The sequence below is a fragment of the Ornithodoros turicata genome, chromosome 1 (assembly GCF_037126465.1).
Source record: "Ornithodoros turicata isolate Travis chromosome 1, ASM3712646v1, whole genome shotgun sequence".
NCBI lineage: Eukaryota > Metazoa > Arthropoda > Arachnida > Ixodida > Argasidae > Ornithodoros > Ornithodoros turicata.
The window spans coordinates 127044118-127116206 of record NC_088201.1 but is presented as its reverse complement, the minus strand read 5'-3'; the positions used below and the strand labels follow the sequence as shown (position 1 = coordinate 127116206).

Here is a 72089-nt window from a genome sequence, read left to right as displayed (position 1 = left end):
GACTTCCTAAATTCCTGGTTGAACCCATCACCCCGGTATCCGGAAAAACCCAACTGACATTCGCAACTCGGATGAATTTGTGAAGCTCATCCGAGGCCTGACGTTGGACGACAAAGACGTCATGGCGTCTTTCAACCTTATATCCCTCTTTAGTAACGTCCCGACGGAAGTCGCTATTGCTGTGACCGAGGCACGGCTCCGTACTGAAAACGCACTCTCCACGCACACTTCTCTGACCCTTGACGATATTCTGATTCTCCTACGCCTGTGCCTCAACCAGACACATTTCGCCTTTCGTGGTAAAATTTACCACCAGATTGATGGGGAGCCCTGTGTCAGTGACAATGGCGAACGTGACAATGGAACACCTAGAGGAGACGGCGCTGCTGAGAACACAGGTTCCCAATTTTTACAAAAGGTCCGTCGATGACACACTCGTGGTTCTTAATCCAGACCCCCTGAATGAGTTCCTCTCCGCTTTGAATGGCGTTGAGCCGAGTATACAGTTCACGCATGAGGCCGAACAACACGGTACACTCTCTTTTTTGGACGTCAGCCTACACAGGCGTCAAGACGGCAAGATGTAAACAAGCGTTCATCGTAAGTCCTGCGACACGAAGAATTTCCTGTCTTTTGAATCTCACCATCAGGTGGAACACAAACGAATCGTCGTGAGGAGCCTTCTTCGTAGGTCCGACAATCTCGCGTCGACCCCTCAACTACGCGCAACCGAAGAAACGATGACCGTCGACTCACTGATCAAGCGGGGTACCCGAAGCCATTCATTTCAAATACAAGGAGGCGAATAGAAGAGAAAACGTCGCTGGGCAAATATAGTTTCACCCAGGGCAATGCGTGCATCCCCTATGTCAAAGGCGCGTCAGATTCTATCTGCCGAACGCTACTCGCCACACACAACTAGTAACCGCCCGTGGACGTCCGACAAGGTACGAACATCCGCAGCCTGATGCGAACACCCATCGAACGCCTCCGGGACGCATTAAGGGCGGGTTACATGGAGCGAATATGCGACAAACAGTTGGCGAACTTCGCCCGACGTCGTTCGCTCGACGCCCGGCGTAAAAAAACTGGCAGTCGCTCTAGCCAGGCCAGAAAATTTCGCTCGGCGACCGACGCTCCCCGAAGCGGCCAGCTGGAAGCGCCGGGAAAACAGCAAATTAGGGCGCAATACTGGTCCAGACTTCCATCTTCTGCTCGCCGTACGTAGTCGTTATCGTATTCGCGCGCTCTTCACCCATTGTACCAGGCTCAGCACTAGCAATGACATCATAAGCGACGCGTCTTGAATTTTTTCTTACCTGCCATATGAGATGCACCCTGAACTTCCTTTTCCTTTCCTCTTTTTTCGCAAGCTCTCTCAACTTCATGAGCAATAGTTTCTTCTTCAAAACAAGATGGCGCCAGAGGACCCCCATATCAATCTGGGCAACGCCTCTTTCTCCTACTAAAGTGTACACTCAACTTCTACGACTGTCTTTCCGCGGACCACACTCTACCTGCGCGTACGTTCCACGAAATAGGCACATAAATGTTATGACCGCCCCAAAAAGACTAAAAATAGTTTTTAATGAAGGTTATAAAACTTTTATAGGGCAGTTTGATTATTAGCAAGCAGGAATAATAGTCTCCGAAGTTTGCTTGTTCGTTTCATCTTTGACCACAACGTGTTTCTCTTGTCTGGACACACTGACAGCACCGCAACGAACGCGCAGCGGCATCCGCTGCGTCTTCGCTCCATGTAAGGCAGCCAGCGAACATGCCGCGTCGTGCCGCCGCACTTTGTCCTGCCGCGCGAAGTTCGTCGTAAAAGTTCGTCGCATGTAATCCGCCCTTTAGTTGGGATGCTCCCAGAGCAGACGTCCCCCATAGACGCTGTGTGAACTCCATCCCTATTGCGTACCCAGAACGGCGTTCGAGCAACCCTTTCACCGTCAATCCTCCGCTCTCCGCGTTCCAGTTCTCTGCCCTCTGTCTTCCGACTCCACATCGTCGCGAAAGGAAAAATGTGCGCAGAAGGCATATTTTCGTTTCGCCAGGCACAGGAGAAAGAATCACGTGATGCCATATCCCGTTGGAGCGGATAATTTCAAATGCCTCTTGGAGACTGGAGTTGACAGACATGACGGCGTATTCGATATCGTGGTGTAATGAAGTAATTTTCAACCAAAACAGCAGCAGCTAAGCTTGGAGTTTGTGAAACTTTAAGTGAGATGCCTCATAGGTAACAGATACATCTCAGGTGGTCACCGTCCGTGACCGGGATGCAGGTAACGGCCGTGGTGCCTTTTTTTCATTAAATCGTTGGTTTCAGTGGCTATTGTTCTTCAAGTCGCTTCAGTCCATTGAGTTAGAAAAGGAATGCGGTCCTGGCTAAGCTTGTAATATGGGCATATTAGCATATGTGTGCACCTTTAAATTTTTTGCGAACTCACTGTGCTTTTCATCACGTATATGCTTTTTGAGACCTAAATGGCTCTCCCTCTTAGCGTCTCTCGGAAAGTGTCGCATGCTTTCTCTTTGAGCAAGCTTGGAACGATTTGCCGTCTAATGCGTTCCAGATAGGAATGCTGGTTAAGTGGGAATTATTTTCAATCGCTGATATCCGTGCTTGCCACAGACAGAGCTCGACGATACCGGTATCATGTATGTGTCGTTTTTCTCAGTGTGCCTCGGCGGCAGAAGTTGGACTTGGCCGGAGAGTTACAGAGACTGGAAAACACACGAAGAAACAATATGAAGAAATCGTTAGCGGTTCATAAAGCGAGAAGGGACCTGAGACTACAGTTACGTCGATTTCAAACAGGACACGAATTATACGGTGAGAAACATATCGATCATCATCTTATTTACAAGGCTATGATCGCGATCTATATGAACGGACGCGGTACCGTTTGCAAATGTAAATGGCCTCCCAATATATATATATATATATTTATAAGTCCCAAACGTCGCCACACCAGCATTGGACAGCTGTTTCGGCCTGTCAGGCCGAAACAGCTGTCCAATGCTGGTGTGGCGACGTTTGGGACTTATAAACGTATGTTCAACGTGCAGCCAAAGAGCGTATGCTATTTTTCTTCATTTTATATATATATATATATATATATATAATACCTTGTCTTTAGAGGTTTCCTGACGCTCTGTTATCTTTTTGTTGTTATGCTTTATAATCGAATATTGAAGTTTTGCAGTACTTTGTAGCTGTGTACGCTACCGCCATACTGTATAGTACTTTTATCTAGCAGAAGTTTTTAAACTCGGAGGTTTTGTGAGACGTGACTGCATACTGCATCTTCATGTGGTTGTGACGTTATCCTTCAAAATGTCGAATTGCGGGATGCCCACCTTTGCTGTTTTGTGATATTTTGCCTCTTTCACGCTAAGCAGTATAGTGTAGCTTCAGATTGTGATAATTTTGGAAATTTTGCATATGAAAATAAAGTACATTACAGTTTACAACACTGCTGTCTATGAATGAACTTATTTCTAGCAGGGCTATATTGTGAGGCAAAGTTGTCTTGTCTCGTGCGGAGTTTCTAAGTTGGTATGCCTTTCCCTCTTGGAGGGCCGGTCATCAGAGAAGATTGGTATGTTTGAGCCTGCCTGATTGTTTGATCTTTTATTTTTTGCGCGTAAGAAGATCCCGTTTCTTCAATATCAATCAACATACAAATGGGAGGAATGTAGTCTTGCTTGTCTTGCATGGGTTGTTCTCGCTGGGAATAATGGGCAGAGCGTTACGATGGATTGCCAGCTGCCTCAGTGGACGAGCGGTCTTCATGCGTACTAGCCAAGGGGACACAATGAAGTCCAGAGTGGTTTCTTGCGTTCCTCAAGGGGCTGTGCTTAGCCCCACACTTTTCAACGCCTTGTTGGCAGCCCTCCCATCTCTTTTACCACGAGGAGTGCACATTAGCATCTATGCAGATGATATACAGGGTGTCCCACCGAAAAAGGGCCAGGGGCTAAAGAAAAAACGGAGTGCTTTACACAAATGGAACCAACTGTACGTGCTTGGCAGTTGTGTGGTCTAATTTTTTTTTTCACCGCCCCTTGTCAATTAATTAGCGGTAATTAATTTTCCAACTTTTTAATAATCGGTTTTAGCTCTCAGATGTCAATGAGGAGGTCGTAGTACATGTCGAAAGAGACACAACTGGAGTGGTTCGAGGTCGAGGCTTGTAATTTCGTTTTTTCGCGGGTTTAGAAGTCCGGCAATCCGGCACCCGCGCGCGACGATTCCAGCGCCCTCCGGCGTACATTGACCTTGATATTAGCGCTTGGAGACCATCCTTGGGCCACGTCACACAAGAGGAAGATATTTTACTTGTTTCACGGCACACCTATCAGAGTGCACTGCAATCGTCGCGCGCGGGTGCCGAATTATGGGAAGCGCTGTGTGGTGCGCGCGGCTTCTGAAACCAATTTTTAAACCCGGGAAAAAACTAAACCACAAGCCATAGAAACCTCGAACCCCTTCAGTTGCGTCTTTTTCGACATGTACTGCAACTTCCTCATTGACACCTGAGAGCTAAAACCGATAATTAAAAAGTTGAAAAATTAATTACCGCTAATTAATTGACAAGGGGCAATGAAAAATATATTTTTGGATAGACCACACAACTGCCAAGCTCGTACAGTTGGTTCCATTTGTGTAGATCACTCCGTTTTTTCATTAGCCCCTGGCCCTTTTTCGGTGGGACACCCTGTATGTCTATTGTCATCCGGTAAGCAGTGGCCAGCGCTGTGCGCGTGTCTGCAGAATGCTCTCGACATAGTTTCTGACTTTCTGACTCAGAGGGGCATCTCGCACGAAAAGACGGTGTGGTTACCTTTCACAAGAAAACTTCCAAGCCCAAATCCAATCGCATTTATTTCTGCGAAGCGAACTACCACACGACCTGTTCCTTCGAAATCTGGAACCCGATTGCCCAACAACACAAAAACCAGACCCGTGCAACCTGCTTCTTCTTCGTCCTCGTCCTTCAGTCCTTTGTACCAACTTCTAAATTTCCCAAAGTTCAACACACTCCCCTCCCCCCCGAAGAAAAGGTACTTTTCTTCTGTTAAGACCTTCATCTTCAAGTCAACGGGCAACGCGTGCGAAGCGTCACTCATCACCTGTTTTTAGGTATCCTCGTTGGAAGGTTGCTGTCCTGGTCTGCAGAAGTACGGTACATGAAGGAGAACACTGACTCTACTGTTAATGTAATGCGGTAGATCAGCGGCACCCGGTGGTGAGCGTCGTCCAAGCTATATGCTGACTCTACATCTCTCCCTGATTCGCCGACTATTGGCGTATCATATTCCGGTTGTACATGGGTTGTGTTGCACTACAGAGTCTGAGCTCGAGAGTGTACTGGCCAAAAGTGTCAAAGTATGCTTAGGTGTCCACGCATCCACATAAAACAAGCTAGCGATTTTTGAGGCCAGGGAACCACCACTGGCAGCCCTTTCGTGTGCAAGAGTCGCTTCGGCATTTCGCCCGTTGATCTCCGCGGCATAATCGTCACTACCTAGTTCAGGCCATACATCAGAGGTCGTGCTACTCTTGCTCACAAGCTCACCAACCATACCGTACCTCGACATAGGCGGCCCAAGTCACCGCTTCCTGTCTGGAGTAAGGCGATCCCGAGGGTGAGGCTGACGGTTCAGAATCCGGTTCAGAATCTCTCTGTGAAGAGATATGTATGTGTCCAGCGACAGATGACTGCCGACTTAATATATAACATCTAGGACCGAGTGGTAGTATACACAGATGGCCCACTACAACGGCTGGATCGACGAGTGCCTTCGTCATACCTGTGCCTGTGGTGTTGAAAGTGGAGAGCGTTTGTCCCATACGACATTGTCGACAGCAGCTGAACTGTACGCTCTGCTGATTGCTATCAAATATATAGCGTTGGCTTATTCACGGACCAAGTGGGTTGTTATCTCGGATTCCCAGACTGTTCTGCAGTCCCTTCTTTCTGCAGGAACTACCAGTGCTGCCAACCAAGTAGTTGCTGATGTAAAACTAATCGCAGAGGCGGTGGCTGCTGGACACGGCATGTTCTTTCAATTGATTCCAGGACGCTGCGGCATACCTGGGCATGACCTGATGCTGGGGCACGCACAGCACATCAGAAGCGTGCGTCACGACTCATCTATTTCACCAAGTCCGACGCTAGGGCCATGTTCGCTGCTTTGTGTCGCCAACTGGCTGAGGCTCAGTGGTTCTCTCGCGGGCCTCGCGCCCCGCTGCTACGGCGCGTTGACTGGGACCTTGCCTCTACTTTTCCGACATCGTTCCCTAGGCCGTTTGCGTCACTTTACGACCGGCTTCGCCTCAACGTGCCCTACAGCCGACGTCTTCTTCACAAGCTTGGAAATGTGGATTCACCCAACTGTGGCACCTGTGGGACTGTTGAGGACTCTGAACATATCTTACTATCCTGTCCACGGTATCAGCAGCACAGACAATCTCTACCAGCTTCCATAGCTCGACTGAATGGCAGACCACTTGATCTTGTTAAGGTTCTGGGCCCTTGGACACCCGACCATCAGTTTCACGCCATACAGTCGTTTGGGCGATTTCGCGCAGACTCCAAATTGGTGGACACAGTGTGACTGACAGTGTGTGTGAGTGACTGACTGAGAGTCTTTGTCACTCATTGATTTTATTGTATAGATAGCCATTTGTGTTTTCCTAAGTGATCTGGAGTAGGCGGCTCTCCTAATGAGTGCCTATTTCTCCTTTTTTTTCTTTTCTTATCAACTCAACTGAGCTGAGGCATTGTAGTTTGTTAAAAAACAGAAATACACTTTTAAAATGCGTTAGCAATATAGATGAATCGTATGTCCAGAACACGTCCATTATGCATCCCCCATCCGCTCTCGCGGCACGTCCAAATCGCATATATTTCTCTTGATTCGTAGGGTTGTACGGATGTACCTCCAACCTGTTCCGGACAAAATGTGCCACCGCCAAGGGCGGGGGGAGCATCCACAAGTGGGCGTCCGCGGGACATCGATGGGCGGTTTCTGGTTGTCTGGACCTCTTAACATCAAAACAACTTTCTAACGGCACATGAAACTTAGTAATTTAATTTCTGAACCTGAGGACGCATCCCAGAGCGGTGTCGTTTACCGAGTAAAATGCCCAAACTGCGACGCCACATACGTGGGCGGGACAGGTAGAAAATGCAGTACCGCCTCAAAGAACATAAACGGGACGTGAAAAATGCAAGAAACGCGACAATGTCGAAGACAGAACTTGTTGACCATCGTTGGTCAACTGGACACGTTTTCGATTTGGAGAACGCGACGGCCCTGGCTTGTGAACAAAGGTCCTAGGAAGCTTTTAGAGTCGTGGCATATGCGGCGTGACCCACTTGCCTGCAATGTGAATTGCGGCCTCCTGAAGTAGTGATTGTGTCATTCTCTTGTGTGTGCCCACACTGATGATGTCTGTTGCATAGGGGCCGAAACGTCTGTTGAAGTAAATTGTTATTTTGTTACGTTAAGCCGGTGTAATTGTATCGTTTTTTTTTTCTCGATATGCAAAATAATGGTGGTTTTGGACCACGCTAAAGGCTAATCTTTTATTTCCTTTTGTTAACCTGTTTATACCCCTTTCTATTCCGTAGTAAGCTTATGATCAGAAAAGTAATTGATTCTTCTTGCTAGTGCCCTTTTACGGGATATACTGTATGAGGCTTCGCGTTGTGCCTGTGTAGAAAAGCCGCTTCTTGGTATAAAGCACACAGTGGGAACACATTCCTGCATGATGATGCGAGCTGTTCTCTGTGCACACGGTCGAACTGGATTATTCTGTGTAGTAACAATAATGTGCACATTGTTGTGATGTCGTTTATCGGCAACTGATATTGTTTCACAGGTACTCACTTTTCCGGTCTACCCAACAACACCGTAGGCAGCTACCGAACACAGAGACATGGACAAGATTCCCAGTATTTCCCCTCACGAAGGCTACAATCCAAACCAAAGCCCCGTAGCTTACGACTGGAACCTGCAAACGGCACCTCATAATAGCCAAGGACTACAGAGCCTCTAGCAAGCAGTCCTGGACCCACAACAAATGAGGACTCTACATAACATCTTTTTGCTTCGCAGATCTTTTCTGACATTTATGCAGGTCCTTAATGTAGAAAGTATTTTATACCACTCATGCCCCTCTACAAAGTGAAGAAGCAGCTCCATTAGAGACGTCCACCGAACCATGTGTGGTCAATAATCACCACTCTGATGCGGCAATGTATGATGAAAAAGCAGCACTGACCCAGAAAACTGCTGCTCTTGAAGTACGCATCAAACAAACAACTTTATTTTCGACCTTGGAGAGTGGGGAGTTTCATCGCCACAGGCGATACTCTACCCCATTGCTGGATGGAATAGGGGGAATAAAATAACGAGCCCCTTCACAATAACGATCGAAGTCCGATGGTGTCCAGAAATGTCAGAAGAGCTTTGAGCGCAGAGCGTTGCTGGGCTGGATTGGGCCAGGGACCAAGCAATTTCGAGAGGGAGAAAGGGCGAGAGTCCAGCTGACTTCGCATCAAAGAGAAAGATGAGACTATAGAAAACCTGAAAAAGAACCTAGTATCATCCAAAGCAAAAACTGAAAGCCTGACATCACAAGTGCAAGCAGCCTATCAAAAGGTGAAAGATCTCTCCTTGAAAGTTAGAACCACCGAGATTGACCTCACATATGACGCTCTACAATGCAACAAAGAAAAACTAAAGTACTACACAGGAGTCTTAAGACCGGCCTTGGTGGCTCAGTCGCCTTCTGATCCCGAGATCGCTGGTTCGAACCCGGCCGAGGACGCCAGCAACTTGGTGGCAGGGTATAAGTTACTTAGACACGCCGTTTTCCGCGAGGGACGTTAAATACGGGGTGCCGTGTGATGAGCTTTTATCGCACGTTAACCCTCAGGTGGGCAAAAGCAATCCACAGAACGACCGCTGTGGCGCCGCTCATGATCCCAGTTGTCTCGCGACGTAAACCCCCGATTATTATTGTTACGATTCTTAAGCCCTGCTTTGCTTCAGGTGTTTCACGACTTCCTAAAGCCAGACTTTTGCCACCGGCACTTTTGGCAAATGAAACCTGTGGAGGCTAAAGAACAACGCAAGTTTTATGTCCCGCTGAAAGAACAACTTATATTAGGCTGTTCTTCTTCTGGACACCGTCCTCATCACTTGCATGGTATTTAAAGGGTTAGGTGTGGCGTGTTAAAGGTTCATTAGAATTGTGGGACGGAAGGGTTTCTACGGCCGGAGTGAATGGCTGATTTGTTAGAGTGTGGAGGGGATTACGTGTTATGTGGGGTTACGTGTGATTAAGTTATCTTCGCTCCAGACCGGTTACAGAAATGAGGGGTTCACTACACGGGGACGAAACGGGACAACAGGCAGGACTTGGCAGGCATTCCGAAAGATAAGGAGGTTAGTGGTTTCGTGGGGAAGATTCCAGAGCGTGCAAATCTTTTTTCTTTTTATATATGAGAGGTACGGGGATCGATGCCCCGCACCTCCACCAGTTATGTCGGGGATTAAGAGGGAGCAACTCAGCGGGACAACCGAGAGGTTTATTCTGCCCAGCAAGAAGAAACAGGCACGCGCGATCATTCAGATGCGAGCACGATCAGGGCATCGTCTTCATTATCTTCACGACAATATACAGGGTGGTCCACCAACCATGATAGAAATTCATAGTAAAAAACGCAGGCCCCGGAGAGACATGAGGTCAATATATTTTTTCTGCCAATAACTTTTGCCACATATTGGTAACATTTTATTTCATTTCAATTGACGAAAAGTTAATTTCTTGAATTGAACTCCAAAATTTCCCAAGGCAACCTAACTTTTCTTTGCAGAAATGCCGTGGTAATTTTACTCAGCGTAGCACATCATCCCACTCGTAATGTAACGGCAATTGCCCAAATAAATTCCCCGAAAATCCGTGGAAACGAGCCCTTGGCTCCGCCTCTTTTTTGACAGCTCGTAGTTTGAGCGCAAAGCAGGGAAGAAAGAAGGTTACATTGAGCTTCGCGCGGAAGCTCGCCACAAATAATTTGTGGGTTGTATGCATCGCTCTTTGCATTTGCAATCCGTGGCTTGTAGTGTCGGCATGAAATTGACAAACGGGAGATTGGCTTAGGATAGTTTGACTTGTTTCTGGTTGTCCTGATTCGGTTCGAAAGGCGAACGAGTGACGTATTCAGTACTTCGAAGACCACCTATCACGATGTCTTTCTGTTTTATTATTCCCTTTTTAATCTGTTGCTGTACGAAGAAGTACTCCTCGGCGCGTGTTGTGCCCACTTTAACAGTTTAAAAAAATAATTTTTCGTTGTCCTCAGTGATGACATCGATGCCTTCGCGAGGGACGAGTCCGTGCGTTGTACCCAGCTGCAATCATCGTACGGCGTACAACAAAAAACTGTCGTGGCACTACTTTCCCAAGGATGATCTCTTGCGCAAGCTCTGGATACAAGCCGTTATCCAGAACACCGTGCTACCGGAGTCATGGGAGCCTAAACCCAAACAAAGGATCTGCGGCGCACACTTCAACACTTCAGGAAGAAAGGAGTACATGGACAAGTTGCCACGCTACTTGACGCCTGGGACTTTCATGCAATCAGGTATGGGAACTATACCATGTTTGTCAACAGGACAAAAAGGGTGATATTTCTTTCTCTCTGTTCATGGCAACCATTCAGCCATGCTAGATACCGCTATGGAGGTTACCGTGGAAACATCTTTTGAAGATGTCAGCTGCACATAGGAGCTGTGCCCAGAAGTAGGTACATATCCCAGTGTGAGCCAAGATGGGACTGGTGCAGTGACATACGATCACGGTAAGAGCATTTCTGTGCTCGGTTGTTTCCCACCTCTACTTGCAGAAGCGAAAATAATTACATATCTGATTCCAGCACCTACAGACAGTGCGATGGTGGAAGCTGCCCCTGAACATTTCAATGCAACACATGGTACTAAGCCCAGGCAGCTCGAAGATGTAAATGCAAAGCTCACTGAAGAATGTTCACGGCTACGAGAAGCAGTTTCGAGCCTTCATGAAAAAATGCAGCGCTGCAGAACGTGAATGTAGGGTTGTCACAGGTAAATGACGACCTGCGTCAGAGGAACCAGCAGCTTGAGTGCCGTATCACTGAACTCGAAACAGCTGTTGAACTACAAAGCCATGAACTGGAAAAGCTCTGGAACTGGAAAAGCAACACTGGTCACAGCTGGTGAAAAGTTCTCCAAGGAACAGCAGGAGTTGAAGTCTTATGTTTGTGACTTGGAGATGAAACTAGAACGGAGTAGTTCCATTCAAAAGCTAGGTACCAGGTGCACCCCGGCCCGTGTTCTCTCCGATGATGAAAAGCTTCATTTTTACACTGGGTTTAATAGTCTGGAGCGCTTCAAAATGTTTTGCAGCTTTGTTGAAACAGGCTATGAAGACTACAAGAACGCTTGCACCGAGAGTCCATCAAAAAGAGGTAGGAGTCGGGCTTTTTCTGTGGAGGAGCAGCTCATCATTGTTCTCATCAGACTCAGGGTGGGACTAGTGGAACGGGACCTGGCATTTAGAGATGATGTTAGTTTAGGGTACGTGAGTGAACTGTGCTCATTTTGGACTGAATTCTTGAGCAACTACTTGGAACAGACACCGATATGGCCTTCCAGAGAGACCGTGAATGACTTTATGCCGGAAGTATTCAAGGAATTATACCCAACAACTAGAGTCATCTTGGGCTGCACAGAACTCTTCATTGAGACCCTGAGTGACCCGCGGGTTCAAAGTGATACTTACTCGTCATAGAAGTCGCATAACACAGCAAAAGGTCTCATCGGTATTGCTCCAAATGGGTTTGCTACACTTGTAAGTGACTTGGCACCTGGGAGGATCTCAGATAAGGCTCTGGTTAAACAGAGTGGGCTGTATCTATTACTTGAGCCAGGCGACAGTGTTATGGCGAACCGGGGATTTCTTATTGTTGAGGACCTTGCTGCACTGAATGTTGGCTTAAATATTCCCCCATTCTTAAATGGTGCTCCACAGCTGACCCTGGAAGATGAAACGACAACACGAAGGATCGCTAGACTTCGCATTCATGTAGAACGTGTTATTCGGAATGTGAAAACGTTTCGAATTTTGAGGTACGTTTTTTGTAACTCAATGTCAGGGTCGCTCAATTTTGTTTGGAAGACTTGTGTATTGTTGTGCAACTTCTTAGATGAACCACTGCTGACAAGGAAATAGCTTGAGGGGCTGCCACCCTGTGCGCAGCATCTGTGGAAGATTACGTGTGTTTGCAATGTTCCACGTACGAAACAAGATCCATCTGTTTCTGTAAATTTGAACAATACTTGCAGCGCATTCACCTTTAATGCTGAAAAAGCACCTGCAGATTGCGTGTATTGAATATCGGGAGCTGTTACTTTGTCACGATTGAGCATATGATTCCTACACACTAAATCTGGTGACGCTTAAAATCACTACGTGATGCCTTTTCAGTGTTAAAAAAGGCACTTATTTCACGCCAAAGACTGTTTCTTTCCACTGAATGTCGGTTCCTCCAAATGAATACGAACTTAACATTTCGCCTCTATCTTATTTACACTTTGAATAATCAAACTACGAAACAAACCCCCGAAATTAAACAGTCAGCGTGGGCTGTTTCTTTGAACAGCTCGAATAAACCACTACAACCTGCGGTATACAGTATACTTTACAAATTTGTCGGTGACGTCTTTGAAGTGTGTTCTTTAATTTCACTTAAGAAAATAACCGTTAGTTGCAACCGTGTTTTTCTTATTAACCAAATACTTTAGTGTCAAAAAAGGGACTGTTTTTTTAACGCTGAAAAGGCATCACCAGATTTAGAGTGTAGCCATTGACCTGCATTGAGATATGTACATAGTTACAAGAATTATCCTTCCGTACCCTGCATAAGATGTGCCTATTATTTACACAAAATTAATTTACATGCATACATATCTACACACATGAAACGTTCTTCATCACATCAGCAAACTGATAAAAGCTCAGCAATGTAAGAAGCATAACATCTTTCCAGATATGCTCCTCAAAGTAAATTCTGTCCACAAATGGCTCGCCTGAACCACTGTCAACAACCAAGACGCACCACAACAGACCGGTTAAAGCCATCTGCCCCTGTATCTGATAGTGGTGTCTATGCGTTTCCTTGAGCTTTCCACACTTCAGGAACGGAGCCAGTTTGCTTGAAATTGCAACCCTGGTGTCGGTGTTTTGTTCCTTAGCTTTTGCAAGCGTTTTGAATTCAACCAATCCAGACTGATCATAAACAAGGTCATCAGGTGACGCACCAAGGTCCGGAACACCGGGGTTTACACAAAGCCCCACTGGAAAAACTTGCACATTTTTGACAGCTTCGTATCTGCCCAACGCCGACTTCTCGTTTTCTTGTCCAATCTTCACATATTTTGTCGGGTGACACCGTTTGGAAAAGACAGATTCTACGAAGCTTTCTGTAAGCGGAGCTTTCCTTCTTACGATATCTCCAAAGTGAGAAGCAGTAGACCTGGTAGCCCTCTCGGACGCCCATAGCTTGACAGAGCTTTGCCCGCGCGTCTGTTTCTCCAGCTCCTGTGCATTTTGCAAGCTGAGCTGATGATGCTTTGGGAACTTTCGACTTTCCTCTTCCCACATGACTCTGAGAGGAAGGCTCACTGGGTTTTGACTGTGGGTTTGCTTTTCGGAAGCGGGCTCTTTCTTTGGAACCGGCTGGAAATTGTGTTCACGTAATAATGCTGTGCATCAGTGTCTCTCCCTGACTAGTCATGCTTTCAGCAAGAGTTCTCAAAGCACTTTCTGATGGTCTCACTTTAGCTTCTAATTTTGTCTTGCGTGGAGAGCGGTCACACTTTCCGGGTGTATGCCTGATGAATTTAAGTTGTGCAAACTCCTGACAGTTAAGACCACCCTTAGCACAGTGATGCCCCCAGTGCTGTGGTTTTTGAGTACACGACAAGCTGTCAGGGATGTAGGAAATGCCAGCACGAACGACGTAGAGCACGAACCAGCCGACGGCACAAACAGGCTTGCACACCCCTCCCTGACCGGCGGGGCACCCACACCAACCACCTTTTATCTTGCCTGTGGGGCTCACAACCAGTGAAACGCTGTATTCTTTTCGCAGGGTGAACGATGCTTCTACTGATGCTTTGACTCACGTATCAGACGAGTAATGGAGTAGAACATTCTTCACCTTCTCCCCTTTAAACATTGTATATCCTTGAGAGTAGTGCTTTTGGGCGCCGCTTTCATGTTGATAATCGGATATGGATGCTTCGCAAAATCCTTCCGGGAAGTTCTTCATTTGCTTCGTCCATGGACCCTTTGGGATGCCCTGGGAATGTGGGCGAAGTGGTCTGAAATAACGTGTAGAATGGGATAACTACTTCTGAGTTACACAAGATAGACACTGCAGTGCCTAGGATTCCTTTGTACCATTAGTTTTGAGAGTCTGCACATTATTCATTGGAGCTTTGCACGTCCTGAGGGTAAAGCAGTATTGAAATCTAACACACTCAGGAAATAATTACATTTAAAAAATGCACCAGCAAAAATTCGTAACAATTCTCACGCCAGGATTGGAACTCGCGAACCTATGCTTCAGAACGCAACCTATGTTACCACTACACTCTAAATCGTTTTACACCTTAAAGGGTGTAAATCAAAATGTTCATGGCGCACACCTTTTAAGGTGTATTTTAACACCCTCATGGCAATTGGGGTGTAAAGGGAGTAACGCCGAATAAAACTGCTGGGTTTGTGGAAATAAGCTGGTAACTGTGTATTCACAGTTACCAGCATATTGCCTATAATCACATTGAGGTCCATATATGCACGCACATCAAGGTGATTAAATATGTGTGTAAACATGCACAGCCGACATACAGACAATCATGTATGGCGTGGCAGCTGTGCATGGCAATGAAGCATGGCAGCTGTATATAGCTTTTCGTGAAACTGTAGACCTTCTCATGAGCAGGCACCTCCCCCATATGCATGTTCATTACTTAGAATGCTGCATTTATTCGTTTCTTCAAGGCTTTGCAGTGTTGTACCCACAAATATCTAACTACTGTAAAATGCATTACGTTGTTCATTATCCGCGACTCATCATGATGTTTGGTCCTTTCCTATCTGTATAGTTATACGCGTTTTGAAGGGAAACACCAGCATTTTAAAGATGTTGCTGGAAAAACTCGACATTTTAAGAACATAACCCTTTCATTAGCGAGAAGACATCAATTTTATCAAATGTATGTGTGGTCGCAGCCCTTCATCAGAAATGCCACATCTACTGATGGTTCCAAGGAGATTCAAGCAGAATCTATAGTCTATGTGAAAAGTGCAGTTGATAATGATAACACATTTGTTGTTGGCTGTTGTTGCCAAAGAATCTTCAGAGTAGGACTTAACCGTGTTTATTGAGATTGCAGGCATACATGTTACTAACTCTGATACCATTTTTCTCATACAAACATTAACTACTGTTGAGTATGATGAGCACTATCATGTATTTGTTCTGTCTTGCAATGAGGAGCAAAGTGTTTTAAGAAATTTAAGCACTATCTCAACAGACCTTCTAAATCCGCATGCATTACCAGATGGTAGACTTGTTGTAAATCCAGGCCATGCACTGTTGTAATGTAACTTCCTGTTCCCTGTTGTTGTATATATTTACTTTTGTTCATGTGAACGAAAACAAACATACTCCCTTTCTACACCCAGGCGACACAGTATCACCATATTTAACCTGAGGGTGGAGTACACTGACGTTACACCCTCAGGAACTTCCAAAACAAAGTTGTAGGGTGTGAAAGGGGTGTGATCTTTGTTAATACACCTATTTTACACCTTTAAAGGTGTGAAACGATTTAGAGTGTAGGCCATACAGAATGACTTCTTCTTTATTTCTTTTTGTTCCACATCAAATGTAAGAGGAAACCAGCCATGCATGAGCAACAAGAACGCAAAGTGGTAGCAACGGTTGCAGGAGGTTTCCCCTTGTATCCTTACATGGTATCCTTATATAACAGTTCAGTACAGTTCAGCTTTGCGACATAGACGGCGTCTTCTTTACTGGAAACACTGCGCCTCCCAAAAACAGCGATAAAAGCAAACGAGCGCTACATTTCTGCTGCTTGAGTTGCGAAGAGGCGCTACACAGAAAGTAGCACCAGTTTCTAACTCAATAGCGTATAAATATAGTCTCCAGTTTTCTTTTAGAGCTCTCTTCGTGAACCGTTACGCTTCCAATAAAAAAAAACTATGTGGCTTCGTCGCGTTAAATTCGGTACATAAGAAATAGGAAGTTCGTAGGATGTCCGACGCCGTTGGCATAGCAAGAACTCTCCAATAAACACCGACGTTCAGGTCATCGCTGGGCCATCCGACAGACCGCTACGCACTTCCGAAACAAGCACAGGCACTGAACGGAGTGCCATGTGCTTCCACGGTACGAGTGTTGAGTGCTGCGTTGCACAGCAGCCACTATTAATTTATTACCTATCAAGTATTGAACATGTATACTTACTCCATGTGAAGGAATACAATCCAGGGTATCGCCAAAGACTGCTGTCAGGGCGGTTATCCGTGTGGGAAGTCAGCCTGCGCAGTACATGGCGGCATCCAGGACAGAAACCGAAACCAACCTTTCGACCAGCCGGATTGATTCTCACACAATGCAGCGCGCAGACAGCGACTGTGCGCCGCCGCGCGGGCCGCTGGTGCATTTTCTGAAATCGTCTATTGAGGTGTACTTATGTAAAGTACTTTGACAGCCCTGTAAAATGAAATTTGCTTCAATGCACGCAACAAACGCTTTGTAACATTTAATAGAAATATAATATAAGATCAAATGCATTTCGTCGCAACTCAAACTATATTTTTCTTTTTTATTGTCCAGGGATTTAAGAAAGAGAGTAGGACTTCCTGCCCTCTGATGTTTTGACGTACTTGATAGAGTTGCAAAACCTGCAACAAAATAAACAAGAGAAGTATTAATAGTTTCGTCTTTCCCTTTTGAATTTAACAAGCTAGTTATATTTTACCATTTGTGCATTTTTCGTATTCTCTGTTGGTGAAAAGATTACAGGAACGATAATGCTGCAGGTCCAACAGTGACCAGTCATCTTGAGGAAGATGAGGACTTTTCTTCATGCATGCTAAGTGAGACGAAAGAAAAGTACAATAAAGGTTGTTCAAAAACAGCAAATCTCCGTCGACTAAAATTTTATATATGTGGATGTTACCACATCGTGTAGTTTCCATCCAAAAGTAGGACTAGGCAAGGTTGTTTGGTTGTTGTTGGTAGGTTGTTGGCATGTTGATGTGTTATACCATTATGGCACATCAATATAGATAGGGGCAAACACAATAGACAGCGTGATGGCTGCAAACTCTCAAGTGAAGATTTAGTCAACAGAACAAGAACCTGAAAGCATGAGTAGAGAAAGGCTGTCCCCATGCAATGCATGGAGAACTACATTAATTCCTTAGAGGGTAGGATCGGAAGAGCAATAAAGAGAAATGAATGAATAAAAAAAGGATGACGGTTGCGTCCGAGATAGTGGAACTCTGCAAATTTAGGACCAATATGATGTTATAACCGTGCATGGCTCACTGCAGCAGTGACACACACTGAACAATTGCTGTAGTGGGGCTTCAAAGACAATGAACTTTCACTGTTTCAATGGTCATTCAAGTGTAGAGGATGCATCTCTAGAAAATTAATTAGCGTCCCTTAGTCGTAACTACACCTCCTCACACAGGAAGTATTCTTCTACCCTTCAAACAAGCTAGTAGTTCTCCTCGGTTTCTTCTCCTACTGTTGACGTCGTGCTAATGTTCTGAACCTGTCCAAAGACTCCATAAATGTCACAAAGTCTGCAACACCTAACAAATCTACTGCTTTCATCTCTGGACTTTGCATACCTGCTTTCAGCTATTTCGGTCATGTCAACTTGAGTGCCTGGATCACACAACACGAAGCAGTCTGGCTCCACTTCAACACTGGAAGGCCCCTAAAATTAAATTTGTTGATGTTTACAATGTTGAGTACGGGACAAGTAGGATAACATAAGTTAAATGGAATACGTCATCGCTATATAATAATTTATACATGTGTGACGCCTGTACATACCTAAGAGTTGTGTTGAACTCGTCACCTCGGTGAAGCAAAATCACTGGTTACTGAACGGCAGTTTGCTTCGGACGCCTTCGCAATTCTCTGTCTACGGCATCTTCCTCGTAGTCATCGCCAGCAAACTGACCTCAGCACACACGACACGATCGCTGCATCTAATAGGCGAGTGTTTCGAACCACATTCGGTTTCGCGCACTCTCTTGTAGAATCTTGTGGCAGAAAACGAAGATGAACAAACATGATTTTTGCATCCCCGAGCACCAAAACTACACCAGGCATATCTAGGTATCTGGAATACGTGGCACAGCAGCCACGAACATGTCATTCACTACCACTTTCTGCTTCGCGCGACCAACAGGACCACCCACGACGTAAACAATAAACGCGATAACACAGGCGGCCTTGCTGATGTCGCGGTGGACCGTAGCTCGTAGCGGCGAAGTAGCTGAATGCTTTATTAACGTAGAAACTATGAAAGTGAGCGTCATTTTTAAAATGTCGTTTAGCTGTAAGATCCTGTGCGTCAACTTTGTTCGCTATAAAATTAGCTCTCACGTGGTAAGGATTGACCTATCCGTGGGAGCCCTGGACCGGAAACTGGCGAAACCCAAGTTTCTCTTTTTCACCGTTCGTTGGCAGCACTGATCTCGATTGTAAAAGGCTGGATCGCAGATAGGGAGCGCGAGCGTGAAGAAACCGGCCGCCGTCTTACGGTGCCCACAACTGCCGCCGCAGCGATCATGGCAACCTCTTGCAATTACGGTCGTACCAACCGTACTGGCAAGATTACAGGGCCTAAACTTATACAGGTGAGTCACTCTTCATCAAGGAATAAATAGGCGTCCATTCTGTACATTTATTTGACCATTATGAAGTGTTTTTTTGCCCAAAACGAGCACTGGATGCAGGTTGCTTGATCGCTCTGCCGACGTTCAATCGAGCACACTTGCATTGTACCCGCCGGCAAATACAGTTTGAGTGCATAATATGCTTGAAAGAACATGTTACACTACACAGGCAGTGTTGTCATCAATATATTTGCGAACACTCGAGCGCTTTTTTGCATGCATTGCTAGAATGGTACACGGTGTTCTCTGCGGAAGCAAGTGCCACATTCATTTCTTTGAATTACCTTCGCGCACAAGTTCGGTATTACGTCATAATAAGACCACGATTGTCACATTTTTTCATGTATTGGTGTTGTTTTGTGCCTTGGTTTGATTTGTGACAAAGAATCCTACGTAACGGTGGTGTGGCGCGACTTGAATAACGCCTTTGTGTCTGAGCTGTATCGTCAGCTTGTTACGATAGTAATAATTTGTAGCGTGTCGTGCTATTTGTAGCAGTTTTAAGGCAAACGTGGTCTCTCAATACAGGTTTCGTCATGAGGGCTGCCCAGTGAATAATCTGTGCACTGTGATACGGCTGGGTGTAAGTATCACGTTCCTCATCCATTGGTTTCTACTTTACAGGAAGGAACAACCTCAGTGCACGCACTGTGGTTAGCCTCTCTCAGTTTTGCATATTTTCTTACATGTTCACATCAGAAACACACCTTACACTTTAGGCTCCTTAACCCAGCAATATAATAATTAGAGATTATAATTCTTTTTAGAAGAGTTCCCCATATTCTTTTTAGAATAGTTTTTAATCTTTTTAATTATTAGAAGATACAGGGATGGTAAACCATGTTTTAAATTGATGTTTTAACATTTGTCCAATGCATTTATTAAACAACATATTTCATTTTTAACTGGTTGCACCAAAACCGATGTTCTGATGTATTATTTCCTTTGTTGTCGATGCACCATAAAAGTTGGAATAATCATCATCAATGCAGGTTACTTCACAGCTGCCTCGACATACTCAAGAAATGGGTGCAGAACCTGCGTAACGCCCGCAAACTTTGACTACCACAGCACCTCCAGAAAGTAAAGGGATATGCGTCACATGGGATTTTTAAAGGCATTCACAGTATATAATACCTTGTATGAACTGTTGTAGATCTAAGCAGCTTCTACAGTACACTCTCAGAAATTAAAACTTGTCAGGGAACTGTGATAATTGTTTCAGTTAATAGGCATGCACATATACGCTATAAGAAGACAATTATTTATTGAGAATGCACTTCTCTGGCTACTCATGTTGTTTACATCTACTGTTGATCACATTCATTTATCACATATTATATTCTTATATATTATTATATTATCACATATTCGATCACATTAAATTTAAAATTTAGCATATATGAGAAAATATCAGTGGGGAAGTTGCTATTCATTGCTCATTCCAACCTAAAATTGAGTGCTACAAATTTAGAGAGCGTACCTGACCATTGTCATTCCTAAAATATATATTCCCATTGTAGCAAGGTCAAAAAACAATAAATGTAGTCTTTTGCGACCTCCCTGCACGTTCATTGTATCCTGAAACGCATAAGTGCAAGAAATAAATCTTGAACTTGAATATACTTGATGTTGTATAAACTTGACATAAAATGTTGAATAATATAATGAATGATATAAAATATTGAATAAACTTGAACTCGTATATTCTCTTTACTCATCATCAGTGATCTTCATTACAAAAGCATATCGTGTTAGACTTTTTTGTTTGCGTTTCACAGACTGGGTACACGAGGGCCAAAATGGGAACCCACCACAGTCCTGGACACTCTGCTACCTTGTCCCCCACCCGAGGGCCAGCCCACTCTGGTCTCCGACGCCGTCGCTCATGCCGAGGAAGCTCGACAGTTGGCACGTCTGAGAACCTTCGCGGCCCAAGAGGACGAGCGTTCTCGTTACGATGACCGCCACCGAGCTGTCGAATACCATGTCGGTGACGAAGTCCTCATCTGGACCCCCACCCGTGTCCCCGGCCGCTCTACGAAACTCCTCAGGAGATACATTGGACCCTACCGGGTAACACGCAGGCTCTCCGCTCTAAATTATGAAGTGTCGCCTCTCGTCCCACCGCCGGACCGCCGCTTCCGGGGAACGGAAGTCGTGCACGTACTCCGCATGAAACCGTTTGTTCGACCACCCACTCCCTTACCCACCCCTTCCGAAGGAGGGGGGTGATGTTGTGAAGATGATGAGGAGCTACGGAAGATGATGAGCAACGCGCCCCGCGCGCCTGCCCCTTGCCGCAGAATAAACTAGTCACTGACCCGTGAACACGTATCTGCTTCCTTCGCGCTAACATTATACGTAAAAAATATGGCGAATTGAGAAGTAATGCATTCTGTGTCTTATCAAACAATGATGTTGTGCACGACAGTGGGCAAAAATATGGAGGTTATTTTTCATTTTTCGGTCCCTTTAAGGCCCATCAGGCTTGCACTGCTCCTTCAGAAGTTACACACACACAGACACACACACACACATATGCTTCCGTCACGATTAAAACGGTGGCTCAGGATTTCCTGTTGGGCTGCAGAACATATCTTTTTGGCCACAGTGTTGGGATTCACCTTCCAGAATGACAGATTTTCCCGAAGGGGCTTGAAAACAACTGGTATCCCCTTTGCTCTATTCTTGTGGTATGTGACAAGAGCGAAAGGGTCCTTCCCATCTTCGACACCCTCCATATCAGGGGGTGGCGTCACAGGGGGATTCTGAGGCGGAGAGTGTCAAGTATATTCGGACAACGTGTCGACAGAAGTTTGTTGGACAGTTGGTTTCGTTTTTGTTGGCTGTTTGGCCTGACACCGCGCGCCTTGAGCCACACGCGTTGGCACGTTTATTAAAACCGTTAGTTCTCGATCGAACAGTACTGGCTGCTCTTCTCTGCTCCCGGCACCCTACCCAACAGGTTATGGGCCCAGTGCACGCTGGACAGTGAGACAACGGAGCCTTCCACTGACCAGGCGTACTTCTACGTGGGTGCCCAGAACACGTCGGACAGCAATAGGAGCTGTGCATTGACCCGGCACATTGAAGTTGACGTCTAGAACACATCTGGCAGTGCGACGAAGTGAGACGACGACGTATACCACTGGACAAGCGCACACCGCAGATGAGGAGCTAAGCTACAGCGATATGGCTTTGTCAGACGAACTCCGAATTCCGAAGCTGATGTCAGAAAACTATCATGCCTGGTCGATCCGACCAAAAGCTGCAATGGTGCAGAAGAACTGTTGGGAGGCAGTTGAACCCGGATACCAAGGAGCACCCTTGACGAATGAAGAGAAGAAGATTAACGATAAAGCCCTTACGTTTTTCTTCCTGGTGGTCGAGGACAATTAACTTGACGACATCGATACCTGTACCACTGCAAGCGATGCGTGGAATATCCTACGCGAGATCCATACGAAGTACGGTCTGCTACATATCCTTCAGCTACTCCGAGACTTCGTCGATGTGAAGAAGAACCTATGAAGGACTACCTGAGCAGATTGATGGATCTGCATCGGAAATTATCCAACGGGGGTTACGAATTCACCGACAAAGAAGTCGCCTTGGTGATGTTGATGGGGTTGCCGGAGGCGTATGAGCCGCTTATCCTGAAGCTTGAGCAAGACGAGGCAACGCTCACAACAAAAGAAGTCAAAGCAAGGCTCTTGGTCGAGGAGAAGCGAAAGCAGAGGCGAGATCCAGAAAATATGACAGGCACCGACGGCGAAGCAAAGGCCCTAGTAACTAAGGAAAAGTTCAACAAGCGTGGCAAAACTCCAGAGGAGAAGGCGTGGGACAAGAGACGTAGCGGAAAACCGGGAGCGAAATTGGGCTGCGACCTGCCGAGACGACGCGTAAGGTGCTACAGAGGGTGTCGGAGCGAACCGAAAACCGGAATCGAAAACCGAAAAAAAACCGCTATTTTGGTGCGAACCGGAACGGAATCGAAACCGTATACGTTTTTTTCGCTCAGGAGGGAAACCGAAAAATATATTTAACGGTTTTCGGTCCAAGAAAAAACTTCACCGGTTTGGACTACGGATAGGCGACTGAAACAGACGTCGTGTGCTCTGAAGTCATGTCATGGATACTATACGAGGGTTACGGTTACGGTGGAATGTATGTCGGTATAATATGATCCTTAGGCTCCCTTTGTAATGGTTTATCGTTCGCGCACGCACACAGACTTAGAGGTACATGTGACTCTCTAGCAATGCGCCGTAGTGTTCGTTTTAATTTGATCCCCGCAAACTCTCTTCAACTAAACAGCGACCCAAGGGGGCTGCATAACGGCTTCTTTATCGGTAATGTCGCGCAACGCGTCCCTTGTTGAAGAGCAGCTAAGTTGAATACGTTTACGTATACGCGAGGGCAAGCCCGTGCGAAGTGGCAACTCTTTTGTGGACAGGACACGAAGAAAATAAAACGGAGCCGTCGAGCGCGTTTGTGAGTAAAGGTGTTTCTCGATTTGCGTCCTACTCGTGCGGTGGTGCTTGCTGGCTAGACAGTAGCAACAGACGTTCGGATCGGACGCGATCGCTCCAATCCAGCAAGCAAGTACTCTACGCGTGACATCACGACAAACAAGTCCGTTTGTAGCATGTGCTTCAAGAAAGGAGAAAGCCCATTTGAACAGACAGTAACCTACAGGAATCAGGAGCTACCAATTTCACAGCTGTCTATTAATATTAAATACCATGTATGCGGAATAAACGGGTTTACATTTTGTAACATTGATTTTTTTTTTTTGTGGGGATGAATATTCCCAGTAGAAGCGGAACCGGTTAAAAACCGGTATGAACCGTTATTTTTTTGCTCCGGAGCACAACCGGTACCGGAACGTTTATGATGTAACCGGAACGAAAACCGGAACGAAAATCGTTTCGGTTCGACACCCTGGTGCTACGCATGTGGGAAGTTTGGTGACGCGGATGATGCTGAAAATGGAAGCCGGTCACGTCCGCAGGACGGAACAGGCTACGCGAAGATGACTTACGTGGCACTCTCTGCGGCACGCACGAGGACATACAGAAGTTCTGTTTGGCACTTAGATAGCGGTGCTACGGACCACATGACGTCGGAGAGAGCGAAGTTTGATAGCTTTTCGCCATGCACGTCAGCCGTAGAAGCGGCAAATAAGGAGATCATGCAAGTTCTCGGAAAAGGATACATCAACTGCCCACTTCCGGAATAACACGGCGGAACCTTAATCAAGCTCAAAGATGCGCTATATGTGCCAGATTTGGATGGTAACCTTCTGTCCGTCGGAAGAATTGAAGAGTTAGGAGTTAAAGTCACTTTCGGTGATGGAAAACCGGAAGTGAGAGGAAAAGACAACGAATTGGTCCTGTTGACCAGGCGTACGAGGAGGTTATATATTGTGGACGAAGACTTCCTTCCTTCAGCGAGACTGTCGAAAGGAACGCATGCGACAAGCGGTCTATGGCATCGGCGTCTAGGACACCTCCACCAGAGCGCTGTGCATCAGCTATGTCCGGAGGGAACTGACATTGAGGAGGAGAGGTGCTCAACGTGCATGCAAGGCAAGCTCAAGAGGAAGAGTCTTCCAGCTGCTGATGCATCGACGCGAGCCACAAGACCGTTGGAGGTGATCCATTCAGATGTCGGGAGCGTCACACCCACATCAAAAGGAGGATCAAACCGTTTTGTCACATTCATCGACGACTACTCGAGGTACACCGTTGTGTACCCGATGAAAACAAACGGGGAAATGCTTAAGAAGTTTGACGAATACAGGGGAATGGTTGAACATCTCCACAACGCGACCATCCAGATCCTTAGAAGTGACAATGGAGGAGAGTACACAGGAAAGGAGTTCCGGCAGTATTTGGTCAAGTATGGGATTCGACGACAACTAACGGTACCTGGGACGCGACAACAAAACGGAGTAGCGGAACGAATGAACCAAACACTACTCGACATGACGCGATGTTTTCTGATCGAGTCGGGACTCCCGAAAGCACTCTGGGCGGACGCGATCGTCACAGCTACTCACGTTCGGAACAAGTGCCCATCAAAAGCAATCGACTCTCTCGTGACAGAGGCTCTATGGTTCGGAAGGAAAGCTAGCATCGACCACCTCAGAGTCTACAGCTGCAGAGCCTGGGCCGTACAAAGCAAACCACGCAGTAGGCGAACGAAGCTGGATCCAAAGGCAGTGGAGTGCGTGCTCGTGGGTTATCCCGAAGGAGTTAAGGGCTACAAACTGTGGAATTGGAGAAACGATGAAGTATTTTTGGGACGAGACGTCGTTTTTGATGAGAGCACGTTCCCGTGTAAAGTGGAAGCGGAGACGAATCACGACCTGGTGGGACCAGTCAGTCCCGTCAGTGGTGACAATGATGTAGTGATCGTAAGCAGTAACGCCGAGGACTGTTTAACTTCATGGAGCAATCAAGGCCTGTCATCGAAGAAGGGGGACAAAGCCTGGAGGCGTCACCGCCAGAAGCTGTACCGGCTACGTCACCACCGCCGGCAGCTGAGCAAATGTTGGAAGCGTCACCACCACTAGTGCGCCAAGACGATCCGAGGGGCTGGCAGCCAAGCCCCGGCCGAATTACTGCCGTATGGCCAAAGGAAGTAGTGCCATCCCGGACCCCTCCACTGTGCCTGACGCAGAAGACTGGCGGAACGCCATAGAGGAAGAGTTGAGAAATCTGAGCAGAAACGGCACGTGGGAAGTTGTCCCAAGACCCAAAGACCGTCGAGTTGTGAAATGCAAATGCGTATTCCGGAAGAAGTATAACGAGATCGGTCAGCTGGAAAGGTATAAAGCCCGTTTGGTTGCTTGCGGTTATTCTCAAGCTCAAGGAGTGGATTTCAATGAGACCTACTCTCCCGTCATAAAGCTGAAATCCATTGGCATACTACTTGCGATCGCAGACGAGAGAAGATGGGTTATCCACCAAGCTGATATAACCGCAGCCTATTTGAACGGAACCCTGAATGAGACTATATACATGGAACAACCGGTCCATTCCACGAAAAGAGCAAGGAGGACGTCTGTCTCTTGAAGAAAAGTCTGTACGGGCTTCGTCAGTTCGGAAGGCAATGGAACACACGGCTGGATGAATTTCTGAAAAGCGAGGGACTAACAAGGTCTAAGACGGATCCCTGTGTGTATTTCAACTTTGCAGAAGGTATTGTAGTTGGAGTGTACATAGACGACATTCTGATCCTGGCTCAGACTGAAAAGAAGGCTGAGAATTGCAAGAAAAACATGGGACACGTTTTTGAAGTGAATGACCTTGGGGAGGCAAGCCACGTCTTATCGTTAAGGACTCAACGCCAGAAGGACGGAAAGCTCACCTTAGACCGGACGATGTATGCCGAAGGCATTGTGGACCTGTTCGGCATGAACGATGCGAGAGGAGCCTCTTCGCCACTTGATCCTGGAACGAAGTTCCTACCAGCCTCCGAGAGACATCAAGCCTCGAATGTGCTCTCGCACAATTATCGCGAAGCAGTCGGAGGCCTACTTTATCTCGCCGGCGGCGCAAGGCCAGACTTTGCATTCGCAGCGGCTTATATGATCCAATTCAACCAGAATCCTACGGAGCAGCACTGGAGCGGCATCAAACATATTTTACGCTATGTCAAGCAAACTAAGCATTATGCGCTGACGTCAAAGAAGCTAGGGAGGAAAGTGAAGACCTTTTGCGACGCTGATTGGGCGAGCGATAAGGTGGACAGGCGGTCGTTCAGTGGCCACGTTTTCACCTTAGCTGGCGCAGCTATCTCTTGGAGTAGCAAGAAACAGAGGTCAACCGCTTTGTCGACCGTGGAGGCGGAATATCTTGCCATGTGCCACGCAACAAAGGAGGTCCTGTGGATCCAACATTTCATGCAAGAGTTGGGAGCGAGCGAGTTCATCGACGAACCACACACAATGCACGTCGACAACCAGGGCGCGATCGCGCTGGGGACGAACCAAGTGACATCGGAGCACAGCAAACACATCGAGCTCCGACACCTTTTTCTGCGAGAAAAGGTGCAAGAGGGCAAACTAAGGCTCGAGTACATCAAGACGTCGGACAACCACACTGACATACTGACAAAGGCGCTGGACGGCAAGAAAACCCGACAGCACCGCGGGTATCTAGGCCTTCGTGACATCACGGACCCTATGACGACACGTTGAGGGGGTTGTCAAGTATATTCGGACAACGTGTCGACAGAAGTTTGTTGGACAGTTGGTTTCGCTTTTTTTCCTTTGGCTGTCTGGACTGCCACCGCGCGCCTTGAGCCACACGCGTTGACACGTTCATTAAAACCATTAGTTCTCGATCGAACAGTACTGGCCGCTCTTCTCTTCTCCTGGCACCCTACCCAACAGAGGGAAGGTACCTGCTGACGGTAACTCACCATCCCCAACTTCGGTGGCATCGAACCAATTCTGCAGTGCATTTGAATCCTTCAAAGAAGGCAGGAAGGGCCGTCGTCGCGCATTGCGCTCGGAAGCCGCCGATCCACCAGTGAACGGCTCCTGTCACTCCATGCTAAACAGAACCCGTCTGGAGGTCCATCCTAGTTTTCAAGGTCTCGGCGGAGGACGGTCCGCCCAGTGGCCATTAACAAAGAGGGCCCTTGAAGGGCCGTTAAAATCGGTTAGGACAGCAATAGGCCTAGCCAAGCTTCAGGGCAGCGAAAAGTACCCTAAACACAGAAAAAATGCAGAGTGACAAATTTACACTGGAAGTAATGAAATCAACAAAGACGAAAGTTTAGACTTGATTCATTTTAAATGGGCTATGCCGTCGCTGTCATTGTTGTTTGTGTAAAGTTATGTGCAGGTGCTGCTAGACATATTTGTCTATATTTCATTTGCACACACCCCACTTACCCTGTAGCTGCCTCAAATTTCCAAAGCTTGAGACAACAACAACAAAAAAGCTCACGTGTTCATGTCACGTGCCATGTGTTAACATGGCAGTGTGCTCCATCATGTAGTGTTCTGCGCAGCCTCAAGCCATACCTTAAACTCTGGCTATTTCATTTGTGTATATTAACAGAGGCTCATGAACAATGTCAGGAATGCAAATGTAGAGAATTAGTTAGCGGGAAAGCAGCATGCATAGGGAGAAGAAATACACAAACCTTAGCTAATTATGTCTGGAACAGCGGTCTCCCGCTCTGCTCCAACAACCTCAAGGGCCAGGCGCCATTCACTGACACGCATATTTGCTGTTTTCTCTTTGCGAGAGTGGTCATGACCAATAGGAACAATCCTGTATATGTCTGCTTTTATCTATATCCTGGTTTTCTTGCTGGCATTCGCCATCATGGAGTGCTCTTGAAGCATGAAAGGAGATATGTAGAAGTTGCATCACCAGGCCGAAGGCATGCGAGAAGTGGTAGAAAAAAAACAAAAAACATTCCCACTGTTGTCCAAAAATATAAAAACAAGTATGCAATACTGTATTTATGTTGATATAATATATATCAGGAGATATTTGTGACTTATAGAAATAGTTTTTATAAGAAACGAATGATGGCTTCCTGCATGTGGTAAGTAGGCAAGCGTACAAAGTTAATGTTTCAAGTGTAGTGTTCGGGAATCATACTTCGTACTCTTGAAAAAGAGATGCAGATAATCTTCTCCGGGGAAAATTTAAAACTATTGTCGTGCGGTCATTTCGCAAACTTGTATATTGTAAGTTGCAGTTGACATTCGCACCTGGCGATGCTGGAAGAGCAACAAGAAATTTGAAAATCATTCACATACAGTACATGCCTGACTGAGGGAGTAATAGACCTTGCTATGGAGTTTATCTTTACAATGAACAGACTCACACTTAGGACGGACCCTTGCGGACAACCATTTTATCGCATACATGGGCGAGAAAAAGTCGATCCAACCCAGATCCAAAATAATCGTCCTTAAAGAAAGTTGGTAATGCAGCGAACCATACGGTCGCTTATTCCCAGAGTGTCGAAATCCTGCCAGGTGGTAACGTTGGATTTTTCGAGGTAAAAACACAGATACGCAATGGTGCTTTTGAACAAATGCTTCCCTGATGGGAGTCTCCAGACGCAACAGACCAACAGACGCAACAGACAACTGACCTGCTGTAGATCATGCAGCTCAGAGACCACTTTGGAATTGAGCTAGACATCTGTTTTCTTCAAGGTAATACACGAGACGACCATTAACCACGCGTTGAGAAGTTTTTCAAGACAACTTGTCAAAGCTACTGGTCGATAACTAGAGCGGTTTGAAGGGTCCTCTCCTGGTTTTGACAGTGGAACTATGGCTGCCACCTTCCAGCCAGAAGGGAGACAACCCTCTCGCCAGGCAAGACTAATGAAATCAAGAAGCGACTCTAAAGATGTGGAAGATACGTGCTGGATCAGGAAGTAGGTGAGGACCAGAGCTGTAAGGTAATTAGCTACAAGTAATTAAGTTACTGTAACTAATAACTTTTTAATAATTACTGTACCTAAGTGCTTTCTAAAACGAGTAACTGCAACTGTAACGTAATTACGACGTGACCTTTCAGATGACCTTCAGATGACGCGCCCTTGGAAGTCGCTGAGAAGGTGTCTTAGCTTAGCTCAATTGGTAGCGCCCTGGACCGGCAATCCAAAAGATGTGGGTTCGAGTCCTACAGCTGGCTACCCTTTTCAGTGACTTCCATCTTCCATCTTTCGCCCAGATTTCGTTTCGTGCCGTGTATGAAGCAGAACAACAGTGGCACTCGAGGAGTGATGCTCGAAGGGCATTAAGGACAGGCCCCTTTCGTGTGGACTCCCGAGCCTTCGACATCACGAAACTGTTAGGTCTCATCATCTGTTTGTTCTTTCTGTGTGTAAGTGTACTGTGGTAGCCAGTTCGACTTCGTCGAAACTTACATCTTCCTTTTTTTTCTTTATCACATTACATCACATCACATCTTCCTCTCCATGGGAGCATGAATTTGTAAGCTATGTTTCAATGCCTACGACCTCGTGCTTCGATTACCTGAATGACTTGCACCATGTAAAACCAGTGTTCGTAAAATACAACACGTCACCGCCCAGTTGTGCATCAATCGAACAGTTGTTAGCATTGGTGGCTTCATAATGTGGAAGAGGAGGGGAAGTTTGTCTGATGTTTTACTCTTGAGAACTAATGGGCACTGTCAGCTCGGCAGACAACTTGTGAGCGTGTCAACACTTCAGGAACAAGTTCTTGTTAGAGTCACTATTTCTTGCGATATACACATATTTAATTTGTAATAACATTTGTTTCAATAAATAATCGGTTCTTAATTGTCTGTAAGCAAACGCTTTATGTGCAGCTACTTGTAAACTTCGGTAACTTGAAGTAATTGAAGAGTAACTGAATTACATTTCATGAGTAACTGTAACTGTTACTCAGTTACAGTTACTCATGAAATGGGCCCTTCATAGCTCTGTCATCGTAAAAAGTGAATTGTACGAGTACTCCTCACAGCCCCCACTTGGAATAGTCTGTTCCTCGGCAGATAATTTGATTTTTAAAAAGTCTCTGCTGTAGCGGGATGAGCTGAATACATGTTCCCCAAGGGCATTGGCCTGCTCTTCCAAGCTCTGACAAACAATGCCATTTAACTGCAGTAATGTGACAGAGAAGCTTGTGCAGTCTACTATGATTTTCTCTAGTCTAACCTATATAAGTTTTAAGTCAGTGTTACAATTTAAAGAATATACAATATTTATCCAAGACCACTTTTTGCCGGTTTTTGTGTCCAGCATGCTTCCGTACGGGCTTTCCTGAATACGTCTAAGTTTGGTGTAGCGGCGAGCTTCGATAGGCACCTCACGCTCGATTTTTGTCTTTTTGTTTACTTTGACTGTCACTCTTCCACCAAGGCTTGGATCACTTAAGGAGGCGACCAGATGTTTCTGGGATTGACTGTTCAGTGGCATTTATAATGATGTCTGTAACATGATCATTGGCATCTTCTATACTTAAATCTTGGAAAGATTGTGTTTAGAGATTGGCTTCTTCCTTGAAAAGACTCCAATCAGCCTGTGACAATTTCTACCGGAGGTTGACGTGCTTCTGGGGGTTCTTATGCGTTATATATAGGTTATGCAGTTTCAAGACTACAGGAAAGCGGTCAGTATAACGGGGATTTGCTTCCACTGTGCGTTCGACACTTTGGAAGAAAGACGGGCTACATACAGAGATATCTAATGTAGAGAAAGTCAGTGTGGCAGAGTTAATATATGTGGGTGAATCAGTATTAAGCATGCAAAGGGATCTTGAAAGCAGAACCCTTTCCAACATTCCTCCACGAATGTCGACCTTTGAGCCACCCCACAAAGAGTTGCGAGAGTTCATATCTCCTAAAAGAATAAATGGATCAGGGAGATGGTCGCATGATTTTTTTTCATTGCGTGTTAGCGCCGCGAAGCAACAGCGGCTATGAGCGGCGTACAGATGTGCACAGACGGAGAGAGGACAGCATGAAGGAGTGGGGGGCAGGGGGAGTCGCATAATTGTTCAAATTCTCTTTAGTTGATTACCACTTATGGAAGCAAGTATAGTGAACATACTGTGATTATTCGCCCCAAAGACAACTGGACAGCAACAGCCTCCAAATCTGTCCGAAGTGCGACCTCTTTTACAGGTACCAATTGTGGCACGGCTAGAGCCGTGCCACCAAAGGCACGTAAAGATTCGTTACGGTTCTTTCTGAAGATCTTGCAGAGATGGAACCGATTGGAATGCTGCCAGTTAGCATTGGTCTCTGAATATAGTCCAATTGCCGGGAGTAGACATCTTTACTAGTTTCAACCGCACCGGCTTTCAACAAACATAACAAAATACAGTTAACGTTTCGGGTCCCATTCGGGACCCATCATCAGAATGACGCTGTCCTGGTCGTCACCGGGTATTTACGTAGAAGAGGAGCGTAGCATTCTGGGGGGGGGGGGGGGGGGCTGGTTGTCGATTGATAGCTTCTTTTGTTTTCTTTATGTGCCATGACTCCAGCTGTCTCCTCACCCCCCATTTGTTCTTTTTCGCCAGAATGCATGGGTTGTCCAGGTCTAACACGTGTCCTGTTTTGCGCGCGTGTTCACACAGTTCTGTTGGGTTTGTTGCTGATTTCTCGATATCTTTCTTGTGTTCCTTCATTCTTGTTCGTGTCTTCCTTCCTGTTTCTCCGATGTACACGGCAGGGCAATCTTGACAAGATACCTTGTATACAACGCATCGTTCTTCTTCCGGTGGTGTTCTGTCTTTGGGGTGGCTTAGTACGTTCCTCAGTGTTGTCGTTGGCTTAAATGCAGTTTTAATGTTCACCTCGGAGAGCAACCGTCTAATTGGTTCTGACACACCCTTCAGGTAGGGGATGGTAACGTACATGGGTCTTTCTTGACTACTTTCCGCCTGTTCCGGGCGTGTATTCATCATTCGGTGGTATGTATCACAGATAAATTGCTCGGGGTATGCCCTTCTTCGTAGATCCGCTTTGGCCTTTGTTATTTCTTCATGTCTTGTCTGATGATCTGAAGGGATCTTCATGGCGCGTGAAAGCAGGGAACGAACAACCGATCGCTTGTGTTCAAGAGGGTGCCCCGAACCATAATGCAGGACCTGACTTGTGTCGCACGGTTTTCTGTAAACCGAGGTCTTCAAGTTTCCGCACGGGTCTCTTTGCACGAGGACATCCAAGAAGGCGATCTTTTTCTCTTTCTCCTCCTCGCACGTGAACTGGATGTTAGGATGAATGCTGTTCAGCTTGTCAAAGAATGTGTTGGTGAAATTCTTCTTAATAATCACAAATGTGTCGTCAACATAACGTCTGTAAAAGGTGATGAATTGTCCTGCGTCCTCTAAGGCCTTGTCTTCAACAAACTCCATGACTAAGTTGGCAATGGTCGTTGAAATTGGGCTGCCCATGGGGCATCCGTCGGTTTGTTTAAAGAACCTGTTCTTGAATTGGAGGAAGGTTTGTCCGAGGCATAACTTTAAAAGTTCTAAAATGTCTTCAACTGAAAGATCAGTGCGGTCTTCTAAGTCAACGTCAGCTCTCAGCTTCGTTCGAACTACGGACAGAGCTACGTCAATGGGCACGTTTGTAAACAGGGAGATGACATCAAAAGACATCATGACGTCGCCATCGTCTATGCGGATGTCACGGATGAGCTCACAAAATTCCGCAGAGTTCTTCACCGACCGGTCGTTCTTGTACATTAAAGGTGCCAACTGTTGGCACCTTTAATGAGACAGCTGGAGTCATGGCACATAAAGAAAACAAAAGAAGCTATCAATCGACAACCAGGCCCCCTCCCAGAATGCTACGCTCCTCTTCTACGTAAATACCCGGTGACGACCAGGACAGCGTCATTCTGATGATGGGACCCGAATGGGACCCGAAACGTTAACTGTATTTTGTTACGTTTGTTGAAAGCCGGTGCGGTTGAAACTAGTAAAGATAACATTGGTCTCTTGAAGAGAAAAACAGACAGCATCATAGTCGTCCAAATGATCATTTACGTTCTCCAGGTTAGAAATCAGTCCCGGGAAATTCCACTGAAAGATCATCATAATAAAGAAAATAAGACATATGTGCATAAAAGGTGTGCATGTCACGGGCAAGAGTGTGCTGTGCAAGCAGACTCTCATTATTTTTTCTTTGCGGCTGTCACGGGCTTCTTGGGAACTTTCCTCCGAAAAGCCGTCAATTCCTTGGTCGATATATCGGGGAGTGAAAGGTTGTTCCCCACAAGGCTGCTTTTGGGGTTTCTTTGGGGCTTGCAGCTCGCGCTCGTGAACAAGCACTGCGAGCTCATGCCGTCATCACAATCCATGGGTAGTGATGATGGCGGTGACGTCGCTGCTCAGGACGCCACCGAAGAAGTTTGAGAGACTGCTAGTAGTAAGTAGTACTAGTAGCTAGTACTATATAAGTAGTTATTTACATCAACACTCTGTACTATAACGCGATGGACATGTTTACGATTCATATTCTCTCATTTTTGTAGCACAAATTGAATGTGTGGTGCCCTCTACTCACATACGCACACCTCTCCTCCGCCGGACCGTGATAAGCCATGCCTGTTGTCTCTTTCCGTGATGCCAGGGGGGGGGGGGGAGGTTTCGTCACGCACAATCTTGTGGGAGCTCCGTAGAACATGATGTTCGGCTTTTTTTATTTTTTGATGGGATAACTCCTCAATACCCCTGTCAATTATCATCAATTTGAGCGAATTAGACATGCTCTTCACATTGGTGGAGTAAAGATGTGACCTTTACTTTGCAAATTTCCTACCGATACACACATGTTTTCAAGAAGAACCTATCACGAGAGGGTGAATCTCAAGTAAAGAGATGCGTGAGCGGCTACAAAATGGTTCAGTATTCCCCATTAATTTGCACGAAGCACCAGAATTATTATGATTAAATGTACTTCTTCACTATTTTAATCACAAGCATTTCTTCACTATGTCTGCATTGCATGAGGTGACGCCATCAATTTGTTCTATGGAACATCTCACTTGTTTGTGTTCAGCAGTATGACATGTAGTAAAATTTGCAGAAGAAGCGAGAGACAGAATTCTCAGAATGACACAGCCCTGAAGTGGTGTCGATGGTAGTGGCACGACGGGAGTTCGGGGGAGGGCGCTTGAGGAGTATCTTTGCCCCCTTGTTCCTCATTTGTGCTTGACTATGTGGTTACCATTGACTCTTTCAGTGTATACTGTCTGAGTAGTTCTGCTTTCTGTTTGAGTGTTGTGAAAATCACTTTTCAAAAAAGGTGGGAGATACCTTTTTCCTGGCTTCTGAAGAGCTGATGTTTCGCATCACTTTGACATGCAAGACTTCTTTTTCATATTTCCACTTCGCACAGGATCTGGAGCAACACGGGTGGTTTGAGGAGTAGTTGATGCAGCCAGTCGGTCCTTTTACGTGTCTTAGTCTCATGGCCAGACTGGCCACACCGTGCACAACAAGCGCAGCGACAGCACAGGTCCATGGCATGCCCAAATTCGTTACAATAGAGGCAACGGAGAGGGTTTGGAGTATATGGTCTCGTTTCTGCAGTCAAGTATCCCACCTTCAGCTTGTCATACCCAGTAGGTCCAAGGGTAGTACAGCATTCCGAGTTGTTATATATTTGTTGTTTTTCCCTATCTATAGTTTTCTGGCGTTGATGACGTGCTGTACTTTCAAGTTGTCCCGTATCTGTTCCACGGCCACGTCTATATGAGTTCGCTGACCGCAATCACTCCACGGCACGTACTCAACGACTTCTGAGGTGACGCCTAACTACATTGTAATTGTAACACACGTTGCACGCAGGTTAAGATACGTAGTGCGGACAAGAAAGGTTTCGCTGAAAAAGTCAATTGATCACACGGAAACAACAAGCCTCACGATCGTCCGCCAAAAATCACCTTAAAACCAAACAGAGCACATGTAGACCTATGGGTAGAGTGTATCTGGCGAGTGATTTTTAAATATTATTTCCTGCTGATTTTTAGCTTTACATAATGATTTATGCACTACTCCTCTCAAATTAAATAACAATATATAATATTCACCAGAGCCGGTCAGTTTGTTTCGGTTTCTCTTACATTTTCGTGTTATGAAAAGATCATTTCGGGGAAAGTGGCAGGCTGATTATGTGCGTGTATCTCTGTGTCTAATTATGGAACGTTCACTTGAAGGCATTGCGAATGAAACCGAATCACAATAAGGACAACTCGTGAATCCAATCGCTACAGTTAGTGAAACGGAGAAAAGTGTGATTCAACAAAGGATCAATATAGCACGCCTATTACTTGACCGTTTGCCTATTTTCTGTTCTCTATCATGTGTCAACGAATAAACATTCAAACATCAACTATTTGGTTCACGTGTGCAAAGGCATTCCATCTGTCCATTTTTGATAAATTAATTAACCGTGGTACAGACTCTCCCAGTGTATGACTAACACGAGGAATTCAATCATTGTGTAATGTAAGCCATGCAAACCAAACAGCTTGATAGCGTGTGCTTTGACTAGGTACTGTATAACCAAACTAAACAAATCTGCGTTAAAGCATTTACATTTGGAAATTCATCTGATAATTATCGAATTGTTACGCCATATGCGCAGCAGCAATTATGTTAGCGTGACGCACACATACCTTTGTACATTCTACATTTAGGTGTCCTTCCAAGATAAGAGTGATTTCATATATCTTTGCCTGCTGGGAAATTTCGTGCGCACGATCTATGGAGTCCGTATGCACACCATGGCGCACACACGTGCCGTATGGACATCTGCACGGCCGCCACAGGGGCCCGCACACCCGTTCTACGGAATTTGAACGGCTGCCGTAGAGGTATGTGCACGCTCTCTATAGCATCCATACGTCCACCGCAGAAGTCCACACATGGCGAATGGCATAAGTGCACCAATAGCAGTCCGTACACACAGTGTTGGAAGACCATATGCTTGACATATTAGAGAGTTTTAGTAGACCGTTCCGTAACGCACGAAACGTTAACGCAGAGTACGTAGTTCGCTACCGTCAAACGGATAGCAAGAGAGTTTTACTTTACTTTACTGGCTTCGCACTGGGCTTTCAGGGGTGAGTCACTCACCCTGACGAGAGGACATCACGTTCCACGTGACCTTCCGACGCCACTCGCTCAAACGTCGCCCACCTACGCATTGCTGATGAAGGCCCAATAAGGCCGAAACAGCTGTCCAGTGCTGGTGTGGCGATGTTTGGGACTTATAAACATATGTTCAACGTGCAGCCAAAGAGCGTATGCTATTTTTCTTCATTTAATACTTTACTGGCTTCGCACTGGGCTTTCAGAGGTGAGTCACTCACCCTGACGGGAGGACATCACGTTCCACGTGACCTTCCGACGTTACTAGCTCAAACGTCGCCCACCTACGCATTGCTGATGAAGGCCCAATAAGGGCGAAACAGCTGTCCAGTGCTGGTGTGGCGATGTTTGGGACTTATAAACGTATGTTCAACGTGCAGCCAAAGAGCATATGCTATTTTTCTTTATTTAATACTTTACTGGCTTCGCACTGGGCTTTCAGAGGTGAGTCACTCACCCTGACGGGAGGACATCACGTTCCACGTGACTTTCCGACGCCACTCGCTCAAACGTCGCCCACCTACGCATTGCTGATGAAGGCCCAATAAGGCCGAAACAGCTGTCCAGTGCTGGTGTGGCGATGTTTGGGACTTATAAACATATGTTCAACGTGCAGCCAAAGAGCGTATGCTATTTTTCTTCATTTAATACTTTACTGGCTTCGCACTGGGCTTTCAGAGGTGAGTCACTCACCCTGACGGGAGGACATCACGTTCCACGTGACCTTCCGACGCCACTCGCTCAAACGTCGCCCGCCTACGCATTGCTGATGAAGGCCCAATAAGGCCGAAACAGCTGTCCAGTGCTGGTGTGGCGATGTTTGGGACTTATAAACATATGTTCAACGTGCAGCCAAAGAGCGTATGCTATTTTCTTCATTTAATACTTTACTGGCTTCGCACTGGGCTTTCAGAGGTGACCATCTACTTTTTTGATCATCACGGGACAACACAGTCTATCCCTACAACCTGAAACGGATGGCCCATATTTACACGGTCTGCTGCCATTTCCGCGTCGAGCTGCGTAATGCGTCTCGCATCGTTCTTTTGGCATGTCACGCAACGTCGTATGACGTGTTTGGTTTGTTGACGCGCCCGTAGGATCCAAAATCTCTGTCTGACTTGTACTAAGGTGTCGTGCACTCCAGAGTGAAGTACCTGACGGTGTGGCTGTGTAATCAAAAGCTCGCCGTAGTGCGAGTGTGCCGGAATTACTATAGGGTGGTGTTGAGAGAACGCTAATGGGCTTGATGTCATCCGTCCTCCAGCCCGTAGAATTCCATTTTCGTCAAGGAATGGTCGAAGATCATGTATCTTCGAGGTTTGAGGAACCGGCTTGTTGTTTCTTAGAGCACGACTGTCACCCATGGAGGCTAAAAGTTGTACCTGTCAGATCCAATAACGTTCAGTAACGTTAAGTAACATCTTGCATATGCACGGTTTCACATTCCAGTTCATACTCAAAGCGATGTCCCAATGATATCCTGAAATGATCCCGAATTCCTGGTCCCTAAGAATTCCCTGCTGTAAATAAAGACGTCATTCAAAACATCCTAGCGTTGTGTAACAGGACATCTGGTCGTGATGTCCTTGCTTTTGCGAAATTCTGTACCGATCAGACATTCATTTAAAAGTAAACTGCTGGCGTATTTTCTATACTAATTATATTTTTGCTGGCTTATAAGAACCTTAAAAGCACACAACAAGAAACTAAGAGAGCAAGTCTGGGTTTTAACAGTGGTACTAGAGTGGCAAGACATCAAGATTATTCACCTAAATTTATAAAGCCAAACTTGCCAACATGGTCTCAGCTTCTCAAAAGTGCAAAAGTCTATAGCTTCTACTTCCCAGTGTCGTAGTACCCGTACAGGTAGTTAGGAAGGTCAGCAAGCTCCAAGACATTTCCTGTAGTATCTCTATGTAGAACAGAACACGCAAAACTATACAGGGTGTCCAAGCTAAATGAGAACATATATATATATATATAGGTACTAACAAAGTATGAGGCAGACAACGAAGATGTAGGAAGTAGAAAAAGGGGGAGTTATTTATTTACTAGTGGAAAGTTAAGGGGGAAGTCAACGTTGCGGCGGAAGCTCCGCCTTCGTCAGGACTGAAGAATGACAAATGACACTTGGAGTTTTATACAGTGCTAGAATGACGTCACAATCGGGGGGTCCCGCCACCTGGCGGCCGTCAGCAGGTCAAGTACAAGGAAGTGGTTGAGTCATGTCCGGTGAAGAGGTCATCGTCCGGGAGGTGGGATGGAATCCAAGGGCTGTGGACTGTTGTTCTGCAAAGAAAAGGGGAACAAGCAGCAGTACACTATCTAAGCAGATAAGTTTCCTATTGTTGACAGTACACCAGGGTCCTCGTTTATGATAGATTGGAATTTGTAGATAAGGTAAGATTCGGGCTGTTCTCGGCACCGGTCGGAACTGAAGTTTGTTTGAAGAAGGAAAATTGAAACATCGTTAATTGAATGCCCTGGCTGGCTAAAATGGCGTGAAACTGGAAGATTCGGTTTTTTCGTCACGTCCGATCGGTGATTGTTAAATCTAATTCTGAATGCGGTTGATTCTGAATGCGGTTTTTTCAGAATCAGATTTAACAATCACCGATCGGACGTGACGAAAAAACCGAATCTTCCAGTTTCACGCCATTTTAGCCAGCCAGGGCATTCAATTAACGATGTTTCAATTTTCCTTCTTTTCTCAAAGCGAACATCCGGTTCCATCGGTCACCTGATACCGGAGCCGTTTTCACAACAAAAATCCGTTCGATAGATCGTCCGCAAAAAATTCGTGAAGGAACACCATTTTTTTCTCTATTTTGTTCATTGCGCATCTTCGGAGATGCGAATTTCCGTCACTCCAAATGTGAGAGTGTGAAGGAGCACAGTGCCGCCTCATGCGTCGAAGATGAGCTTGAACTTGCGGAAAGAAAGCAAAAGCAAATGTATCTGGCGACTCTACCGGAAGTGCCAGTATCTTGGGTTGCATTTTCTGTTTTTCTTTTATCTGTTTTTCCAGGACGCAAGAGGCGATAGTGTACTTGTGGCGACCCGTGTGTGATGACGAAGACGGCCTCGTAGAGCGCCTTCATCGCCACTTGAAGGCCGCCCTTGTCGCCCACGAAGATAGGGCACACTGGGTACACCACCTGCCTTTGGTGCTACTCGGCATCCGCGCAGCCGTCAAGACTGACATCGGGTGCAGTGCGGCTGACCTTGTGTATGGCTGTGCTCTGCGTCTTCCAGCCGACTTCTTCGCGCCGTCCTCTCCGGACCCGTCCCCATCCCTCTACCTAGACAGCCTTCCTCGGCATAATTCTGCCCGTTACCATCCCAAATTCCCGCAAGACCGCATTCGAAGCCATCACTGAAGGTCCGGTGCATCGTTCTACCAAGGAACCGCTAGGCGACGACATCAATCCAACGCGGCCTCACTCGGAACGCCCGACCGCGCAACACCATGGTTCTACCCAGCTCGCTCATCTACCCAGCTCAAGTCGCCATGGTCTCTCACTCTGCGTCACGTCACCACATGCTTCGCGGTGGTACTCCTCGGGCTTTCACCAGCGGCACATTCACGAGCATCACGGTCCCATACTGGTCGCGGTACGCCGCTGGCGACTGCATGGCCCCATCCTCATCGTCATGCCAGTCCCAAGAGCCCTGCCCGCCTCGCCTTCCCACCAGGCTTCGATACAGGGTGCTGGCAGCCCATCCAATGGTGCTCAAGAAACATCGGGCCAACGTTCCACCGGGGACCCGCACGGAGGCCACTGAGTTCTACTACCGGTCTCCCCGTGCTTCGCGATAATCCTCCCCGGCACTCTCCTTCGCGACAACACTACGAGCTTACCGCTCAAGAACCGCTCGCTGTTGTGTTGCCGCCCTCTCTACAACACATCGGCCCACCTACCTGCTCTCTGTTTCGGCCCGCCCCTGGAACCCTCCCGACCAGCTCTTGTCCGCACCATTCATCCCCACACTTCTGCCCACTGAGCACAAGACGCAAATCCAGGCGTCCCTTTTCCACGTGTCGCCCGTCTTCCTCCTCTTCATGTATCGACGCGGACCTCAACCGCTAGCTCTACAGCGCTCCGCGTCTGAGGGGGGGGGGGAGTGATGTGGCGGCTCGTGTGTGATGACAAAGACGTGCCTCTGCTGCCACGCGCTACGGCACTGGCACGGCAGTTCTACCGGCACCGTCCTAGCGTGAGGCCACGTCCATCTGCCCGCTGGGGCATTCCATTATCGCCGGTCAGGACTCATGTAGAGGAACACCACATGCTCTACATACCCTTTGACTCTCTCACGTTGTGGGTGAAGGAAAGACGCGTCTCCGAAGATGCGCAAGGAAATAAATAAAGAAAGAAAGGTGTTCCTTCACGATTTTTTTGCGGACGGTCTATCGAACGAATTTTTGTTCTGAAAATGGCTCTGGTATCAGGTGACGATCAGGAGGGAAGCTCCCTTCGTGGTCCACCGTGTTGTGGGACAAGACCGCACCCACTGAATAAAGAACAAATTCAGTGAATTGGCTTAAATGGTGAAACGCTGACTTCCAATTGACTTACTGTGATCCAACATGTTCTGTAGCACAGAGTGCAACAATACATCGAATAAGAAACCAATTGAAGAAATTTGCATAGAGTGTCAATCAGAAACAAGATATCAAAGAGAGATCGAACGTATCTCGTGGTCACCAATGGAACAAATGAGAAGCCAATTGAATATGAGAAGAGAAACCAACGATACACAATAATTTACAACATAAGTAATGTGATGAGATGGAACATAGCTTCCATCGTACGTCCACGCAGGGAACCAGTCCGAGGAGGTTGTGAATTTGGTAAAAAGGAAATGGTGCACTGCAGAATAGTGGGAACATCTGAAAGGAAAATTCTTACAAAAAACAACTAGCAACTACATATCAGGATGTCAACAAAATTGTGATCTTCAAATTCCCGGGCTTTTCCATGCTTTAGCACTCTAGTCAAGAAAATCCCTGCAGTGGAATGCAGCTGTAGCTTCCAGAGTTTCGCCACGAAAACAACCGCCCCCCTTGACCACGTGATCATCCGTAACGAATCACGACAAAGTAGGCGGAAAACGGCGCCAAAAAGCGCGCGCTGGCTGATCGAACTGCGCATGTTCGCTGCGTGCCCTCTCCACACCCTCTCACTTGAATTCTCCCCCTCCCCTCCTCTGTTCCGAGCGCTTCGCCAGGCCATCTGCTAATATTGTCGGGAAGCAGAAAACGAAAATCCAGAAGACGAAGGAATTCACGTATACAAATTTATTGACACAGTAAACATATAAACAAGAAGCAACATTTGAATGCAAGTAAATACACACGATTATTACAGTATACTGCAGAATAAACCCTTAAAGTGACCGTCGCATCCAGAAACGGGTCTATCAAATTAATACCATAATGTTCGGCATAAACGAAATAAACGAATTTTAAAGATCAGAGCCGCCTCCGCAGCCGCGGAGGCTCCAGCGGGACCGACATCAACGTGACGTATTTATCTAAGCGAACCAGAGGACTGCGCTGTCTGCGCTGTCTGGGAGCAGTCGCCGGTGTTGTTATCGTCTCCAAGTTCGTCTGCTCTGCTTTCGACACTTGTGAATAATGGGAAATTCGCTGACATTTTTAGAGACGAGCACAGAGACGAGCACAGCTAAAAGTGTGCGACTGGCATCCTTTAGCAATATCAGCTGCTCCACACCAGCACCTCGAGGCCCTGATATAACAGCTGCGTCAACGCTGTATGTTGAAGCATATGTTGTAGAAGCATAATTATTTGGCGATACTACTGCTGATATTTGAAGGGAATTGCCTCAAGACGAGAGCCGCTGATATTTCGAACAGAGACTGTTCTTCTTCTGGGCACCATCCTTATCATTGGAATGGTATTTAAAGGGTTAGGTAACCCTTTAACTACCATGCCAATGATCCGGACGGTGCCTAGGAGAAATATCAGCGGCTCTCGTCTTGAGGCAATTCCCTTTATACTTCCTTATACTGGTTCGCTGGATTTCTACCTGTCTACGTACTTCTGATGTTGCATTATTTCGGGAAGGGGAAGCTCAGATCCTGAGGGTCAGCCGGGCTGCACCAAGGGAGATTAATTTTCCTTTGTCACGCTATACATGTCACATCACTGTGGCATGTATAGCGTGGCAAAAACAAATTAATCTCCCTTGGTGCAGCCCAGCAGACCTTCGGGATCTGAGCTTCCCCCTTTCTGAAACGACAGGGAGCTCAGATTGTGAAAACCAAGTTTAAGTCCTGTGCTGGAAGATCTCATCTGAATATACTTTGTGTAGTGAGGAGTACAGAGGAGTAAAAAACAGTTAGAGTCGTAGCCTCGCGAAATCTCGTGTGCATGTGATGTAGGCCATACTTTCCACAGTATGCCCATAAACTATACAGATGCTCATCTACATTTTAGATTAAATCCAAAAGAATGCTTGTATCTCATGGCTGAGTTGAGACATGTGCCGTTGGAGATAAGGAGGCGCAATAGTAAAATTTGGAGTTTTCTCACACAAAAATAAGATGCAATTGGCAATAGTGAAGTAGATACAATTACATTATCTGGCGCAGCGATTCAGCGTAACCTCCCTGCATCCAAGCATCCTATCTGCCGCGCAGTAATATTTTGAGAGCTGACGAACTAGGCTTTGTTTCCTTCTTAAGTCGAACAGGACTATAGAACCCTCGTTGAAGGGCCCGTCTTGCGCCAACAGCAATACTCACGTCATAATAACAACAAGAGGCACATGGCTGAAAGCAACAACTGCCTGCAGTTGCGCTATCCAGAGCACATGGTCAAGCCAGCCTTGGGTAGAAAATAAGTCACTGGGAAGCACCCTCCTGTGCTAAGTCATTCTCTTTTAGGGCATGAATGTTGCAAAGGCGCTTCGCATGTTTGACATATTAAAGTGTCTACCCTGACGAAATCACATGCAGTATTTAAAGGCACAAAGCATCATTTCTTATTTCTTGCTGTGAATGGCATGAGTGCATTAATGTGGTACAACTTTGGACAGTACAAGTCTCATGCTCGTAACTGTTTCTATTTCCTACATGTAATTAAGGCTTAAGCACGCTGAGAGGTGAAACGTTGATGCTGTCTTTTGTTCAGGTGTTGTGATGTTCTGCACAGGGCTTGTAATTCTAATTCTCCCATCATATTTGTTTAAATACTGTGGTAATGATGAGGATAATGCACAGAAGGACAACAGTCAAAATATTGGTAGCTGTCCTCCAGAGGCACTTTCCTTCACATTTCCCAACCAAGTCGCTGTATTTTTTACCAGTTTACATTTATGGACAAAGATGTCCAAAACAGTATCAGGGAGAAAGTGTTTCATAAACTACTTGTTATTGCGGACATATTTTGTGTGAGTCAGTTGCTGTTTCATTTGCCTCTCACTTGTACTGCTGTTGCATTTCAGGGATCCCTCAGGAGGGTCGTTAGGTTGACCCTCCCCTGTGCACACCTGATGCCCATGCACGTTGGACCTCCTGGTTAGGCTGCTAGCCCTTGGTGCATTAACCCATCCCACAAGCAAATTGGGACCCAGGGCCCTGCACCTGAATGCATCACTGTGAAGTTGAACATGGGGGAGAACCCACACGGACAAGTACACACACAGCGTTCAACTAGCATCTGGTTTATTTGGACAAACACCCCTAGTCCAAATAAATCTGTTACTAGTTGAACACTCTGTCTTTGTTCTCCTTGTCCCTGTCCATTCTCCAATATGTTAAGTCCAAACAGACATGCTCTATTGTTGCACTGTAAAGTTTTCAAGATAAAGCAAAATTTCTGTCATGCTTTGCTTATCCTTTTATTGTGCACTTCAATGTACATCTACACCACATTACAGAGCCCAAACAAGACATGGACAGCAGGAATGAGACAGGTCTCAATGTTATGCTGCTTGACATGAGTTACAACTGGACTGATCAGAAAGATTTACTTGCACCTTGTTAGTTTACAACACGGGATTGCTGTGGAGCAAAAGGATGCAAAAAGCAGCAATTTACATGAAAGAAGGCTGCATAAAATGGAATAAGTGTGCGAACACATGTACTCACACATAATTTCCATGTCCTACGAATACAGGCAGTCATCTTCAACCAGCAAGAGACAGGGACACAAACATGCACAACAAGACTATCTACTTCACTATAGCAACTGCATGTCAGAATACAACAAAGACATATCTTTTACTTGAAGAAATATTTAAGAACATAGGCGCAAGACCTGGAAAGTCTGGGATCTCTTCTGGGAAAACAGTGGGCAGCTTTGTCTAGTATTCTTTTACTTAGTTGCTAGTAAAGCAGATTGTCTTGCTGTGCGTGTTCGTGTTCCCTGTCTCTTCCTGTTGGAGGATGCTCGCTCAGTACAAACTACTCCACTTCGCAAGTTTGCTCCGAATACAGGCAAGCAGCAAAACTTATAGTGTCACCCATATACTGCATTGTAAAAAAAATCGGTATCCATAGTAAGGTAAGTTATAACATGTAGATGGAATATGTTATTCTTTTGAATCTGTTAGTACCCTCATATGGCGATTGGACGAGCAACAGCACATCCAGGTAGCCGGAGATCCAGCTGGTGAATCATAGACACCTGTGAGAAAAAAAAAATCCTTAAATCTGCTGTGTCAATTAAAAAGGGTAAAGGCACTAAAATATACCTTGTGCCATGAAAGACAACCAAGCTAAACTCTACACAGGATATAAACATGAAGCAACATATAGACAAAGTATGGCACTAAAGTGTGTTTGGTGTGTGTGTGTGACCCTTCTTTGTGTTTTTCCTGTACAGTTAACATCGTAGTCCAACATGCCCAACAAGATGTTTCACGTAATATAATAAGCAGCGTGGGACTGGTTCAAATGAGATGCTTTTCCGAATTCATGGGATAAAAAGCTGGGTGCTAGTTGTGGAGAAACATGCATTTCATGTGAAATACAGCACAAAAGAAAGAGATAGACGCAAGATTTGATACGGAATTTGTAGCGATGGCAGCGAGATTTCTAGCTATCTAGCTATCGTTTGAAAGTGATCACCAGTGCCCCTCAAAGAAATTGCGAAACAAAACATGTTAGTGTACCTGTTGTCTGTTGGAGCAGGAAGTTGCAGCCAGTAGCATAGGTCGGGGAAAAAAAGAGGATGCTCCGTAATGCACTAGAACAATGTGCTAGTGCAGAGCGTCGCTACCGGGTCCACTGCACGGCAACACAGTACACGTTCGGTTCCTCTGACTGCAAAACCCACAGAGGCAGCTGTTGGGCTGTTGTTTTTGAAGTGGGCGTCTGTCAAGCACTGAATCGAGAAGCTGCTCGAACTGACGAACGGCGTATGATCGTCGCGACTACTTTTGTCTCGATATCTCTAGTGTCGTTGCAAAGGATCCGTAGAATAAGGATCATTGTCCTCTATTACTGCATCGCTGCTGTCCTCGCGAGGAAACCTCTGGATAGCGACGACAGGTATTATTCGCTCGCGTCGGACATGTTGACTTCCAAATGCCTCGCAGAGCTTGCAGACGACGGCGGATCAAAAGCGTCCCGGTCCAGATTCTGGAGACCGTGTCCTGATTGGTTCTTAGATAAATACGTTTCCACACTTTTTGAGAAAGGGATTAGCGGAATACAACAACATCCGTCATCTGCACTTGTCATCTATTCCGTCGAATGACAGCCGAACAACGCCATTATTTGGTGTGGAGTTCTCGATGGCGTGTTCAGCAGTCCATAAGGAATAAAATGACACTAAAGTTACGAAATCACCCAAAACAGATGCGACTGTCACTTTAAGGGAACCTATTCTGTTTGGTTCGGTTATACACATATATAGAACGCGATGAGCCGCAGAAGCCATCCGCTTCATCCCAGCAGAACTGTCGAATTTTCTGGTGACAGGGGCCACATGCTCGCGGATCGCAGGGCCACGAACAGCTGTCGGTGTCTGAATGAAAAAAAAAAAAACTGTTAATGATATGGTAAACCCGAGTACAGGCAACGTTAATTGGCTGAATACGCTCTGTAAGACATGCTATCGTTACGCGCCTAATGTCGACTAATGGCAAAATTCAAGAAGCCCTGCGTACGCGATGCACGCTGTTTTCCTTTTCATGCACACCAGTGTATTAAACATCAGACACATTCAAATAGCGGAACAAAATACAACAAGTAACGCCACGCAGAATCATCACCCAGATCATGACCGATAACCGGCAGAAAGTGATGTAATACGGGACAAGACGTATCTCCATGCACACAGTTAGGCGACAGTATTAAACGTCTGATCACTGACATGCATCATACGTTTGTCTGCTTACCTTTCATTCAGCCGTTCGTCCATGGCTCGATCGAAATCTACGAAACGAAATCAACGTCTGGTCACATACGTAGACGCCAGCTACAACGGTCGGACGGGTCGGCGCCTCGGAGAAACGAACGCGGGCGAATCCACCGGTTAAATGAGCCTCAGCCAATGATGATCGAGAGAGGTCACGTGGGGGACCGGAGCTAATGGAAAGTAAATAGCCGGAATTTGGCGGGAAATGCCAGCGGCGAAACTATTTTCGCGGTGGCGAAGCCCACTTACTGTGCCTCCTCTGATCCCTGCCTTTTCTTTTCTTTTTAAATCAACATGCCCCTCCCCCCTTTGCGCGAAAGAAAGGCGAGTTCAGTACCTGCGTGTTGGACATCACTTAAAAGATGCGAGTACGCCGATGACCGATGTCTCCAATGTCGCCAACGCGGGCCAAGTGCCAAGGCGGCCGCGAAGGTCACCAACGGAAAGCCAAGACAGGGGAATGAACGTGTAGTATAATTCTATTGTTGGGAAAAACTCACGTGACCTCAAGCGTTGGGCCAATCGTTTGACGTCGGTTGAGTAGCTTTTTGCTTTGCCTTTTTTTGTCTCCCTGGGTGACCTGTGACGCTGGCGAGGCTTTCCCTTTCCCATCTGTTTTCTCCCTCTCCCCCGCTTTGGCGGTTCGGGGCAGTTCTGGGTGATTGTGGATCTCCGTTCGCGTCGAGTGAAATAAATAACAATGTGGAAGCGTTGGCTGTTTCTGTTACACAAAGTGCTTTATTTTCAGGGATAGGTATTTCCAAAGCACAAATATGAAGTCTGCTGTAGCTGTGCACAACACGAACATGATTAACATTGTTTCTGAAGTTCGAATTAAATGCCGAAGCAACTTTGCATTCACTGATAGTTGATGTCTCACGTGGAAGATTTCACAGTAGAACAACAGTATATTGGCTGCACACGCACACACATTCAGAGGTCCGGCATGACAGAGAACATGTCCATATTGCTGCTTGTGTAGGCGCATGGTTGATCCGTCACAAGGGAAATTGTGAAGCTGCTATGCCGAAAGATGATGATCCAACCACTCTGAGTGTCATATCCATTCTACTGTATCCATGCAGATGCTATTCTGAAGCAGATATGAGTTGAGTGCTTATACCTGAACAAGAAAGATAGGGATCAGAAGCATGCAAACCAAAAATTCTACCTGCCAAAATGCTGCGTAGATGCCACAGGTGCAGCGCTATGTTATGCTAAGCGGCAAAATAGAATAGGAACTGACTTACCTGTCATCTAGTGAGTAGCGGAAAAACACAGTATTCGTCCTTCTTGAAGCGTTGTCGCACCAAGCAAGCGAAGCAGACCTGCCTTCCACTTATCTGCCCCTCAGTTGACTTGCAGAAGTATCCATGAGGCACCGAGTTTTTCAGAGTCGGTATCGACAACATGTTAGGGAAGGACACTAAAAACCATCCAAAGCGGTACCGGCGTAGATGCTTTGCTTGCGTCCCTGCTGCACGCAACACATTTCGAAACTTTGCGGCGAGTTGCTGGAGTTGCTCCGGCACCGCCGACAGCCCGACACGGTCGCCGGCTTGAGCGCGCCAAGGAAAGTTCATAATTTCAAACCAACCAATGAGCGCTCGCATACTGGGGCAGCGGCCTCGGGAGCCAATGGGCTCGTGACGGTTGAGAACTCGCGCTTCGACGTAAAAATTCTGACGTTTCATGACGCGAAAAGCTCGCAGCACCTCACTTTAGTCCGCAAGTGAACTCGCGAGTTTCATCCCCTTGGCCAAGAGGCCAAGAAGCCTCCGAGCGTCGCGCGCCGGCGATGGTACACGTTTCCGCAGCGGATCACAAGCTGCTTCGTGCGCGAGGCATAGTTCATAGTTCAAGGCATAGTGAATAGTTCATGCGATTTCAAATGATTATGCATCATACCTCAAAAGTACAGGAGCTGTGGCGACTTCGTATTGCCCATCTTAATAGCATAAAGTAATTTTGCATTTACGTGTGACACTGCAGTGCACGTAGGTGGAAGCACTTCTGCCAGCCACCAACGGATAAATCACTCTGTTACGAAACGTCGAGGCGGTTGTATGTGGTTCATATTTCTCAAACAACAGCGGCATTTTCACGATTTTACCCGTTTTGAAGGCATATAGTCAATGTGTGACACATTCGCGTTCCTACTACGCGGCTAACCATGCTTTTATACCTCTCCGCATGCAATACGATTGTTGACGGAGAGACTGCAAGACTAACAGTCAGACAATGCAGACAGTTATGCAGACAATGTCCCATCGGTTACGCACGAGATCTGCGTTCACGAACACGCAGCTGTTGCAGGCCGGTGAGGTAGTCGAGGTCGTCAAACAGCTAGTTTTGGTGCGTCGTACTGGCATACAGGACATCATGCAGAATGATCGACCCTCTCTTCCCACGAAAGATTTCCCCTGTGTTATGCAGACAATGCTCCATCGGCTACGCACGGCAAGCTAATTCGACCCCCTCCCCCCGTTCAGTCAGACCGTTACCATCGGCGCTTTGTGCAAAGGTATGCATATAGCTCGATGCGTACTTCACACTGACATATGCTACTATCGCAATGTTTTCAAAAATGACATTTCTTGCAGGTTAAGCTCGCAGGACGCGGCAGGCAGGAGGGGGGGGGGTCCCCATTTGTCATGAGATAGTGAAAGCACAATCTTTCCGAAGTTGGATGGTGTCAAGTTTTACTGAAGAAAGGCAACCTGGACGGGACATCGCGAGTCACCAGGCGTACGAAACATACAGCATGATCGCCGATGATCTCAATGCTTCAACTTTTTTTTTTCCTCGTCGTAGTTCGGACATCGTGGGTATATGTCCCATGTGCTTGCTCTTTGTGAGGTTCAGCTGTGTGTGCTAAGAGACATCAAGTTTTAAGATATGTAAGTGCTCAATAATCAGTTACGGAAAAATGCCCACCATGTTACGCTGTGATATGGTACTCTGTGAGGTGATACGATGCTTTGATGCTCAGTTTCCCACGGAATAAAATGTTTGATCTCATGTTGCTGGTTCTTGCTGCTCATATCCATTGTTGTGCAGCGTTGAAGGATTGTTCAGAGAATGCCAGTAAGACGGAATAAGGCCCGGGAGAAATGTCCACTTCAGATCCGTTAAAGGAACTGTGAAGTGAAATTTCACCCCCCCCCCCTGTTTCTGTGTGCGACCTGGTAGCGCTTGCCTGTGTGATGCTACACGCAGAGCCTAAGCACTCAAAGCGCGTAAATTATTGCACAGCATAACTCAGAAAAATGAAATCGATCGGTAGGTTTCCCCCCACAACAGCTAAAACAGTCATGATTGGAGTGCTCCCGTCCCACGATACCTAAGTAGTACACGATGAACGTATGACCGGCTACTAATTACTAATAAACACTACTTTAAGATTCACAAGAACTACTGGGATAATTCTTCAAAACATCAAAGAAACAGTATCCCAAAATGCTGCCAGCGCCTTGTGTTTGCACTCCTACAGGTTGGGACAAAAGTTTACGGAACACGCGAGCGACGTACTTTCTCTTCGGTGCGACACCCTAGCGGCAGCCGGAAGCGGGTGAGTTCACTGTTTCGGAGGGATGGAAGGGTGCGCTGTGAGCGATACACAGCGGTAACTCGTACTTCCCAGGCACACCCAAGCGACACTGGAGCGACCACTGCGTGTCGCTAACAGCGCATCCGTCCACCCCTCCGAAGCAGTGAACTCACCCGCTTCCGGCAGCCGCTAGGGTGTCGCACCGAAGAAAAAGTACGTCGCTCGCGTGTTCCGCAAACTTTTGTCCCAACCTGTACCAACCATATCGCACGGCGTGAATTGCGTCTGGCATGGTTTGTGTATGCAAAAACCTCATTTCATGCAGAAATTATACATAACTATGCATGACAGCGATGCCAGGTATATCTACTGTAGACCGGTTTCAAGTCAATTCAGGCAGGGAGGTCCCATCGACCTCCTGGATCTTCATTGTTTTTTATATATAGAAGCTCATCGTACATGATGACCAACAGCAGTAAAATGAATAATTTCAAGGGAATAGTTGTTGAACAAAAATAAAAAAAATCGAGAAGATCCGGCCCTGATTTCGAGTGTTTCAGTTTTGCCGTGTTTTCACGGGTATATCTCCCGAGTCTTAAAAGTTACTGCAGTGAAATCTTTTTATGCTTTAGTATGTCTACAGGCCAGAAGTCCTTTTTCCAGGCCAGTTTTGTTTCAAATTCGACGCGCGATTTCTGTGGCTGTAGATGTTCCTCACTACCATATTCGGCATCACTTCACTCAGATTTTAATGCTCTTTCGTCTGATGTATATATCGCGCGTATACCCCCTACAGGTATCTGCTGAAACAGGCAAATGTTAAGGTATATTTCGAAAATACAAGGATTTTGAGCGTCCGTTTCTTGGAAAGGCCCCTTTTTATGTCTTCTATATTTTGCCAGGACATTATGTTACACCCGATGTTACACCTTTCATCTTACGTAAAAAAAATTATGGTTCAAAAGGTGTACACTGGCGATTAGCGCGTTAAAACGCGGCCATAGTCTGCGTGCGTATACATGTCGGAACCCGGCTGCCGGTACCGCGGGATGGCGCTCCTCGTGTCGATGCTCCCTTTGTTTGGGCAAGGTTGTCTGGCCTTAGTCTTACCTATGCTAGTCGTCAGCAAACTTTTGACGTGCTGCTGAAGAAATAATTCACTTCTTGGAGTTATTTCCAACAAAGCATCTGAATGAAATCCTACGTTGCCGTAAAGCCGTATTTGAACGGCTAGGTCAAACTCAATTGTCAGCGAAGGTAAAAGCCTCACTCTTGCAAGCTCCGTACACGGTGATACCAATACTGTACAAATAAATATCGAGTCAGGAATTTCTTTTTCCAGGACTCCCGCAAGTTCCTGCGAAGCTTGCTTTACTTCATGTTACGATATTTTTAAGTTATGCAGAGGGCTTTTAACACAAAACGCGCTTTCGGTGCTGAACTTGCAGCAGTACATTTCTTCTCTAGGGAAGTGTGCAGGTTCTCGCATTTGTTCAAACACGAGCCATACGGGAGATGCACCTAATGCACTTCGATTTCGCTCAAAACGGGACTAGCAATGCCTAGCGAAATACAAGCGTTCCACAGGGGAAAACAGACTTCCATATTCACATGTGAGGTAACAGCCGGCAGTTTTGATGTGGTGAGCGAAGACTTTTGTCACGCTCTAGCTCTATCTCACGCTCACGCTTATATAGCTAGCACCATATATAGCCATACCACCATAGCACCATATATAGCTATTGAAGAATGGCTTGACGAGAATGTTCCTTTTGCAGCTAATGATTTACGTGTCAGATGGAGCGGCGAGCCATTTTAAAAATCGGCATAGGCTCTATGAGCTCTCCAAATCTACTTTTTCGAGCGCGACATGTCTGTTCAGGAACAGGCCAGGACAAAAGTGCGTGTGACAGGATCGGTGCACAGAATCGGTGTGACAGGAATGAAGCACCACGCCACGACACCTGACTTGCGTTCACTCGAGCAAGAGTAACAAGTTACGATAACGTGCTTGCCGAAACGCCTAACGCGCGTCCATTTGCTCCATGTACGGGCTGAGGATGTGGCTTCTTTTAGAATGCAAAAGAAAATGGAAAGGGATGTTCCTTGCTCGGCGATAAGTAACGCGGGGTGGTTCCCGAAACACCTGACTGATACGATCAGATTGGGTGAGGATTGCATAATGCCGTTTAAGCATGCGGTTTACGTACGGGGCATAACCGTTGAAGCTAATAATGAGGTTTACTGAAGAATTCTTATCGGCTCGGGGCTGTCTTTGGAATAGGTTCTCTCGATCGGTTGATCTACCTCAGGCTATGGCATCTCTTACGACCTGATTAGGATATTTATAAATATCTCAATAAATATCCTAATCAGGTTGTTCCCTACTCGGTAAAGGATTATCGTTCTGCCGTAATGATATAAGAGTGGATAAATACCACTTACATTTAGATCTTGATAACTTTACCCGGAGGCTACGGCTTGCAGAATATTTTGATGAAAAGACAGAGTCGAACAGTAATCCGTTTCGTATAAAATCAGAGTTCGCTCCAGAACCTAACCGAGATAAAGCCATTGATTTGCACATTAAAGCAGTTCAGAAGGATATCTTCCGTGCGTATCAGGATAGCGCCAAACGCAAACTCAGGTATAACCTCACTAAGCAGGAGCAAGAAAGCTTGTCGGCATTAGAGAACGACAAATATATCGTAATTAAGAGGGCAGATAAAGGAGGCGCGATAGTTGTAATGGATAAACAATCATACGTTACAGAAGGCCTCCGCTAACTTCAGTGCGCGGAATTTTACAGACCTCACTGACCCCACCCCCGAAATTTGTGTCAATATAACCAAAGTCCTAACAAGGTTAAAAAATGCTAAAACGATTGACGAGAGCTTGAGGACTCTAGGCCCGGTAGATTTTATATGCTCCCCACGATACATAAACCGGGTAACCCCGGAAGGCCGATTGTTTCCTGTAATGGTACAGCCACTGAGAATCTTTCTTCATTCGTTGATCATCTTCTCAAGCCCATCCCGTCTATATTCGACTCATACGTTAAGGACAGCAACCATTTCCTTCAAGATATACGTAAAATAAACGTTCCCCCTAACTGTCTGTTAGCAACTGTAGATGAGTAGAAATCCAGCGAACCGGTAGAATGTAGGAAGGGAGTTGCCTCAGGACAGAAGCCGCCGATATTTCGAACAGAGACTGTTCTTCTTCTGGGCACCGTCCTCATCATTGGCATGGTGTTTAAAGGGTTAGGTGTGACGTGTTTAAAGGTTCATGCGAATTGTGGGTCAACAGCTCGGAGGGAAGAAAGGTTCCGTACGGGCTTCTACGGCCGGAGTGAATGGCTTCTTTGTTAGAGTGTGGAGGGGATTATGTGAACGTTGTCATCTAGGCTACAGACCGGTTACTGAAGAATGGAAGGTTCACGAACACGTGGACTAAACGGGACAACAGGCAAGAATTGGCAAGCATACCGAAAGATAAGGAGGTTAGTGGTTACGTGGGGAAAATTCCAGAACCAGCAAAGGGTTTTTTTTTTAATATAATATTTGTAATACAAAGTTGTGGCATGCAATAAAGAAAGTAGAAAGCAGTGGCCATGCAGAACATAACAGATGATAATGGAGGTAGAAGGGAAAAGCATATTTTATTTGTGGAGTGTTTCTAGGGTGCCTTGTGATTTCTTGATACCGGACGGGTGAAGAGCGTTGAACTTGTACTATATGAGATAAGACTCCCTATCACGTCTGTCAAGTGTGGATCTAAACCCGGTTTCTAGAATATATAGTTTAATGTTGTCAAAATTGTGACCAGGAACGTTAAAGTGTTCGGCGACTGCTTTGTGGAGTTTGTTGGACGTGTCGGTTCTGTGTCCGGTAAGGCGGTTGTTCATTTGTTGACCGGTTTCACCAATGTATTGCGTAGAGCAGTCGCCGCATTCAATGCAGTATATGACATTGGAGCTTGTGCATGTGAATGCGTGGTTAACGGGGTGGGTGTAATTGCTCGCAGTGCTTTTGATGGAGTTAGCGTGTTGAACGTGCTTGCATGTTTTGCAGCGCGGGAGGTTGCAGGGTCGTGTTCCCGTGTACGGCGTGCTGGTTTTGCTGATTTTGGCATTGACCAAGGAGTCTGCCAGGTTTTTTGCGCGTCGGTATGTCACCTGTATGGGATTTGTGAATATATTGCTAAGTCGGTCACTGCTTTGGAGGAGGAGCTCGTGCTTCTGTAGAATGGCTTCGATGTTTGGAAGTGCGTTGGAATATCTTGTGATGAAACTTATTTGGCACGCGTCAGGATTTTTTCGGTTTTCCAGTACCTCGTCTCGATCGAGTGTGGGTGCCTTGCGACGGAATTCGGTTAGGAGGGAGTCTGGATAGTCCCTTTGGGCAAGTGTACTGCAGAGTTCGTCAAGCTTCTCAGCGTAACCTGTGTCGTTTGAACAAATTCTGCGTAGTCTTACACTCTGCCCATTAGGAATTCCAACCTTACAGTGACGCGGGTGGTGACTCTTGAAGTGAAGGTATTGTTGTTCGTCAGTTGGCTTTTTGTACAGGGTTGTGATGAGGTTGCCGTTGTCTAGTGATATTGTGGTGTCGAGGAAGTTAATTAAGTGAGTTGACTGTTGTGATGTGAACTTTATGTTGCTATGTGCGGTGTTCAGTAGATCTATGAACTTTTGAAATTCATGTTCCCCGTGTTCCCATATTATCAGTATATCATCGATGTATAGAAGGTACACCGTGGGTTTTAATGAGAGGGCGCTGAGAACTTTGTTTTCTAAGAACCCCATGAAGATATTTGCGTATGTGGGTGCAACAGGTGTGCCCATACTTGTACCGTGTACCTGTAGGTATTCGCCATTGAACTCGAAGTAGTTCAGTTTAAGGACCAAGTCCATTAGAGCGAGTATAGTTTCTGTGTCTTTTCGGGTGTTTGTTGAAGAAAGGGTATTGCAGAGGGCTGTGATTCCGTCGTTGTGTGGGATGTTAGTATACAGTGATGTCACATCCAGCGTGGCTAGTATTGTGTCCCTACCAAATGTACGAGTGTTGTTTATATCTCTGATTATTCTGAGGAGGTGGGGTGTGTGATCTTGGGTCGGCACAACAGTGCGTCTCGGCGAGACGTCAAGGTTCCACGGTGACGACGCCACCTGTGGAGGCCGCAGTGCAAGCCAGCAAGTACAAATAAAAAGTAAAAAAATAGCCGAAGCTCTGTAGCTGCACGTTGAGCATATGTTTACAATTTGATCGTGCACTCCCAGCCAAGGACAGCTGTTTCGCTCTACTTGGAGCTCGTCAGCCTTGCGTAGGGAAGTGACACGATCTTGGGTCGGCACAACAGTGCGTCTCGGCGAGACGTCAATGTTCCACGGCGACGACGCCACCTGTGGAGGCCGCAGTGCAAGCGGCCTCGTACAAGCAAATAAATTACAATCAATAAAATACAAGTACAAATAATTTTTTTATTTGTACTTGCTGGCTTGCACTGCGGCCTCCACAGGTGGCGTCGTCACCGTGGAACATTGACGTCTCGCCGAGACGCACTGTTGTGCCGACCCAAGACCGTGTCACTTCCCTACGCCAGGCTGACGAGCTCCAAGTAGAGCGAAACAGCTGTCCTTGACTGGGAGTGCACGATCAAATTGTAAACATATGCTCAACGTGCAGCTACAGAGCTTCGGCTATTTTATTACTTTTTATATGTACTTGCCGGCTTGCACTGCGGCCTCCACAGGTGGCGTCGTCACCGTGGAACATTGACGTCTCGCCGAGACGCACTGTTGTGCCAACAGAAGATCGTGTCACTTCCCTACGCCAGGCTGACGAGCTCCAAGTAGAGAGAAACAGCTGTCCTTGGCTGGGAGTGCACGATCAAATTGTAAACATATGCTCAACGTGCAGCTACAGAGCTTCGGCTGTTTTTTTACTTTTTATATGTACTTGCCGGCTTGCACTGCGGCCTCCACAGGTGGCGTCGTCACCGTGGAACATTGACGTCTCGCCGAGACGCACTGTTGTGCCGACAGAAGATCGTGTCACTTCCCTACGCCAGGCTGACGAGCTCCAATTAGAGCGAAACAGCTGTTCTTGGCTGGGAGTGCACGATCAAATTGCATATATATATATATATATATATAGAGAGAGAGAGAGAGAGAGAGAGATAAGATAGATAGATAGATACAAATATAAAAATGAGCTAATGCTCCATGGCTGCATGTGAGGCCTATGTTTACAAGTCAAGCGTGCCACAATCCCAGCTGTGGACGGCCGTTTCGAGCTAGTTGGCTCTCATCGGCACAGCGTAGGGATGTGACACGCTGTAGGGTCGGCACAAACACTGTCTCTCTACAAGACATCAATGTTGCACGGTGTTAGCAACACCTCTGGCGGCCGCAGTCCAAGGCCAGTAAGTACAGATACAAATATAAAAATGAGCTAATGCTCCATGGCTGCACTGAGGCATATGTTAACAAGTCAAGCGTGCCACAATCCCAGCTGTGGACGGCCGTTTCGAGCTAGTTGGCTCTCATCGGCACAGCGTAGGGATGGGACACGCTCTAGGGTCGGCACAAACACTGTGTCTCTGCAAGACATTGCAGGGTGATAGCAACACCTCTGGCGTTGCTGAGGTGTTGCTAACACCCTGCAACATTGATGTCTTGCAGAGACACAGTGTTCGTGCCGACCCTAGAGCGAGTCACATCCCTCAAACGGCCGTCCACTGGTGGGATTGTGGAACGCTTGATTGTAAACAAATATATACAGGGTGTCCACGCTAAGTGTGAACAGTTTTTTTTTAAATATATCAATCACTTTTTCCGAGATGAAATCAATTGCAATATAGCATATGCTGAAGGGCACTCCCTAGGGGGGCATTAACAGACTCCTAAGGCAATGTCTTAATTAACTTTCAATAATGAACTTTTTAATTATAAAAGCTACGAAGTTGCTCCAATGAGAACATCTGATCGCTTCGGTCACCAGATACCAAAACCGTTTTGTGCTCTTTCTGTGCTCTTTCACTCTCACACTGGGGGTAAAGGAGAGCCGCTTCTTTGAAGATGCGCAATAAACCAAATAAAGAAAAAATGGCGTTCCTTCACGAATTTTTTGCGGACGATCTACTGAACGAATTTTTGTTCTGAAAACGGTTTTGGTGCTACGTATAAAAGAGGAGGTGCAGCGCGCGCAATAAACGTATGTTCGTTCTCCGATTGACTGATCGCTCCGTTCCTTCGTCACATGAGTCGACAGGATAAACCCTGAAGCCAAGCCGCCTACAGCATGCCACCGAAACACCAACCACTTGTGATTCCCAAATATGACGGGGAGGCAGGCAGCGTGCCCATCCAGAAATGGCTCCGTCTTTTCGTGTCGAAGGCTGATTCCTGCAACTGGACCGACAACGAAAAGGTACAGAATTTCAGCGAATATGTTGAAGGCGAAGCTTGCCGGTGGTATCTAAACAAAATTTTTGACACCAACGAGACGTGGGAGGACATCAAATCCCGCATGGGTCTCCGCTTCGCAACATCGGCTGCAGACCGTTTCCGCGCGTTTATTCATTATCGACAGCACAGGGACCAGTCGATCGAGTCATATTATGAAGAAAACGAAGGCTCGGCGACTCCGCAGGACTCACGGCCGCTCACGTAGTTTCTGGTCTGACAGACGGTCTTCTACCAGACTATGAGCTTGCCTTCGCAGGATTGAACATTAAATCTTCCACGGATTGGTTTCGAGCCTCCTAGAGAATCGATATTGCTTTAAATCGTCAGAAGTCGCGAAGCACTTACAGCCAATCGCAACCCCGAAAGTACGTCCCAGCGGCTGACACCCTGCAAATGCATCCCAACATTCCTAACACGGAATGCAGGCACTGCGCGTCCCTTGGGCTCTCCCAGCAGTTTCACTGGCACAACGCCTGCCCTAACCGACACTCGGTCTCTGGCCTCGGACCTGACCAGGGAAACGGGGACAGCGATCCAAGGTTTCAGTAATTCATTTCAACGCATTCATTAATGGGAATCCTGTTACTGCATTTCTGAATACGGGAGCCACAATTTCTTGCATCAGTGAACACATTTACAAGAGACTCAAACTTCAACTCCTAAGGAATTGCAGCATCGCAGTTCAACAGGTTACATCTCCCACACAAACCTTGGGTCGCGTCCGCATTCATTTAAAAATTGGCTCATGTTCATGTGCTCAAGTTCATGTGCTCCGTGGTATGACGGCGGAATTCCTTCTTGGCCTCGACTACGCTTCAGACTTCAACCTTTCCCTTGATCTTTCAACCCGAACGCTCAAGCACGAGGCACCCCCTCAAGATACACCAAGCTCCAGTGAGGGTTGCATCAAAGACGACTCCTTGCCGATAGCGCAACAACATCTACTTGATGCGCTTCTTCGGAAATACGACTCGATTTTCTCCAAGTCTCAAACTGACATTGGGTCCATCGGCACTGAGCAGCACTCTATCACGCTCATGCGCGAAATCCCGATTCCCAGATCACCGTACCGAACCTCGCAGACAGACAGAGACAGAGCGCAGATCGACACACAGGTGGAGTCACTCCTTAACCAAGGCCTTATACGACCATCCTTGTCTCCGTATGCCGCTCCCGACATACTGGCGGAAAAGAAAGGTGAAGGCCGTACTCGAATGTGTATTGATTACCGGAAACTCAACGCCGTAACAGTGCCTGACTACCAGCCCATACCCCGTATTGACGATGTGCTTGACTCTCTTGGGCCCTCACGCTACTACAGCCCATTGGACATTACCTCCGGATATTGGCATGTTCCTATGCGACCAGACGACATTCATAAGACAGCGTATGTCACACCCACGGGTCACTATGAATGGCTTGTCATGCCATTCGGTCTGAAGAATGCTCCGGCAACCTTCCAGAGAGCCATCAGGAACATCATTGCCAAACACCACCTTCGCAACGTTGTCAACTATTTTGACGACATAGTCGTCCACGCGCCTACGTTTGAAGAACCCCTCACGAGCCTTGACAGTCTGTTAGCAGCACTGCAAGCTGAAAACGTCAAACTGAAACTTAAGAAGTGCCAGTTTGCGCGCACTCGCATCGATTACCTCGGCCACACCATTTGTTATGGCACACTATCACCTAAGCAATCCAACGTCGATGCCGTACGCAAATTCCCAGCTCCACAGTGCGTCAAGGATTTGCAACGTTTTCTGGGTACTGTCAATGTCTACAAAGAGTACATCGATCATTTCAGCGACACTTGTCTTCCCCTCACGGAACTCCTCAACAAGGACACCCAGTGTCACTGGTCACCTGAATGCCATGCCGCAGCTCTGAAGGCCCGCCTCACGGAAGCCCCTGTGCTTCACATATTCGACCCATCCAAACCTTGTACCCTTTTCTGTGATGCCTCTCTCACCGACGTTGGTGCGGTACTGAAGCAAGTAGGCGATGACGGAAAAGACCATCCGATAGCCTACCATTCTCGCAAACTCTTGAAACACGAAACGAATTACACTGCTACTGAACTAGAGTGCTTGGCCATCGTTGACGCTGTTGCCAAGTGGTACTTCTACTTGCACGGCAGCCACTTCACAGTGCTCACAGACCACGCGGCGCTCCAGTGGTTGAAGACCATCAAGCGTCCTACAGGGCGTCTTTTTCGGTGGTCTCTCAAGCTGTCCATGTACGACTTCACCTTCAAACATCAGCCGGGTTCGGCCAACGTCGAGGCCGAGGCCTTATCCCGATCACCAGTGATCAGCCTACTCTCCACTCTGGAGCTCCAAAACGCCTCCTGTGACCTACCTGACGGTGCGTATACCTTGCAAAACGGTGTCCCCATAGTACGAAAACGCGCCCTACGCAAAATCTACGTCGCACCTTCGATTCGTGAGCCACTTCTCCACAAAGCTCACCACGACTTTGGGCATATTGGGGTGCGAAAAAACTTTCGGTCTTATATCTCCCCAGTACTACTGGCCTGACATCACCAACGATGTTTCCAATTTCATTCGTCACTGTGATACCTGTCAGCGATGCAAAAAGTCGAAACTGAAGAAATTTGGACTCTTGGATGCTCTGCCACCAGTTGGGGAACCCGTCGACCTCATTGCAATGGATACCATCGGGGGATTCGCTGGATACGGTTCTACCAAACGGTTTATTCACTTGATCGTTGACCATGCCAGACGATACGCCTGGGCATTTGCGCAGAAGCATGAGACCGCCGACGCGTACATCTCTTGTCTTCGAGAAGTTTTTGCGACTGCCACCCCTCGCTGCTTTCTCTCCGACCGAGGCACCGGGTTTCTCGCCAACACCTTCAAGCGGTTCCTGAAAAATCGGAACGTCCATCAATTATTCACATCGACCGGTCGCCCCCAGTGCAATGGCCTCAATGAGCGCACGAATCAAACTATCGTCGACCGACTCAAGTGCAAAATTCAGGAACAACCCAGGATCCCTTGGCACCAGCTTCTTATGCAAGTAGTCGCCGAATACAACCGCACCCCGCACGAAGTCCCGTTTTGCTCCGTCATATTTAATGCACGGCGTCCCTTCGTACGATCTTCACATCTCTGACAACATCCCGTCCCTCGCCGAAGCCCGTAGGCAAGCGGTGCGCAATTCTCTTGCCTACCACCAGAAAAACAAAGTAATCTACGACCGAAAATTTCCTCCAGCTGATTTCTCCCCGGGAGACACCGTAGTCTATGTGACCCCGTGGCACCACAACCGTGGGAAGCTCGCTACTGTCATGGAAGGACCCTACACCATACTTCACAAGATTTCACCTGTTAATTATGAAATCGACCGCTTCATCTTACCTCTTGGGCGGATAACCGACATCGTCCACGTTAGTAAACTACGCCTCTAACATTCCCCTACTCGCTTTTCTCTTGGAGGGGGGGGGGGGAGTGTGACGTATAAAAGAGGAGGTGCAGCGCGCGCAATGAACATATGTTCGTTCTCCGATTCACTGATCGCTCCGTTCCTTCGTCACATATACACAGGGTGTCCACGCTAAGTGTGAACAGATTTTTTAAAAATATATCAATCACTTTTTCCGAGATGAAATCAATTGCAATATAGCATATGCTGAAGGGCGCTCCCTAGGGGGGCATTAACAGACTCCTAAGGCAATGTCTTAATTAACTTTCAATAATTAACTTTTTATTTATAAAAGCTACGAAGTTGCTGCAATGAGAACATCTGATCTCTTCGGCGTCCAGATACCAAAACCGTTTTCAGAACAAAAATTCGTTTGGTAGATCGTCCGCAAAAAATTCGTGAAGGAACGCCATTTTTCTCTTTATTTGGTTTATTGCGCATCTTCAAAGAAGCGGCTTTCCTTTGCCCCCAGTGTGAGAGAGTGAAAGAGCACAGTGCCGCCTCATGCGTCGAAGATTAGATTTAACTTGCGGAAACAAAACAAAAACACAAATCTATCGGGTGACTCTATCGCGACTGCCCTTATCTTGGGCTGCATTTTCTGTTTTCTTGTAATCTTTTTCCAGGACGCAAGAGGGGATAGTGTGCTCTTTCATCCTCTCCTATTGGGGGCGAAGGAAAGACGCGTCTCTAGAGATGCGCAATGAATAAAATAAAGAAAAAAATGGCGTTCCTTCATGAATTTTTTGCGGACGATCTATCTATCTAACGGATTTTTGTTCTGAAAACGGCTTTGGTATCTGGTGACCGAAGAGATGAGATGTTCTCATTGGAGCAACTTCGTAGCTTTTATAATTAAAAAGTTAATTATTGAAAGTTAATTAAGACATTGCCTAAGGAGTCCGTTAATGCCCCCTAGGGAGTGCCCTTCAGCATATGCTATATTGCCATTGATTTCATCTCGGAAAAAGCGATTGATATATTTTTTAAAAATCTGTTCACACTTAGCGTGGACACCCCGTACATACAGGGTGTCCCCGAAAACGTGTCATTGAATTATAATAAAAAAACTACGCCACCTAGAATCATGCGGTCAACAGCATTTGTTCTTATTAGGTTTTTGCCACAACCTAATGTGAATGTCGTGTACTCCAAGTTTAATTATGTAAATATTTGCGAACTGACCTCGGAAATTTGCCAAGTGAATGTCACTTTTTTACCCCACCAATATGAAGAGCGTGCCGAATTCATTCAAATTTATGATAATTCACAGTGATATTCACGAGCTTTCCCATCGGAAAAAATAGCCGAATATCATACTTTTCGGAGCACCGGGCATAGCGCGCGATGACTTTTTGAGCGCAATCGCTCTCAGTGCGACGAAAGGAGGTTCCAAAGCCAGCCCACAGAATAATAGTAGAAAAAGTAACAGTTCCTAAAATTGGGAGAGGGAAAGCATTATCCCAGCGAAAATCGGACGTGAAAAGCCGTGCCTCTTTTATCTCTTTCTGCGATGTCGGGGAGGGCTGGGTTTCCAACCTCCTTTCGTCGGACTGACAAAGATTGCGCTGAAAAATTCATCGTGCGCTATTCTGTGCGACCTCCGTAGAGCATGATGTTCGGCTATTTTTTCCGATGGGATAGCTCCTGAATATACCTGTCAATTATCCTTTATTTGACTCAATTAGACACGCTCTTCACATTCGTGGGTAAAAAAGTGACCTTTACTAGGCAAATTTCCTACTTAAGCTCGCAAAAATTTACATAATTAAACTTACGTTACGCGACAATCACATGAGGAGGTGGCAAAAACCCAGTAAGAACAAATGCCATTGACCGTATGACTCTAGGTGGTGTAGTTTTGTTTTATTATAATTCAATGACACGTTTTCTGGGACACCCTGTGTATAATGTATAACGGAAAATGGGAAAAAAATTATCGGGGGCTCTTTGGCTGCACGTATAGCATATGTTTGCAAGTCAAACGTCGCCATGCCAGCATTGGACAGCTGTTTCGGCCTTCTTGGGTCTCATCAGGAATACGCAGGCAGGCAACGTTTGAGCGGATGGCGTCAGAAGGACACGTGGCACGTGATGCCTCCCGTCAGGGTGTCTTAAGACACCTCTGAAAGCCCAGTGCAAAGCCAGTCAAGTGTATAAGGGGAAAAAAATTAGCAGGAGCTGTTTGGCTGTACGTATAGCATATGTTTGTAAGTGGAACGTCGCCATGCCAGTACTGGACAGCTGTTTCGGCCTTCTTGGCCTTCTGACGCCATCCGCTCAAACGTTGCCTGCCTGCATACTGCTGATGAGGCCCAAGAAGGCCGAAACAGCTCTCCAGTACTGGCATGGTGACGGTTGAAGACGACTCCGAAGATGCGCAATGAACAAAATAAAGAAAAAATCGGTCTTCCTTCACGAATTTTTTCCAGACGATCTACCGAACAGATTTTTGTTCTGAAAACGGCTACGATATCAGGTCATCGAAAGGAACATATGTTCTCATTGGAACAACTTCGTAGCTTTTATAATTAAAAAGTTAATTAACGATTTTGAGGTAATTAGTCATTTGACGGTCGAGCAACATGTGGCCAAGAACATCTGGCGGCCCAGAGATGATAGAAGTGAAAACAGCATGTCTAAAGCCCATATATTTTTTATGAAAAATCTGTATCGCCTAAAAACAAAGACACCGTGTATATATAATTGCAGAAGATGAAAAATCAAATAGCCGCGACGTGGAATATGAGCGAAAGGGAAGGGGACACAGCGACGGATTTGAGGTGTTCATAGAATACAAAGAAAGGTTTATTTTACATAATTAAAACATTATTTAGGAAATGGGGTACAAAAGAAGAGTCGACGTTCCGGAGGGAGGCTCCTCCTTCTTCGGGACAGAAGAGGCAACAAGACTGTCCACGTCTTTTATGGATTCAGCTTGCTAACGTAATATTGTGTATTTGCGCCACCTGACGTTCGTCGATGAGTCACGCTCTGGAAGGTTCGTTTGTCGCTGTCGGGTGCGGTGTCATTGCCCTGAGGTTCCGGGATCTTCTGAAGTCAGAGCTGGAGGTCATCGTCTTTCTTCCAAAGGTCTCGTCCGTGGTGAAATCCTTATCTGGGAGTCCGGGGCACGTGGTCCGGGGTTTAGGTCATCGTGTTTGGGAGCCTTAGGTGGCCTTCTCGGGAAGTCGTCGTTTGGGGCGTTGTTGTTCTCGTGACCCTGTTGTTTCATCAATAACCCATGTAAGGCGAAGTCATCTACCAGGTTTTTCCGTAGCATTGTCCGCAGTGCAGGGATGTCCTCCCTCCTTATCTGAAAGAGAAGACGAACACAGCGAGACGGAAGATAGCTAATAGTTCAAGTTTCTAACTGTTGACAGTACACCGGGATCTTCATTGATTGCGGATTTAAACTTATAAATCAAATATGACTAGCGTTGCTCCCTGCATCTGTACAGAATTGAAATTCGATTCAAGAGTAAAAAGGGCGACGTCATTTATTGAGTGCCCGGCCGTTTGAAATGCCGGGAACAGGAAGTTTCGGCTTCTTGCTAACGTCTGATCTATGGTTATTAAACTTGATTCTGAAGGATGTTTTACTTTGTCCCACATACTGACATTCACATGCTTTACACTGAATGACGTAGATGATGTTAGAGTAATTAGAGTCAAAATATCCGTTGATTTTGATTAAAAAATTGGAATTAGTACTTTTGACAATCTGAGTACTTTGCATTAGCTTGCAGATTTGACACCTGCTGCCGCTACAAGGGCGACAGCCGGTCAGAGAAGCATCCCGTTTGTTAACTTTTGACCTAATAGGGAATCCTGTAGGTTCCGAGCGCGCCTGTACGTAACGTGTGGGGGTTCGGGAAATATCTGCCCCATCCGCTCCGACTAGAGAAGAATACTGTGGTGGCGGTGCAGTATACCGTTTGTATTTGGAGCATTCCCGCCGAAAGCTACCTTTAGAAAGAGGTTGACGGCGTCGTTGTCCGATGGTCTAGTGCGTTTTTTCGAATAAGGTTCGGTGATCGATATTGCGGGCTTTTTCAATGGCATTCTGAAGTAGGCTTGTAGGAAATTTGAGGTCGATAAACGCGCGTTTCAGTTTATCAAGATTTCTGTGTAGGGCGTTGGAACAGATACGTCTATACCGTAGCGCCTTGTTGTAGGGAACAGCGAGTTTAGTGTGGCAAGGGTGGCAGCTGTTAAAAGAACTATACTTTTGGGAGTCCGTAGGCTTGCGGTAGAGGTCAGTGAAGATGACCCCGTCGGTCAATGTCACTTGAACGTCAAGGAAGTTAAAGGGACCGGAAAGTGAATATAAATCTATCGAAACTTTATGTTCAGCGAAAAGCTGGAACCTTCAAAAGTTGAAATATCAAAGAACTCCGCTGAAATCGCTGTAGTGTTTCTGTAATCGAGTTTTCCATGATTGTAGGGATCTGGTAGGAAACCGAGCAGTCTGTCAATAATTGCATCACCCCGCGCCATCTGTCGAGGACGCATGTAATACGCGTGCTTCCGGTCGCTACTCCGGCGAAAACGAAAATGGCCTTAGCATTTGTGACCACTTTCTACGTCGAGAATGTCGAACTTCTTGAACATGAGTGCGCTGGAATTTCGCATTCGAGAACTATCGCTCACACAACTTTTGTTCGTGCGATAGAGTGCTAAAAAGTGTGTTCATGGCAGCAGAAGATTCCTCGTCCAGAGATATACCGGAGTCACATTCGTCCTCACCTGTAGCTCATCGCGCCATGAACACGGACTGGTTTGTGAAATTTACATGTATCAGGCAGAAACACTCGTGTAAGCCGAAACAAGCGCTGTTTTTTCGTCGTGCAGGTGTTCATGTGGGAAATGCAAACCGATGGATACCACGGACCAGTGTTTTTGCTGCCGAGAGGTAGAGAATGCGTGTGAAAAACAGCGACAATTGCACCACAACTAACGGATATTTTGAAATACTGTGCCTGGACACCGAAGTACTGCAAGTGTCTTTTACATACATCCGAGAAACTGAAGTGCATGGCAACATTAGCGTAAGCGCTTTGTGGTCTTTACGCGCTACTTGAACGGCAAACGGGACGGAAAACCCTTATTTCTGCAGGAAATTCGGTCATATCACCTGTCGGCTATTCACAAGGAGGATATGGGGTGCTCTGAGAAAGTACAATAGAAAGCATTCTTCCTGCGTGCGTCGTGCATGCTATTAGGGACGCTTTCCCCATCAGTGTGCGGACTTGTAGAAATGTACATATTGAACATGAGAACATCAGACATATTGAATATCTTTCGTCTGTATATATTGATGTCACCAAATTTTCATTTCTTGCTTGCTGCAAGTTTTTCTCATTGCTTTTTCTTTGCAGTCACAGCATATTATAATTATTAGTTTGTTCCTGAAAGCTTAAGTAACCTGGGGGCATATCTGTATTTGTAGATTATACTCATGTCTTGTATATATATGAGTAATTAATATAGTTTTCATCAGTGTCACTCAGCTAAACTGTGTTCATAACCTTTTAATGTATTTCTTATTGACCAGATTTCCAAATGCCAATTAATATTTGAACCGAGATTGGGATTTAACATTTAATGAACTCTGTTTTGCTAAAAGGAGTGCTTGTAACTGATTCATTATCATATCACCAACTAATATTCGTAAAGAAGGACTTCTGGGCTGACTTCAAGTATTTCAACCGTTAATCTGGGTTCAAAGTTAACCATGCAGCATTGGTGTTGGCAATAATACTCCAAATGGCTAAATAATTTATTGTGCAAGTTCTCCGTTACCGTAATTCAGATGTACTTTTGTAAAGTACTTTTGACAGCCCTGAATATTAAAAGTGGCTTCAGTGTACACGACAAACGCTTAACATTTAATTGAAATATAATGTAAGAGCAGGAGCAACATTTTGTCACCACTCAAACTATAGCCTTCTTTTTTTATTATCCAGGGATTTGGGAAACAGAGCAGGACTTCTTGCCCTCTGATGTTTTGACCACGACCATCTCTATAATACACGACCATCACACTTGCACCTAGCCCATGGAGGTAAGAAACTAAGGAGATGCCCTAAGCGCCTCTCCCAATGCAAGCGAGCGTGCTGTGACCCGTGCATGGCATTGTGGTTAGTTGCCCACACACGTGACCCATAAACGTCACGGCAAGACGTCATAAAACATGGCGTCCTCCATGTCCGCGGCGTATCTTACCTGAATACAGAGACGAGCTGCGGCCGAATAACTTGTTTCCGCTTTCATAACATCTTAGAAGTTATCACACCCGTTGAAAGACAAGATAGATCATCTCAGTGTGGAAGCAATGGATCACAAATCGCTAGAAGACGTACGTACGTCATCGTGACATTGCCTGGCTTCTCTTCTGTTTTGCTCAACTTTTGTTGTGATTTATCACGCGGCAAATGTTGAAACAACCCATAACCTTCAAAGTATTGTGCGAATGGACTCCTTGAAGGTAAGACGTTTGCTGAAGATGAGGTTTGCTAAACTTCCAATCCTCCGAGCAGACCGCCATAACGCCGAAACATGTGGGGATCACGTGACCGGGCAACTAGATGGGCGTGGTATTGCCAGGAGCGACCGCTAGAGGGGTCCCACGGCCCTCCGATCTTATAGCCCTCTCCTTAGTTTCTTACCTCCATGACCTAGCCCCAGCGCTACTGATGTAGTTTCGCCAAGCGGCCGCCGCGCGTTTGTGGCGCTGAATACGGGACCCTCGGCAGACGACGCATGCTATGCGGATACCGTTGCTGCCGTGATTCGCGTTTGGTTCTTGCTATTTTTCACGCGGTGGACAGTGTTTGTCTCCAGTGCATGGTTTGTGCATGGTGCAGACGTGATGGTGTACTGCACCGTCCCGCTTTGCAAGCCGAAGAAAGCAGTGTCGAACACAAGTATTTCATTCCACGAGTTCCGCGCTCAAATGCTGTCTTACAGGAGAAGTGGCTCGAAATATATCGCGGCGTCTTGACACCAGTACCTTCATTGCGAATTGCGATTGTTTCATTTCGTATAGGGGGCACTTTTTGGACGGCAGTGTGTGCCATAAATAGTTTTATCTAATATAGCTGAGTACCTTTTACGCACCTCTCTCTGAAAAAAAAAAACAAAAAAAAACAAACAAACGAATAATGAACCGTGGCCTCCGACCAGAGGTGGACATAAATGCATTTTTTGAGTATTGAAATATAAATACAAAATACTTTGTTGAAAGGGGTGTTTAAATACTCTTCATAAATACTTTTCGATGGGAGTATTTAAATATAAAATATACAGTATTTAAATGATGTAACTAGTACCATGAATACTGTGATGAAGATGTCATCTGGAATTACAGAAATTACGATAAACATAACAACAAGTCAGCAAGGAAAATAGCATTTATTTGTTAAATTATCACATTAATTTTAATATTAGAAGTTTTTGACTGCATCACTTAGGATTCTTGTGTTCGGCCGTACAATCAGATTCGCAAAGGAGAACAGCATCTTCACTGGTGCCGATGAGCAAGGCTTCCATTAAATTTGATGGTGATGCTTCGTACAACAAAGTAATCAGCCGCGACCATTGTCTGCAACAACAGCGAAAAACTCTCCATTAAAATCGTTTTTCGCCTGCATGCTAGCTCGAACTCTGCGTGTTCTCGGCATTTCAAGGCCGAAGACTTTAGCATCGGCGCAAAGCGCAAAATTCTCAGACGTGGCACCGTGGCTACGATACCTATGTTTAGTGATGACGAAGTTTACACAGCCTTGCATCTCCCAGGTGTGCAAAACGAACACAAAAGAGGCACCAAAAGGTAGCGCCGCAGAAAAGCCACTATCAAGAAACATTCTCAGACTGGCTTCTATCCGAACAGCATAATAAAGGTTAGCAGAGCATTGTAATGGCAAACCGCAAAAGAAGAAGAAAAAAGTGTAAAATTAAAATAAAAAGGGACCAATAAGTAGGAAAACAAAACAAGCAACTGCTGATTTAAAACTGAAGTGCTTGCTTATACAACAAATTATGTTGGACGTCGTAACAGGTGTCAGTCATATCTTTGCCAGGAACAGTTTCTTCTTACCGTCGCATTCACCCATTCTCTGTAACTGCCCTGTATGCTAACACGGAACGCCTCTCACGTGAAACGTAAAATCTGAACGCGCTTGCGCCTGACAATCATAAACGCATGATAACTGGCCCAATACACAAGGTGCTGCTGCCAAGTTTATGTGTACGATGTACGGCACATAGTGCGCGAGTTTCACAGTTTTACATGCCACCTACGCTTCAGAGCACAGCCTATTTCTGAGTATTTAGTTTCAGAACTCTTAGCTCTACGTCAACAGACAACCTGCGACAATACACAAACATGTACGCAGGAAGAATTAACCACAGGGACCACTCATATTGCACACAGCTGAGCTACTACAGGCGCTCTTCTGGGTCCCGCAAGTGGCGCCCCTGGCGGGCGCTCGCGCGTAAATACGGCACTTCCGCTCCTCGAGGCGCGGACGGAAGTCCCATAGGCGAACGGGCGAGTGTTATGGTCGTGTATTATAGAGATGGTCGTGGTTTTGACATGCTTGATAGAGTTGTAAAACCTGCAGCAAAATAAACAAGAGAAGTATAAACAGTTTTGTCTTTCCCTTTTACCAAAGAAGTTATATTTTACCCTTTGTGCACTTTCGTATTCTGTGTTGGCGAAAAGATTACAGGAACCATAATGCTGCAGATAGATCCAACATGACCTGTCATCTTGATGAAGATGAGAACTTTTCTTCAGGCGTACTAAGTGAGACAAAAGAAATGTACAATGAAGGTTGTACAAAAACAGCAAATCCACGTTGACTAAAAATTTATATATGTGGATGTCACCACATGTAGTTTCCATCCAAAAGTAGGACTAGGCAAGGTTGTTTGGTTGTTGTTGGTAGGTTGTTGGCATGTTGATGTGCTATACCGTTGTAGCACATCAATATAGATGAGGGGCAAACACAGTAGACAAGCGTGGCGGCTGCAAACTCTCAGTTGAAGATTCATTCAACACAAGAAGAAACTGAAACCATGAGTAGAAAAAGGCAGTGCCAATGCAATACATGAAGAACTACATTAATTTCTGAGAAGGTAGAATCGGGAGAGCAATAAAGAGAAATGCCAGTTGCGCCCGAGATAGGGGAACACTTCAAATTTAGGACCAATATGATGTGGTAACCTTACATGGCTCACTGCAGCTGTGACACACTTCCAGTAGTGGGGCTTCAAAGACAATGAACTTCCGCTGTTTCACTGGGAATTCAAGTGTAGAGGATGCATCTCTAGAAAATTAATTAGCGTTCCTTAGTCTACCTCAACAGGAAGTATTCCTCTACCCTTCAAAGAATATAGTAGTTCTCATCGGTTTTTTCTCCTATACTGTTTACGTCATGCTAATGTTCTGCACCTGTCCAAAGACCCTCAAAATGTCACAAAGTCTGCAACACGTAAGAGATCTAGTGCTTCCATCTGTGGACTTTGCATACCTGTTTTCAGCTATTTCTGCCATGTCAACTTGAGTGCCTGGATCACACACACACGAAGCAGTCTTGCGCCACTTCACCACTGGAAGGCCCCTAAAATTAAATTTGTTGATGTTGACAATGTTCAGCACGGGACAAGTAGAATAACGTTAGTTAAATGGAATACGTCATAGCAATATTATAATTTATACATGTGTGGCACCTGTGCATACCTAAGACGTTGTGTTGAACTGGTCACCTCGGTGAAGCAAAATCACTGGTTACTGAACGGCAGTTTGCTTTGGACGTCTTCGCAATTCGCCTTCTACGGTATTCGGCATCTTCGTAGTCATCGGCAGTAAAATGAGCTCAGCACACACGACACGACTGCTGTATCTAATAGCCGAGTGTTTCGAACCACATTCGTTTTCGCGCACTGTCCTGAGGAATCTTGTGCTAGAACACGCCCCTCGACGAAGATGAATGAAGATGATTTTTGCATCTTCGAACACCAAGCCTACGCCAGGCATATGTAGGTCTCTCTAATACGTGACACAGCAGCCACAGACATGTCATTCACTTCCATTTTCTGCTTCGCGCGACCAACACGACCACCCACGAAGTAGACAATAAACGCGATAACACACTGACAGCCTTGCAGATGGCGCGGCGGATAGTAGCTCGTAGCGGCGAAGTAGCTGAATGCTTTATTAATGCGTTATCAATGTAGGAACTATTGAAGTGAGCGTCATTTTTAGAATGGCGTTTAGCTGTAAGATAATGTGCGACACCTTTGTTCTCTACAAAATTAACTCACGTGGTAAGGGTTGACCAATACCTGGGAGCCCTGGACCCGAAACCCAATTTTTAATTTTTGGGTCCCGTTAACTGTTGAGTAAATTTGATGGAACTGTGAACTTCGTTGCTGTCGTTAATAAATTCATTTAGGTCATCATCTGAACGCGGCCATACCATGAA

The 72089-nt window shown here is 46.2% G+C and overlaps 1 protein-coding gene across 1 annotated transcript; it reads right to left on the bottom strand.

The window, feature by feature from the left end:
- Positions 1 to 30538: 30538 nt before the first annotated feature.
- LOC135385061 (uncharacterized) lies at positions 30539 to 33320 on the bottom strand. The gene is made up of 2 exons (XM_064614240.1): positions 32427 to 33320; positions 30539 to 30781 (listed from the first exon to the last, which is right to left on the bottom strand). The coding sequence occupies exons 1-2, from the start codon at positions 33318 to 33320 to the stop codon at positions 30539 to 30541; spliced, it is 1137 nt and encodes a 378-aa protein (XP_064470310.1).
- Positions 33321 to 72089: the final 38769 nt, after the last annotated feature.

Bases quoted from the DNA above. Each gene is read 5' to 3' on its own strand.
- LOC135385061 (XM_064614240.1), bottom strand. From the start codon at position 33,320: ATGTACAAGAACGACCGGTCGGTGAAGAACTCTGCGGAATTTTGTGAG. The intron at 30,782-32,426 runs GTGAACATTAAA...AAACTTATATAG, and splicing joins TTAGACGGTTGCTCTCCGAG to GTTAGACTAGAGAAAATCAT.